General features: G+C 47.4%; 4 protein-coding genes across 13 annotated transcripts in view; all 4 read left to right on the top strand.

The window, feature by feature from the left end:
- Window positions 1-1,359: 1,359 nt before the first annotated feature.
- Window positions 1,360-16,509, top strand: LOC105934388 (filamin-A-interacting protein 1). 3 transcript variants are annotated; one of them, XM_036130571.1, is made up of 6 exons: window positions 1,360-1,667; window positions 7,791-8,052; window positions 8,165-8,338; window positions 9,613-9,791; window positions 11,180-13,851; window positions 13,886-14,019. In XM_036130571.1, the coding sequence occupies exons 2-5, from the start codon at window positions 7,798-7,800 to the stop codon at window positions 13,818-13,820; spliced, it is 3,249 nt and encodes a 1,082-aa protein (XP_035986464.1). In that variant the 5' UTR covers window positions 1,360-1,667; window positions 7,791-7,797; the 3' UTR covers window positions 13,821-13,851; window positions 13,886-14,019. The 3 variants fall into 3 exon arrangements, with proteins under 3 accessions (XP_035986464.1, XP_021178151.2, XP_021178152.2); XM_021322476.2 differs by lacking the exon at window positions 13,886-14,019 and adding an exon at window positions 16,024-16,509 and having other exon boundaries at window positions 1,361-1,667; window positions 11,180-13,778; XM_021322477.2 differs by lacking the exons at window positions 7,791-8,052; window positions 8,165-8,338; window positions 13,886-14,019 and adding an exon at window positions 16,024-16,509 and having other exon boundaries at window positions 1,362-1,667; window positions 11,180-13,778.
- Window positions 16,510-17,479: 970 nt separating this feature from the next.
- LOC105934385 (cell cycle control protein 50A) lies at window positions 17,480-20,014 on the top strand. Its single transcript, XM_012874327.3, has 7 exons — window positions 17,480-17,865; window positions 18,493-18,612; window positions 18,805-18,912; window positions 19,050-19,137; window positions 19,218-19,364; window positions 19,438-19,644; window positions 19,721-20,014. Exons 1-7 carry the CDS (start codon window positions 17,611-17,613, stop codon window positions 19,912-19,914), a joined length of 1,119 nt encoding a protein of 372 aa, XP_012729781.2. The 5' UTR covers window positions 17,480-17,610; the 3' UTR covers window positions 19,915-20,014.
- A 6,438-nt stretch (window positions 20,015-26,452) lies between these two features.
- Window positions 26,453-29,350, top strand: LOC105934387 (cytochrome c oxidase subunit 7A2, mitochondrial). The gene is made up of 4 exons (XM_012874330.3): window positions 26,453-26,597; window positions 26,882-26,971; window positions 28,974-29,058; window positions 29,137-29,350. Exons 1-4 carry the CDS (start codon window positions 26,580-26,582, stop codon window positions 29,193-29,195), a joined length of 252 nt encoding a protein of 83 aa, XP_012729784.2. The 5' UTR covers window positions 26,453-26,579; the 3' UTR covers window positions 29,196-29,350.
- Window positions 29,351-30,852: 1,502 nt separating this feature from the next.
- col12a1b (collagen, type XII, alpha 1b) overlaps window positions 30,853-55,583 on the top strand; it is a 100,280-nt gene continuing 75,549 nt past the window's right edge. For 5 of the 8 annotated variants that reach the window (XM_036130584.1, XM_036130586.1, XM_036130587.1 and 2 more), the window contains exons 1-11: window positions 30,855-31,032; window positions 31,854-31,974; window positions 36,419-36,535; window positions 38,405-38,548; window positions 40,275-40,334; window positions 41,711-41,974; window positions 42,553-42,717; window positions 43,837-44,010; window positions 46,060-46,350; window positions 46,475-47,077; window positions 49,930-50,208. In XM_036130584.1, coding sequence (XP_035986477.1) covers window positions 31,890-31,974; window positions 36,419-36,535; window positions 38,405-38,548; window positions 40,275-40,334; window positions 41,711-41,974; window positions 42,553-42,717; window positions 43,837-44,010; window positions 46,060-46,350; window positions 46,475-47,077; window positions 49,930-50,208 — 2,182 coding nt within the window. In that variant the 5' untranslated portion in view covers window positions 30,855-31,032; window positions 31,854-31,889. Of the gene's footprint in view, window positions 31,033-31,853; window positions 31,975-36,418; window positions 36,536-38,404; window positions 38,549-40,274; window positions 40,335-41,710; window positions 41,975-42,552; window positions 42,718-43,836; window positions 44,011-46,059; window positions 46,351-46,474; window positions 47,078-49,929; window positions 50,209-55,583 lie in introns of all 8 variants that reach the window. The other 3 variants (XM_036130588.1, XM_036130589.1, XM_036130592.1) reach the window with 1 other exon arrangement.

Consider the following 55,583-nt stretch of genomic DNA (forward strand, 5'->3'; position numbering starts at 1 on the left):
CAGACAGAGCAACTCTGCACGTATTTTCTGCAGTTTACAGTGCAATAACCGGTGATAACTGCTGAAAGTTGATTACTTGGTGCAGATCACCATTTTATCAGACATTGGATCTGAAGATGAGTTATTAACATGCTGATAAAATTGCAGAAACCCAACCCATAAACCGCACTTTAATGCTTATTAATTTGTTTTCTCTGTATCTGACAAACTAAGGCTGAATCACGGTGCCAAACGAAGGACCTGGAGTTACTAATCAGTTACTAAACAGTCTCTTTCAGGGTATTAAGCTCCTGCCCAGTTACAAGCAAAGTGTAAGACTGGAATGACCTGGAGATTTAAAACCTTTTTCCAGGCTTAAACTGTATGAATATGGATAGAAACAGCAAGCAAAAATATTCAAAGAAGTTATTGTTGTTGGTGTGAAAGCTCAGAATTAGATGTGTGTGAGAGAGAGTGAAAAAACGGACAATAAAACTTATGACTTTATTGAAATGTAAAATTTTTATTAATGCCTAATACCATGTCTATCTTTGTTTAAGAGGCAAAAAAATATATTGGCATGGTATTTATTTACAGATTTTTTTACACATTGTGTAAACATCAGGGTGTCATGATTAGTCATTTAGCCATTATAGTCCAGAGTTTAACATTTGGCACTAGGATGTTTTCATTCCAATTCTGAAAAGTGCTTGAAAAATAACAAAATAAAAATATTTTTTGTACAAGCATGTATTTTATTAGTGTCATTTATTGCAAAATTGCATATTAAAATGCCCAAACAGGCTATTACACTTTCAGAAATAAAAGGATAAAACATACAATTAATTTGCAAATAATCTCGAGTTACCTATCGACATTATGTGATTTATCGAGGAAATTATCCCCCCCCTCTGGTTTTTTTGCAAATCGCACACTGTATAGATGTTTTTATTTTAAACAGGAAGCTGTGCTAACATGGAGACATGAGTGAGAAGCAGCTGCAGAGGTGCTCAGCCTGATTCAGGTCAGAACCAGAACCAGAACCAGGACCAGGACCAGAACCAGGACCAGAACCAGGACCAGAACCAGAACCAGGACCAGGACCAGAACCAGAACCAGAACCAGGACCAGAACCAGAACCAGAACCAGGACCAGAACCAGAACCAGGACCAGAACCAGAACCAGAACCAGAACCAGGACCAGGACCAGAACCAGGACCAGGACCAGAACCAGAACCAGAACCAGAACCAGAACCAGAACCAGGACCAGAACCAGAACCAGGACCAGAACTGACTTTCACTAAATTATTAAAGTGAACCATGATGAGGCTGAGTTATGGAACCACATTTATTAATGCTGAGACTCCCTGAGGAGGAGCAGGAGGAGGAGGAGGAGGAGGAGCGTGGGGCTGCAGACTGAGAGAAGAGGTTAAATTTAGAGCAGAGTGTCACCGCTGATGACCTCAGGCAGCCGTTCTGGGAGCAGCTGGTTCTCCTGAGCTCCAGGCTGGTTCTGCTTAAAGTCATTTAAGGGACTTTAGTTCTGCTCAGAACGCAGCAGCAGAACTTCCAGCTGCGGCGCTGATCCACATCTCTCACTGGGACCGGGACAGGAGGCAGGATCCACGTTTGGACTAAAGAGGAGCAGCCGGTGCTGAGGCGGGTCAGCGGAGAACCTTCTGACATCAGGTTGGTGGTGGAAGCTGCTGAGCTCCAGCAGAACCCATAGAACCTCATTCCTTCATGGGTTCCTCCGTGTGATCCAGATGTTCTGTTACAGCAGCCGTTCTCCAGGTTCTGGTGGACTTTGGTGTCAGTCCAGTCCAGAACCCATAGAACCTTCTGGCAGAAGGAGCAGAGGAGGTCCGTCCTCATTCCTTCATGGGTTCCTCCTCGTGATCCAGATGTTCTGTTACAATAGTCTTCAGCAGCTGTTCTCCAGGTTCTGTTTGGACTTTGGTGTCAGTCCAGTCCAGAACCCGGCTGTTCTCAGAGGAACCGTTCTTTGTTGTTGTGTCAGGAACTCGTTGAATCAATCAGACGTAAAAATGTTCCTCAGTGAAACATCTGATTCTGAGCAAAGAACCCAGTTAGAGGTTCTGGGTGAACTCCTGGTACCGGCGGCCAGATGAGTTCTTTGACTGGTGGTGTTATTTAGGCCATGTGGCTCTGCACCCGGGGGGGGGGGGGGGGGGGGGGGGTACATGGTGACCATGATGTTAAATAATAAACTCTCTGAGGGCTTCTCTCCTCTGCTGTCACAACTATTATTACTGTGGTGTTTATTTTAATAACGGTCAGCTGGGTTTGTCTGTGTTAGATTGGAATCTTTAGATTTTTCTAATAGCTGACAAGACAGAATCAGATCAGGAACAAGGTTGATGTGCTTAAGACACCAATAAAATGAACCCAGGAAGATAAACTGGAGAGAAAAAAGTCCTGAGAGTAAAACATTAAATGAAAACCAACCAGAAACCAGAGAATGTACAGGTGTTGCTGCAGGTAGATCTGCAGGTAGATCTGCAGGTAGATCCGCAGGTAGATCCGCTCCAGGTGTGCAGGGAAAGGAGGCGACCTGTGAGCCGGTCTGTTTTCACACAGAAATTAAACATGGCCACCATTTTGTTTCCATGAAGTTATTTCCTCCACAGCCTGATTCCTCTTCATCGTCTTCATCATAATTAGTCTCTGGCTCTGCCTGCACACATGAAACTGCATTTATTTTAAACATTATTATGTCATGTTATTACAAGTTTCTGTGAAACAGAAATTCTAAATATTCATATTAACATAATAACAAAACAATAAGTTTCTATTTATTATTGAAAGAGGACATTTCAGAATAGAATTAGTTTGAAAAAGATGTGGAGTAAGAACATGTGAAATATAGATTCCACACATGAAATAATAATATTGATAACAACAACAACAACAACAATAATAATAATAATAATAATAATAATAATAATAGTTTCTGTCATAAAGTTTATCTTTATTTAATCTTAATTATTGCTCTAATGTGTTTAATTAAATGAAAAGAACTAAATCAGCTGTCTGAGCTCAGCGAGGAGTCGGGTCCAGTAATCCGTCCAGAACATCTTCATCCTGACCCAGATGGAGCGTCATCACTTCCTGGATGAAGGTCCAGCCAGGTGTGGCTTCAGGACGTTAGAAGGTGCTAACATAGGAGATCTCTGTGAGGCCGGTTCCTCTCACTGACCCAGAAGAACCCAGAACCCAGAACACAGAACCATGTAAGAACCAGAGAACCATGTAAGAACCAGAACTGCAGGTCCATAAAAACGCTGGTGAGGATCTGAGCTGCTTTGTCTTTGTGGAGAAAAGAGGAATTTTCTACTTTGACTCAAACCTTTTGGACTTTGAGGAGTCAGTCCAGAACGGTTCTGTTGGACCAAGAGCCTGGCTCCTGTGGAGCAGACACCATCCCAGTACCAGTGGTGGTTCCAGTGGACTCAGGGGGACTCAGGGGGACTCAGGAGGACATGAGGAGACGTCCTGGGAGGACAGGTGGACATCCTGCTGGCTGGTACTGCAGGTCTTTCTCACGTTTGTCTCTCTGCCTCCAGCAGGAGCTCCAGCCTCATCCCCCCCCCCCCCCCCCCCGGTGTTGGTTCTTCCAGCAGCGTTCTGCCTGGTCCTGGAACCTCTCGCTGGTTCTGTTGGGTTCCACCTGGTGGGTTCTGGAACCTCTCGCTGGTTCTGTTGGGTTCCACGTAGCTGCGTGCTGAAGCGGCGGGCGGGTCCAGGGTTCTGGGCTGGCTCCTCTGGGCTGCGATGGTGTCGCTGCCGGAGAACATGAGCTCATGGTTCTGATCCGTCCTGTTTGCTCCACAACAGCTGCTGCTCCCATGGCAGCGAGGGATGATAAGCTGCAGACGTCTCGCTCTGGGAATGTCTGCAGCTCAGCGCTACAGAACCAGGAGAACCGCCGGTTCTGATGTGGGCCCGGTTTGACACCAGCTCAGAGAAATCATTGTTGATCCAATGATCAGAAAACTGCTTTTAACCTTTAACCTTTAACTCATTTAACCCCTTCATGCCCCAGAGGAACGTTCTCACACTCCCTCAGGTTCTGTTGACCCAAAGAAGGCTTCGACCCGGTTGGTCTGGGAATGAGGGAGTTGGTGCATCAGGTGGAGTCAGACCTCCTTCTGCAGCCACGGACTCCAGGACAACATGGAGGACCATGTCAGATGCTGATGCTGAGATCTGCTGAATGCTGCAGGATCTCCTCAGCAGGATCTCCTCAGCAGGAGCTCCTCAGCAGGATCTCCTCAGCAGGATCTCCTCAGCAGGATCTCCTCAGCAGGAGCTCCTCAGCAGGATCTCCTGCAGGATCTCCTCAGCAGGATCTCCTCAGCAGGATCTCCTCAGCAGGAGCTGAAGGTGAAAAGGAGACGCGGTCCTCCTGGACTCCTCTTCCTCTCTCACGGTCTGTGAGGAAGTGACTTCATGCCTGGAGCTTCTGCAGGCATGTGAGGCAGCTGTGGCTCATCTGGATGCTGACAGTGACGTCAGCTGGAGTCCCGACCCAGAAAGCCTCGGTCTGGGAAAGTTATTTCAGCTCCCCTGGGAGGAGCCTCCACTCTGAAGGCAACTTCAGGTTGCTTTGTCTCATCCATGAGGACAACTAATCCTCCATGGTGGTGTAGATCAGCAGCACATCTGTTTCTGTGAGAGCATCCATGTTCACCTCCTGCTCAGCAGCAACAGCAGCAACAGCAACAGCAGCAGCACACCAGCAGCAACAGCAGCAGCAGCAGCAACAACAGCAGCAACAGCAGCAGCAACAGCAGCAACAACAGAAGCAACAGCAGCAACAGCAGCAACAACAGCAGCAACAGCAGCAACAACAGAAGCAACAGCAGCAACAGCAGCAACAGCAGCAATAGCACCAGCAGCAAAAGCAGCAGCAACAGCAGCAACAGAAGCAACAACAGCAACAACAGCAACAACAGCAGCAACAATAGCAGCAATAGCAGCAATAGCAACAGCAACAACAACAGCAAAAGCTAGGAGCAGGATGTAGGAGGCAGGAGATAGGAGTTAGGAGCTAGGAGCAGGAGCTAGGAGACACCACTGCCATCAAACCATCAAACTAAAATGCAACTTTAAATTCAAGAACCCGGCTCGGGTTCTGATGAAGATCCAGCCCAGTTTTCATCCACCGCTCAGCTTTACGGCTCGGTTCTCCAGGCGATTCTCTCATCTTTGAGCTGCCAGACCGATGTTTCAGAACTCGGTAGAACCTCTTCTGCCTACAGGCTGCAGGTCTTTAGGGGTTCTCTCCCACTGAAGTTCTTCTTCGTTCTTCTGTGTAAAACATCTCCAGCTCAGTCAGAGTTGATCAAGAACATCGGTCCTCAAGTCTTGTTGCAGGTTCTCAGTTGGATCCAGGTCTGGACTTTGACTAGGCCGTTCTAACTGTTCTCAGAGCACAGGTGCTGCTCTGACCGCTCCTCGTTTTCATCCAGGGTTGTCCTGGTTTGGCTCTGACCCCTCAGCATGACGCTGCCACCACCATGTTACCTGTGGCAGTGGTGTGTCCAGGATCATCTGCAGTGTTAGTTGTCCTCAGATGTATAAAGTGGCTAAAACTGAGCCTCCTGTAGTAAATGTTGATTTTTAACTGTGTAGTAACAGCATGCCGCCACTAGATGTCAGTTTTCCACGACGCATTAAAACAACCCAGAAATGTGCAGAAAGAGAAGAAGTGTAACTCACCCCATTATTAACTTTATTTTGCAGATAAACGGTATAAATGGGCCTAAGGTGCTACTTTTATGTTACTGTGACATTTTCTATGTGAACTGGAATGAAATTATGAAATTATGAAATCAAAAGTTTAATCTGAACAGGAGCAGCCGGCCCTTTAAATACTTCATGATGGCGAGGCGGGCCTGTGGTAGTAGAACCTGGGCCTGCTGTAAACTGGACCAGAACCTCCTGACCCGTCTGCTGGTCTGAACCTCTCTGACTGACGGAGCTTCAGCAGCTGCTGACCTCTGGCCAGTTCTGTGAGCTGGAGCTGCAGATGTTCCTCTCAGCAGGTGATTCTCCATCATCTCCATGAACAGGAGCCTGCTGAGCTCCTGCTGAGCTCCTGTTGCTCACTGCGTGGTGTCCTGCTGAAAGCAAGCCCTCCTGCTGTGAGAGAGAAACATCTGGAGCAACATCTGGGTGACTTCATAGAACAGATGCTTTGGTCTGTGAAGCTCCAGTGAGTTCCCGATGAGTCGACTGATTCACAGGCAGCTCTCAGAGACGTTTCTCCTGCAGATCTCAGGAGCTTTGAGCCTGATGGCGTCTGAGCTGCAGAACCTTCTCTGTGATCCATGACTTCACATCTTCACATCTTCACATGGGTGCATCAGCGCTTCCTAAACATGCCACTTCTAGGCTTCATGAAGGCTTTCTCTCCATGAACCCAGTCAGCAGCAGCTGTCAGTGCTGCAGCGTGGAGAGTCCATCCTGAGGAACCTTCAGAGCCTCCAGGAAGCAGCCTGGAGGTCCTCCTGCTCCACAGAAACGCTGACAGGAAGCACTTCCTGCTTTGGAGGAAGCACTTCCTGCTTTGGAGGAAGCACTTCCTGTTTTAGAGGAAGCACTTCCTGCTTTGGAGGAAGCACTTCCTGTTTTGGAGGAAGGAGGTTCTCATCAGACGTTCTGGCCTCTGGGTTCTCTGGAGAGTCAAGCTTTGGTTCCCCTGAGTAACACCTGCAGGATTAGGTACCGATGGCCATCATCCATCCATCCATCCATCCATCCATCCATCCATCCATCCATCCATCCATCCATCCATCCATCCATCCATCATCCATCCATCCTTCCATCCATCCTTCATCCATTCATCCATCCATCATCCATCCATCATCCATCCATCCATCATCCATCCATCCATCCATCCATCCACCCATCCATCATCCATCCATCCATCATCCATCCATCCATCCATCCATCATCCATCCATCCATCCATCATCCATCCATCATGATGAATTCCTCCAGACTGACTTGAGTTAAACTCCAATCAACACTTTTCTCTTTAACCGTCTAAGAATGAAAACGTTTTTATTAAAAGTCATAACGGCGACATTAACTCATTAAACATTAAACCAGTGAGTCTACAGTATCTTATGGCAACAGGAAGGTGAAATAATCTGTTTCCTGCTGAGCGGAGGCTAAATCATGAGGCCTGTGGTGTGACTGAGGAGGGAAACATGCGGCGCTCATATTTCCAGACATGTTGTTGTGATATTTAGAGTCGTGTTCCAGAGTAAATATAGACGCCATTCCAGCTAAAAACAGTCTTCACTTAGAGCCCCACAGCAAACATAATGACCATCCTCAGCATTAGGCTGAGCCAGAAACTATTCACACCCCCGGCAGACGGAGGCCACAGTCACTGGAAGCAAGATCAACATTCAGGAGTTTCCTCCTCTTTACTCGTCTCTGCCGGGGGGGCAATAGTTTAGGCTTCTGTGCCAAGCTGTGAAGATGAGCAGGAAAAGACGGATGTTAAGCCACGAGGTCATAAAGTATTCCCAGACGCAGCTGTTTGCATGTTTCTGACCCTCAGAGACCCTGAATCCCTCCATTCGGTCCTTTCATTGCTCTCTGCTGTTAAACCGCCTCGCCTCATCAGCCTGAGGCTGGAAATCAACCATGGAGCAGCTGATGTGGAGTTAGTGTCTGCAGTTATAAACCATAACGACGTTTAAAGAGGCTGGCAGCAGAACCCCGATCAGACGGCTCCATAATTACAGCTCAATGTTTCTGTTCTTCCTGACAGGTGAGACATGCGATCCAGGAGCTGCTCCACGCCGGGTCCAGATGATGGACGCCTTCAGCTCCACGCTAAAGGCTTCAGCAAGCAGCAACAGGTGGGGGAGGAGGAGGAGAAAGAAGCCTCGGGGATGATGAAGAGGAGGATGAAAGCTCAGGGGAGGATGAAGAGCTGTCAGAACTCTGCAGAGAGCCTCCAGACGAAGACGCCTGATCTGTCAAAGAAGGACCTGATCCAGCTGCTGGGAGTGATGGAGGGAGAAGTTCAGGTAGAGGACCAGACCGCTGAAGCTTTAGTCGTTCCAGAGAAGCTGATCAGCAGCTCTGGTTCCAGCAGCGGTCCGTTCAGAACTCACTCTGTGTTCCTGCGTCTCTCCTCAGGCCAGGGAGGACATCATCCGCCTGCTGAAGTCAGACAGAACCAGACCAGAGACCCTGGAGGCCCACTACGGCTCCGCCGCTCCCTCCAAACCTCTGCAGGCGCTTCAGAGGGACGCCGGTCTTCTTCAGGGCCACCAGAGGACCGACGACGTCTACGAGAAGCCCATGGCTGAGGTCAGACTGTCCACCGGCCGCGTCACGGTCTCACTAATCAGCTGGTTGATCACAGGGAGCCTGTCTGGTGCAGCCTCACTGCAGCCGATGCTCACCGCTGGTGATATCCTCCTAAAGCGAGGAAGAGGAGCGAGGAAGATGGATTCATCCATGATTGGCTAAATTTAGCAGCAGCACCACCGAGTTATTCACTAATGTCATGCAGTTCTGGTCAGAACCCACTGAGCTATATTATACACTGGAGTGCTAATCACCGTCTGTTAGAACGAGTCGCTGTGAAGCCACCAGCCGCCATATTGGTACTCCCTATTTCCCCCCAGTAACTAGGGAATATGTGCGCTACAGCATCGAATAACGAGGATTTTCTCATGTTCAGGGGGGGCTTAAGACTTTTAAAATGTCAAATGCCATATACTTTTATGTTATGTTCTAAAACTATCAAGTACTGAGAAAGTCATGTGCTGAAATATTTTGCATTTGTTTATTTAAATATATATATATATAACATTTATAAATATATAGATAACAATATACAAAAACATATATTTACATATATATTTAATATGAATAACATGTAAAATATTTCAGCACCTAATTTCCTAGTAGTTGATAGTGTTAGTACATCCACTGACTGTAGAATTACCTGTGAAACGTTTTCACTCAGCCAGAAAACCAAATCCTGTGGGATTCTGTGAAAGTAGGGAGGAGCAAGATGGCCGCCAGTGACTTCAGTGTTTCTGGCCAATCAGCACTCCAGTGTATTATATAGCTCAGTGGTCAGTCAGGCTTGTCTAGCATTATGCTATCTGCTTTTTAAAAGCCTCGCCTTCTGGTGGGTCCTAACAGCTCAACCTTGGTTTACCTGGAGAACCATCACAGGTTCTCCAGGAGACATCCGGGTTTCCATGTGGAACACCGCAGCTTCTAGTTCTGTCCCTGATGACCTTAAACTGGGTTTACTGGACCGAGGCAGTGGGCTTCTAGCAGGCTTGGTGGTTCTGAAGAACCTGATCCGTTGACCTGAGGAGGACAGTTTGGGTCTGACGGTGGAAGCTGCAGATGGTTGAGGTATCTAGATGTCAAACATCTGTATAAAGTTGGTAGAATGAACATTTAGAGGGCTGAAGGTCCAGGTGTTGCTGAGGACAGCTGCAGGTTCAGGTCTGGACTGGATGGACGTGAATGTGAGCGAGAGCGCAGCTGAAGCGTTGCTAATGAGCGTTGCTAATGAGCGTTGGTGGTTCTCCTCCTTCTTGGTGGTTCTCCTCCTCCAGCTGGACCGTCTGGAGGACAAGCAGAAGGAGACGTACAGACGGATGCTGGAGCAGCTGCTGCTGGCGGAGAAATGCCACCGCAGGACCGTCACCGAGCTGGACAGCGAGAAGCGCAAACACGCCGACTTCATGAACAAGAGCGACGACTTCACCAACCTGCTGGAGCAGGAGAGGGAGAGGTGAGAGGTCACGGCGCGGCTCGGGTCTGGTTAGGGTTCCCCAGAAATGTTCTGCTGGACGGTCCCAGAACCACAGCAGGTTCTGTCTCAGGAAGGAGAATATTTCTGTTTTAAAGGTTTCATGTTGTCCTTTAATCTTCTGAAGACGTTCTCCAGGGTTCCTGAAGGTCTTCCACAGTTTGGCATTCAGTCTAAAGAGTCTGAATCTGCGGGTAAATCTGCATAATAATTGGTGCAGGAATAGAAAAGGTGTTCAATCATCTCAGATAACCAGGTGGAACCATCAGATCACGTAATCCTGCTTTTCCTCCTAAAACCAAAGCATTTGGGGACTGTTGCTGTTTTATTTCAGTTTTCTAAGTTCTCCAGTTTAGGTTGGAACAATTCAGCTTCATGACCAAGTGTCAGAGAACAGGAGCTGCTGGAGAGCCGGGCGGGTTTGGGTGAGCATCAGAGCAGCAGATTTATGATGATGAGGATGATGAAGCATCCAGAGCTGCTGCAGCGACCTGGAGGCGATGAAGGCAGGATCAGAGTTTGAGCAGCAGAGACGAGGAGTGATGGGAGGAGAGGAGCAGCAGATGGTGTGAGGTGGTGGAGGAGGTGCTGAGAGGAGACGCTGCTCTCCAAGAGGGAGGTGGTGCAGTCCGTGGTTTGGTAGGAGGTCTGGAACTGAAGATGATGTTCACCACAGTGGAGTAGGAGAACGTTGGAGAACATCCATGATTTCAGGAGGAGAAAGGAGGAGGTCCCTTTGAGGAGGGCGGTCGCTGTGAGCTGAAGCCAAATGATTGGAGGTGACCAGAGTTCTGGTTGATTGTGACGGTCCGGTCCGCTTCCTGAGACTGGAAGGAGTGGATCTAGTCCTGGTAGTTTGAGGATGGAGGCGACAGCAGCCAGTCTGAAGCAGAGATGAAGGTGGAGCTGAAGGTGGAGCTGGTGACGTCAGTCCTTAGGGCGGAGCAGAGAGACGGCCAACAGCTGGACACCTCCTGGTTCTGGGAGTTGGTTCCTACTGATGTTCTGGGGAATCGTCCTTCATTAAAGTCCCTCAGGTTTCTCTGCCATCACAGCAGAATGTGGGTGAAGGTGCCGACTACTGGAAGGTGCCTGATTAGCCAGAGAAGAAGCTGCAGCTTGGTGCACGGCGGGCTGGAAGGTCCTACATGTTGAGTGAAGGAGCTCCAGCAACCTGAGGAGCTGGTTTCATGGTCATGACTCTGCTTCTCTCTCAGAGTCAGAGTCTGGTTTATCCATCAGGATGTCACCATGTGGTCCCGAAGCTTCTCAGTCCATCACATGAAGCCACAGCAGATGGACAATAAAAAGCAGCAGCTGCTGTTTTAAAGCAGACGTCCTGTAACATCTCACCTTCTTGTGTTCCTCAGACTGAAGAGGCTGCTGGAGCAGGAGAAGGCTTTCCAGGCCCGGAAGGACAAGGAGCACAGCAGGAGGCTGGAGAAGGTCCAGGATGAGCTCGTGAAGCTCAAGTCCTTCACGCTGATGCTGGTGGACGAGCGGCAGCTTCACGTCGAGCAGATCGACCAGCAGAACCAGAAGATCCAGGACCTCAGCCACAAGCTGCAGGAAAAAGAGAAGCGGCTGGCGGCTTCAAGTGACGCTGCCGAGGAGGACGGCCAGAAGGTCCTGAAGTTAGAGGCTGAGCTGGAGGTCCAGCAAGCAAAGTTTAGCCAGGAGCACGAAGACACGACGGCCAAGCTGGCCGCCCAAGTATCTGAGAACCAGCAGCTGAAGCTGAAGCTGGACGGGCTGACGCAGAAGACCGAGGAGCTGGAGGAGAGAAACAAGGTGCTGCAGAAGTCTGAGGAGGACCTGCAGGAGCTCAGGGAGAAGATAAGCAAAGGAGAATGTGGAAACTCCTCCCTCACCGCCGAGCTGGAGAACCTGCGCAAGAAGGTCCTGGAGATGGAGGGGAAGGATGAGGAGATCACCAAGGCAGAGACGCAGTGCAGGGAGCTGAGGAAGAGGCTGCAGGATGAAGAGAACCACAGGAAGGAGCTGAGGCTGGAGCTGGACAAACTCCAGAAGAGGATGGTGGAGCTGGAGAAGCTGGAGGGAGCGTTCAGCAGGAGCAGGAGCGAGTGCTCCCAGCTCCACCACAACCTGGAGAAGGAGAGGAAGGTGGTGAAGGAGCTGGGCGGCGAGATGGAGAGACTGAAAGCTCAGCTGAAGGAGCTGGAGGCCTCAGAGTCCGAGCTGGAGAAGACAGAGAAGGTCCTGAGAGAAGAGCTGCTGAAGCTGAAGTCTTTAACCGTCCTGCTGGTGGACGAGAGGAAGACCGTGGCTGTGAGGCTGAAGCAGGAGGAGCAGAAGAACGAAGATCTGAGCGCCATGCTGAAAGCAGAGCAGAGTAAAGTCACACAGGTGACCGAGAAGCTGATCGAGGAGAGCAAGAAACTTCTCAAGTTCAAGGCTGAGATGGAAGTCCAGCTGGAAGGTCTGACGCAGGAGAAGCAGGAGCTGAGATCTTCCCTCAGGAGCAGGGAGGAAACGTGTGAAGAGCTGCAGGATAAGCTGACGGGGATGAAGATGAGAGTGGACGGGCTGGAGGAGATGGAGACCCAGAGAAGGTCGGCCAGCAGGGAGCAGAGCAGAAACCCAGAAGAAGACAACAAAGTGAAGGAGCTGAGCTCAGAAATCGACCGGCTTAAAGGCCGACTGCAGCAGCTGGAGGTGGTGGAAGGAGACCTGATGAGGTCTGAGGATGAGTACGATCTGCTGGAGAAGAAGTTCAGGAGCGAGCAGGACAAAGCCAACGCGCTCTCCAAGCTGGTGGAGGAGATGAAAAGCCAGATCTCCAGAAACAAAGCTGTGGAGAGAGGAGAAGTCAGGAGTCTGGAGGCCCAGCTGAGGATCCGCTGCAAGGTGGAGGAGGCCAAAAGCAGAGAGCTGCGCTCCGAGGTTCTGGCCCTGAAGGAGAAGATCCACGAGCTGATGAACAAGGAGGACCAGCTGTCCCAGCTGCAGGTGGACTTCTCTGTCCTCCAGCAGAGGTTCCTGGAGGAGGAGGAGAGGAAGAGGAGCATGAGTCTGGAGGTGGAGAACCTGACCAAGGAGCTGGAGGCCACCAAGCGCTACGGCCGAGCCCTGCGGCCCGGTCTGAGCGGCAGGAGGATGGTGGACGTCCCCGTAGCCTCCACGGCCGTCCAGACGGAGGTCATGACCAACGGGTCCGCCGAGGACGAGACCGCAGCCGGTTTCATCCGCAAGTCCGTCCTGGAGGAGAACCACCTGATGAACAACCTCAGACATCTGAGAAGGCCGGCGGTTCCTGAGCGATACGCTGCAGCGTCAGCAGAACACGGAGGGAGAACGTCCTCCACGCCCTGGACCAAGACCAGAGGGTCCTCCTCGCTGCGGCCGCCTCCAACGGCCCCAAACCCGGGACAGCCGCTGCACATCCGCGTGACACCAGACCACGGCACCAGCACGGCCACCCTGGAGATCACCAGCCCCCGATCCGAGGACTTCTTCTCCAGCACCACCATCATCCCCACCCTGGGTCTCCAGACGCCTCGCATCACCATCATCCCCAAACCCAGCGGCGGCGTGGCGTCTGCTGGGGCAGGAGGTCCTGATGGAGCCAGGTCCATCAGCAGCATCTCCAGAACCAAGAGTCCAGAGCAGCCCTGCAGCAGCGGGCCTGGGGGGCCGCCGTCTCCGGTGTCCATCATCACCGTCAGCTCCACCCCCGTAGCTGAGGCCTGCGCCGCCGAGCCTCAGGACGGCCGGCGCTCGCTCATCAAGATGACCTCTGAGAAATACAACAGCAACATCATCACAACAGAGGACAACAAGATCCACATCCACCTGGGCCCGCAGCTGCAGAGGACCTCTGAGGGCCCCGCCGGCAGGAACGGTTCTCCAGCAGGAACCGTTCTCCGCTCCCCGCGCCACAACAAGGTGACCAGCAGCATCACCATCACCCCCGCCACCTCTGCGGCGCCCCGGCCGGCGCCGTCCGCGGTGAGTCCTGAGAGACGCGTCTGGGTCAGGTACCGCAGGTGACTTCCTGATGGACCCCTGCAGGTATCAGCAGGTGACTTCCTGATGGGCCCCTGCAGGTACCGCAGGTGAACCTGTAGCTTCTCCTCACCTTCACTGTAAGCTCAGCTGGTCAGCAGGGGCTGGTTCTGCAGAACCCAACCCTGAGCTCGGTTCCCATTAGCACCCCCTCCTCTAGATGGTTCTGGTCAGCAGGACTTTGGTGGATGTTTTGCAGATGTTCTGATGTTCTGCAGATGTTCTGATGTTCTGATGTTCTGCAGATGTTCTGCAGATGTTCAGATGTTCTGCAGATGTTCAGATGTTCTGATGTTCTGCAGATGTTCTGCAGATGTTCAGATGTTCTGATGTTCTGCAGATGTTCTGCAGATGTTCTGATGTTCTGATGTTCTGCAGATGTTCTGATGTTCTGATGTTCTGCAGATGTTCTGATGTTCTGATGTTCTGATGCAGGCGTCGGGCCGTCACACTTTTGGTTCTTTGGTTTCTTGATGTCTTCTTTGAGCGTAAACCCAGACTGGTTCGTTCAGGAGGCTGAAGGTCCCGGTCCGTCTCACAGGGTCCGGTTCCACAGAAACACCAGAACCTTTAATCCATGGTTTGCATTGGGCTCGTATTTACGGTCCTGGATCGACCCGTGAAGCAGAACCACGGAGACGTTCCACAGCAAACCGGTTATTGATCAGAGTAATAATCAAGCAGAGCAGCTGAACATGAGCAGAGGGGGGGGGGGGGGGGGGGCTGTGGATGTTTCTGGGTACCAAACCGAGCCAGAACTGGACCAGAGCTAATCTGAACCAGAACCAGAATCTCATATCGCAGCAAGGCTGCTGGACGGGGAGAGAGAGCAGTCAGGTTCTAGCTGCCTGCTTTTCCTTCCTCCTGTTCACTGAACCATTTTTGTTCCTGCCTCCATCAGAACATCCTGATAGAGTCAGAGCAGTCAGAGAGGAAGGAGGTAGGAAAGGAGCCTGGATGCTTCCTACCGCGGCTCCTTTAGCCTAGGAACCTCACGACATCCCTTACTGGCACTGAGAACCCTTAAGGTATCCCAGAATCCTTTGCATGACATGCTGTATCCACAGACTTATATACGTAGACGCGTCACAGGGCGCAGGTTCACACGTCAACGTCACCGCCATATTGTATGTGGCAGAAAAAAGTTGAGTTCTGTTATTGTGAACGTGAATCAGAGAAGATGCCTCATTCGGTGCTGCAATAAATACACACACACACACCTATATATATATACATATATATATTGTGTGTTTATGTGTTATGAATATAAGGATCAATTTGTTAAATCCAAACATTGTGGTCTTCATTATTTCATTAAACCGTGTCACATGTGAACCTTTAGGAACTTTTTGGGTGAGTATTAAAGAGGTAAAATTTATAATATGAGAAAAAAAGTCCTAGGTCAATAAAGTAAAAATAAACAAACAAACACAAAAGTGATAATGTTATGATAAAAACATCATATTATAAGAATTAAGGGGGAACATTTCCAGAATAGTCACAGTTTGCAGAATTATTTCACTCCTGGAGTAATAGGGCCAGGTTAGATTATTTTAAATATTTTTATTCTTTAGGAGAATAAATTCAGGAGAATGAAGCTAAAGGGATACGAAAATAAACTTGTAATATTACAAAAAAAATACTACGAATACAAAGTATATTCAGAGATTAAAGTCCCTCTGATACTGTTTAAGTGACTGAGTAACTGCAGATTTGCCACATTTAAGATGGCGGACGCTCTGACGCATCGCAGCAGAGGCAGAACCCGCCCAATGACGCGTCTACTCTTATATTATGTCTATGGCTGTATCAGCACAGCAGGAGCTAGGAACAGAAGCTAGGAGGTAGGAGCTGTTATTTAGGGTGTTGTTAATAACAGCTGTCTCTGCTGTGGAGCAGTAAATGGTAAATGGACTCGTTTCCAGTCATACTGACCAACAGCAGCAGCACAGACAACAGTTCTTGGTCCGGCTTGTCTTCTATTAACCGCTGGCTACCAACATCACATGCTAAGAGAATCTGCTGCAGGGAAGCCAATAAAAGAGCAACTGAATGAGGCCTTTATTGTGAAACCTTCTGGCGGATCAGAGACCAGATCCTCCAGGTCCAGCTGCCAGAGGTCTTGATGTTCCTGTGGTTCCTCAGAGGCTAAGCCTGCTCTGCGTCTCATCCTGTCTGTGTGTTGCAGCTCAGTGCAGATGTGCAGCTAGCTCGCGGCGGCGCGGCCCCACGGATCCCTGTGTGCAGAGGCGGGAAGCTGAACGGGAAGACGGTTCTGGGTGTGTCTGCTGTGACCAGGCTGGAGTCTCGGGCTGAAGGCCAGGCCATGAAGATCGAGCTGAGGAAGTCGACGGTGTGCAGCCCAGCCTCTGCTGCAGGAGGAAAGACCTGAACACGTCCTGGTCCCTCTTTGGACTTCTTCTGGTTCAGTTTGCTGCGCTGACCCGCTGCAGATCACAAGGCCTGCCGGGCCTGGTTCTGTTGGTTCTGCTGGTTCTGTTGGTTCTGCTGGTTCTGCTGGCTTTAGCGTCCTGATGAACCAGCATGCTGCTCTGTTTTTGCTTCAGACCTTTAAGTTCATTCTATGTCTGACAGCACGCTCCATGCCACTGCTGCCCTGATGCTCTGTGAGATCATTTATGACTAAAATAAAAACTATTTATCTAAAACCCGACTTCGCTTCTGGCCGTCTTCCTCTTTCTCTGTGTTAACGTCATTCATGCTTGGTGAAGGATTTCAAAATGTTCACTTTTCCAAATTCTGAGTCACTTTTTCAGGCAAATTGTAATAATATATATATAAAAAAATGAAACCATGTTTGAAGAAAACAGGGCAGAACAGTTTTTGTTTTATATGTTTCTAAATGTCCATAAAAAAGAACATGCATGTTGTGTTGATCAGCCCCTCTAGACTGGCCTCAGGTCTCAGGTGAGAGTGTACAGGTGTTTGTTCCTGTGTCCACACCTCTGATCTGGAGATGCACAGCAGCCCAGTGGAAGGATGGAAGCTTAGAAGGATGTGTTTGCTTTCTTCCTCAGGAGAAACAGATTTTTCTGAGCATCTAGTTTTTTAAATCCCATGTTTTTTTATTTTCTACCCATTAAAATAACCAATGGACCAACTATTTTAAAGTCTTCCCAGTGACGCGCTTCATAATGTCCACTCTAAAGTGTTTGACTTTAGACTTGGCTGCTGAACACATTGTTGGCGGTGATGAGACCTTTACATGATTCAAGTAATTTTCTTTATGAAATAAGACAAATTTATAAAAATTTTATTTTCATGATATGTCATTCTATCTTCGATCAAGGCAGATTGTGACAGTTTTTCATTTAGTGTACTACTATTTAAAGTTTTCATTTCATTATTTTAGTTTCCCTTCTTTAAAATAGTTTTACTGTTTTATGGACCCCATCACTGCAGCCGTTATATACGTCATTTTATTTTGTCTTTGTGTTATCTGAAACATTTTATTTGAATTGAATTATTTTTTATCTATCTTTATTTTTACTTTTTTAATAACCCAATTTTTCATTTAGTTTTGATATATTTCATAGTTTATTTTTTATGTTAAATCGATCAAACGTGTTACCAGGAACAGCCAGAAGATGGCGACATTGAGTCAGAAAACAAACAGCGCCGGGCCTGCAGGTGGCAGCACTGAGCCCAGAGGGGGAAGAGGTCGCTGCTGTGACGGTAGAAAAATGCTTTAGTCCGAATTAAACGTTAATTCATGACAATTTAACCGATCAAAGCCGCGCTCGGTCCTCTGACAATGATGGCCTCCAGCTACAAAGACGAGGACGGACACATCAGCGTGTCGGGATCCGGCGCTCCAGCCGGGGCCGTGGGCGACTCTCTGCGGAGCAAGAAGCCTGAAAACACCGCCTTCAAGCAGCAGAGACTCCCGGCCTGGCAGCCCATCCTCACCGCGGGGACCGTCCTGCCCGCCTTCTTCATCATCGGCCTCATCTTCATCCCCATCGGCATCGGCCTCTACGTGACGTCCAACAACATCAAGGAGTTCGAGGTAGCCATGTTTGTTGGGGAAACGTCTGCTGCGGCCTCCGCTCCCTGCCACCAAACTCTGTGCAGAAATCAGCTGTTTTAGGGGTATTTCCCTCAGGCCGGGATAAAACAGCTCTGATAACAGTGACGTCACCGTTTGCTTAAAACAACCATTCATCTGGACGATTCGGCGAAAAATAAAAATAAAAACATAACTTAGTTTAACCAAATTCTATTAAAAAATCAATGGGACATTGCTTTCCGTCTCTGTAAACCCTTGTTACAATGGCAGTAACATTTATAGACGGCTCTGTGCTTATTTTATGGTTCTTAGGCTGAGTTTTCTGGAGGATTTGGCTAAATAGAAATGAAACAAAAAGACAAAGTTCTCTGTGTAAATGCCCAACCTAAGTCCATTTAAAATCGCTTCATTTTAGGGAGGTTTTATTCCTGGTGTTTGATCCAGTTGTTACTGTTGTGACACAAGTAATCCATAAACCCTGTAAAGCCTAAAAGGTGCAGATTATATCAGATTATATCAGATTATATCAGATTACAGGCTGATATAATCAGCCAGGGTGCATTTAGTGACGGCTGTAAAGTTTCCTGTTCCACCGTTCCACCACCTTCATGAGACGTGTGCTTTCAGATCGATTACACGGGCGTGGACGTGTCCAGTCCGTGCTTCGACTGCTCCCAGAAGCTGAGCTGGAACAGCACCAGGCCCTGCACCTGCTCCATCACCTTCCAGCTGGACCAGCCCTACGAGGTGACGCTGCCGCTAACCGGGTCACTGCAGGCCGCTAACCGGGTCACTGCAGGCCGCTAACCGGGTCACTGCAGGCCGCTAACCGGGTCACTGCAGGCCGCTAACCGGGTCACTGCAGGCCGCTAACCGGGTCACTGCAGGCCGCTAACCGGGTCACTGCAGGCCTCACAGTTTGCCCTCTTCCCCCCGCAGAGCAACGTCTTCATGTACTACGGCCTGTCCAACTTCTACCAGAACCACCGGCGCTACGTGAAGTCCAGAGACGACAGCCAGCTGAACGGCAACGAGGAGTCGCTGAGGGTAAGTTTAGCTCTGCTGGGACGCTGCGGTCCGCCGGCGCCGCTCACCCGTCGGCGCCGCTCACCTGCCGGCGCCGCTCACCTGCCGGCGCCGCTCACCTGCCGGCGCCGCTCACCCACTGCTCTCCTCCGTCACAGAAGCCCAGTAAGGAGTGTGAGCCGTACGCCAAGCACAGCAACAAGCCCATCGCGCCGTGCGGAGCCATCGCCAACAGCATGTTCAACGGTGAGAAGCGGTTCCTCCGGGCCAGAACTGCTCCGGTTCTGACGGGGAACCCTCCTGAATTGTGTGCGTCTTGGTTGCAGACACCCTGGAGCTGTTCTACAACGAGCCGAACGGAACCAGGGTCCAGATCCCCCTGACGGCCACGGGCATCGCCTGGTGGACGGATAAACACGTGAAGTTCAGGAACCCCGGGGGGGAGAACGGGAACCTCACCGCTGCTTTTCAAGGTACCGTGTGTTCTGCGTTCAGTCTGGACCTGCAGAACCGTGCTCTGAACGCTGCGGCTCGGTTCTCCCTCAGGAACGGCCAAGCCGGTGAACTGGCGCCGGTCCGTCTACGAGCTGGACGCCGACCCGGACAACAACGGCTTCATCAACGAGGACTTCATCGTGTGGATGAGAACCGCCGCCCTGCCCACGTTCCGTAAGCTGTACCGGATCATCCAGAGGCGGAACAACCTGCTCCCCACGCTGCCCAGGGGGAACTACACCCTGGAGGTGGTGTACAGTATCCTGATTGGTTGTGCTGCGCCGGCCTGCAGGTGAATGCTGGCTGCTGGTTGGTCCTTGACGTGTCGCTGCAGATTACCCGGTGCGCAGCTTCGAGGGCAGGAAGCGGATGATCCTCAGCACCATCTCCTGGATGGGGGGCAAGAACCCCTTCCTGGGCATCGCCTACATCACCGTGGGCTCCGTCTGCTTCCTGCTGGGCGTCGTCCTCCTCATCATCCACCACAAATACGGCAACCGCACCAACGGCGCCGACATCTCTCACTGAGGGACGGACCGCGGCTCGGACCGCGGCTCGGTTCTGCTGCAGCCAGCATCTTCACCTGGGAGGCGGAACATCAGAGCCGCTTGTTGAGCGTCCCCACGGCGGCTCCTCTCCAGGAACCTCTCTGGTCCTCTGGGCGCTTCATCTGCCTGCAGGAACCAGACCGTAACGTAACGCAGCTTCTTAAAGCGACAGCACCATAATATTTTTCTCAAATACAGAAAATGGCGACAAACCTTGGTTATCGTGGTGAATTTGACCGTCGGTAAATCTTTGGTTTATTGGCCGCTCTGTCGTCCTCAGGTCCACATTAGTACCAGAGTCCAGTGAACCCTGGTTCTGGTTCTGGTTCTGGTCAGGAGCTGGGTTTCTGATTTACGTTGCCAGGTTTCAGTGTGAACTCCTTCGCCTTAGTGACGGCTTCTGTTGCTCAAAGCGTTTCACTGCAGGACAACCAGACGTCAGATCTGTCCTTTAAAGGTGCAGCGCGCACGTTTTGAAGTTAAATATTTTAATATTTAATAATATTATTTACTGTCTTTCCCATAAATGCCCCAGAAACCCGTAGTGCTCCTTAAAGGCAGACGTCAGCAAACATCCTGGAAGTTACACAATGCACCTTTAAAGTCAGCCTGTGGTTTTCTCTCCTCCTCCCTCCTGCAGAGGGCGCTAGCAGCAACACAGACCAGCCAAACGGGACTTTAAGTCCTACTACAGGTTTCTGGAGGAAACCGAGGCGCAGGGACCCCCCCCCCCCCCCCCGCCCCCCCTTTTGGGGTCCTCCTGGTGAAATAAAATGAATAATTTCAGTCAGAAAACAACTAATTTCTTTACATTTTAAGCAATTTGCAAACTGAGTGTTCCTGTCGTAGGGCTGGACGATAAAAAGCACATCGATAAAATTATGAATAATTATCAACAAATTCAAAACATGTATTTTAAGTGCTGGTCGTTTTAGGCTGTTGCTTAGCAACCTATTTTTAGATAAAGACACAAACACTGAATTCAAACTCAGCCCTTTATTAAACCAACTTTTTATCAGAACTGCAAGTTTTTAAAAAGGAAAGAATGCGTGCTCTCTGAACTCTGAAGGGGGCGGAGCTTCCCGGGTCTGCGTTGTGATTGGCTGAGAGGTAGAAACACATGATCAGATTGTGTTCCCACGATCCAATCATTTAATCTGAATACAGTTTAATCTGACCATGAACTTTTATGCGTGTAAACGTAGCTACGGAGTTCTAATTGATGCAACCAGAGTTCTGGTTCTGGTTCTGGTTCCTGCAGCGGATCTGAGCCGCAGTGCTTTGTTGCTGCATGTGATCGTGGTTCTGCTCCAGCCGCTCGTCGTCGTGCCTCGTTTGATCCGTAACGTTTGTTTGCTCACAGTTTTTCATGTTGAAGCACTTTGTGAACCAGACTTTACCGGGCCCCAGCGTACCTCAGCGGACCCCAGCGGACCTTAGTGGACCCCAGCGGACCTTAGTGGACCTCGCCGGGCCGCTGATGAAGGTCATGGGAGGTTTAAGCTGTGTCTCAATTCTCAGGCTGCGTCCTTTGAAGGACACATTTTAAGGTCAGTGACGTCACAGCGATGCGTGGAGGCTTTCCCATTTGGCAAAAACTCTGAGGATGCTTAAAATGCAGCCTCAGAATGCGTCCTCCTTTTCCCAGAATTCTGATGATGCACCGCTACCGTCCTTAGTGGCCTCGCCTGCCATAAGATTTCCCATGGTGCTTTGCTCGCTTTTTAGTGAAAGTAGTGATTTAAGTCAGTTATTTACAGGGTTTGTACACATTTAACTATTCAATTCAAATTACAAAAGTTACAAACATAAGCCTGTATTAAGTCTTACAAATAAATATAAAATGTTATATTTAAACATATTCATCAATCTGCTGACAAGTGTTTGTTTAATAACTGGTTATTATGATCATTAGCAGGTCCCTGGGTGAAAATAATAGCAGGTAAATGTTACCTCTCCACTGCGCTCCTCCAGCCTCAGAAAAATAAAATAAAAATGTCCATATATTTGTCGTCTGGCGCTGTTTTCCCGGGCTTGGGTTAAACATGATGACGTTGTGTCGTAACCAGGAAGTGCTCCAAAGGCTAGACCGTCCCGTTTACCAACGTTTAAGGACCCTCCTCAGGCTGTGTAGGGTGGGTCCCTCTAAGGACGCAGCCGGTGAACTGAGACGCAGCTTTATTCTAGCAAAGCCAGTATTTGCACGTCTCACCTCAGCCAGAGGTTCTGATCCACGCTGTGTTGTTCTTGGCGTCTCTATGCCAGCATGACAGAACCGTGCTGCATGTTCTCCAGGAGCCGTTATCGGAACCGTGCTGCATGTTGGTCTACGGACCAGAATCTGCACTGAAGACATTTTTGATGTTATTGTTGCTTTAAATGAATAAATGTTTGTTCTTAAACACGGCTTTTTGTTCCCTGACTGCTTGATAAACGTGCTTTAGTTCTGAGGAGGAGAACAATGCTCCGGAAAGTCGGACCTTTAAGGAACATCATGTTCTGACCTGGAACATCATGTTCTGACGTGGAACATCTCTGAGGAACCGGTCTTTGTGCTGCAGCGGTGAGGACTTGTTCAGGTGAAGGTGGATGTCAGGTTTAAACACCTAAAACATTCATTAAACAACACAAAGCAGAGAAACAGACGTTAAAGGGTTAACAGGAACCGCCTATCGGTTCTCAGGCACGCCGGCCGGTTCCTTACTTTTTATTTTCCAGGGAAGCAAACTGAAATGTGACCGTAGACATAAACCATCAGTTCAGTTCAGCAGAACAACAGAACATTAAGTTCTCAGGGAAAGAACCAATCACAGAGGGAGAAGTGCTGCAAAAATAACTTTATATCATGAAACTTTTTACTCTGACACAGAGAAAGATTATTATCTGAGAGACACTTTAATATCTGAATAAACCTAAAAACATTTTTAATAGTAATGAGTAAATATGTGATAAATATGATCAACATGGTAAATAAAACATGCAGAGAATAATAATAATAATAATTCTAACAGCTACCTTCATCCAGATTAGTTAATCCGGTTTAAACTGCAGCACAGACTGCTGGACTATCGGGTCAGAACCTGCAGTAAACCCGGTTCTAACCCACAACCACTGGCCTCTACTGGGCCGCAGAGAACATTTAGGAACTCCTGGGTCCAGATGAAAATCCTGAACGTCTAAAATAAATCAGACGATCGACCCAATCCTGACGGAACCAGAGCGTTTCTGATGATTCTGGGTTCAGGGGAAGGAGAACTTTAGAACATTAAATCAGAACAACAGAACCCAGCACTCTGGACCTACAGAACAGCGTCTCCAGGTTCTGTTCAGCATCTGGTCTCAGAACTGGGTTTGGGCTCCTTTGGCATGAATGCGCCATGGAGGAGATCCGCCTGTGGTTCTGCTGAGGTTCTTCCACCTGCACCGTTGGTTCTGGTGTCTCTCAGCTTCCTCAGGTGTTACCATGGTGAGTAGAGCAGGTATCGGTACCTTTGGGTCGGTATCAAGTCCTGCTGGAAAAGGAAATCAGCTTCTGAACCCAGAGGACCAGAACCAGGAGAAGATCTCATTCTGGACCTCTCCATTCAGTCCGGTTCTTTTTAGCCCAGTTCTGACGCTGTGTCGGGTTCAGGAGCAGCCTGTGGGGCCCGGCTGGGGTTCTGCTGGGGTTCTGCTGGGGCCCGGCGGGGTCCGGGTTCTCTCATGGGGCCACAGCAGCTGAGGTGAGGAGTTTCAGGTTCAGAAAGTAAACATCAGTGTTCAGAGATCTGTTCCAATCATCTGCTGCTCCACAGCAGAGACTAAACCACCTGGTTAAGATGAAGGAAAACCAGTTTTTATTTTTATTTATCCGCCTCTAAAAACAACTCAATAAAACAAACAATAATTCAGCAAGTGAGCAAATCTAGAACTTCTGGGCCCGTATTAAAAAAAAAAACTAAAATGAAAAGTCGCTCTTAGTGACGCCATTTCAGGAACAATTTTTAGAATTCACAAATTTATGTTGTTTCTTAGAATTTTACCTCAGTGACATAAAAGTTATTCATAAAGCATCTCAGGCCTTCAGAGCCGATAAAGAGAAACGAGTTTAGGGGCTCAGTGTCTGAAGCAGGAAGATGGAGGAAACGGAGACTGCTGATTGGCTGATCCACCACCTGACCCCTGGAGCACAGAAACTTTAACAATCACACAATAAATATTTAGATAATATAAACTTTATCATCCTCATAGAAGGAATTAATCAATTTCAGGGGCCCCACAACTCCAAGACGTGGATAAATAATATTAATATTGGATAATCATGAATAAAAAGTGGAGAAATGTCTAAAGAGTATATAAAAGGTTAGAAAGTATTTATGTATCACATAATAATGTCAGCAACCTAAATGGTGATCCAGGTTTGTTGTGTGAAAACATCCAAGGTCCTGTTTGCTCCGTCATCCTGGCGTTCAGTTACCGTTCAACGCTCTGAGCGCACAGATCCACTTTGGGTTTTTCCACCTTTGTTCTCCATCTCATGTCGGTCATTTTATTTACCAGCAGGTATTCCCAGTTAATGCTGACTGGTGCATTAATAGCAAATGGGTAAAGTAGTAAAATGACTGGTGAGGAAACATTAATAAGTCAATAATAATAATTAAAAGGAATGATTATTTTGCTGTGTGACTATTTAATGTTGCTAAGTTTCATCATCATGGTAAATAGTCTGTGCTTGTATTTGCTTTATCAAGTCCAATGAGTCCACAGTGCTTTAAATTACATTCACAATGCCCAAGGACACAACAGCTTAGACAGAGCAGGGGATTGAACCAGCAACCCACTGGTTACAGGACAAACTGTCTAACCTGTAACTTTCTCTGCTTTGATCACTAGCAGCTTATTTTGTCTTGTACTATCAACCAATCACAGCTCTTAGAAGACAGCATCACACCTAGAAAAGATAAATTTCCGTCGTCTCCCCAGTCGCTCTCAGCAGCGTCTGAATCGCTCTGAAGCCAAGAGTCCTGGGTAGGAATATTTAGATAAAGTTAAATATTTAGATAAAGATAAATATTTAGATAAAGTTAAGTATTTAGATAGGAGCTCTCTGAGAGACTCTGTGAACACAGGCACACGTTTCCGTCCCCTGATCTGACAGAGGAATCCTGCGATCCTAACGCAACATTTTAAATCATTATTAAAGGAAAACAGGACAGGCAAAACATTAAGTTGATAAACAGACCAATCATGGGAAACTGATTTAGTATCATGTCTTCAGCACAGGGGCCACAGCAGGTCTACAGGGCCACTGGCCCCTGGTGGCCCCCGTCTAGAACCGCCCATGCTGAGGACCAGGGTTAAAGACCGCTGGAACAGACGATAATGTAGTTTATCAGATTAAAATTATTTTATTGGTCTGATGTAATATTTCTGAGACGCTGACTGATCTGTGGCCCAAAATGAGCAGAATGAGGGAGAAACATGTTTCTACAGCTATTCTCCTTTTTGGAGACGTTCTCCTGGGAACCTGCAGGTTCTTCAAACTGAAACAGAACATTTGATCCTGCCTGGAGGCTAAAACATTCAGTTAACTTTAAACAGTCACTGGAGTCCCTAATGAGTCTCTAATGAGTCTAATACAGGAGTTCCTCGTAGTTTTGATCCACAGACATATATACGTAGACGCGTCATAGGGCGCAGGTTCGCACGTCAACGTCACCGCCATATTGTATGTGGCAGAAAAAAGTTGAGTTCTGTTATTGTGAACGTGGATCAGAGAAGATGCCTCATTCCTGTGCTGCATGGAAATGTATTCTGGCTGATTTCACTACTTGTATCTGCCTTCTATAAACTAAGGCTGCACCATGTTGCAAAACGGGACACACTAAAGCTGCTGAGTGGTAACACAGGCTATATATATATATATATATATATATATATATATATATATATATATATATATATATATATATATAGATAGATAGATTTGTGTGTGTATGTGTTATGAATATAAGGATCAATTTGTTAAATCTAAACATTGTGGTCTTCATTATTTCATAAAACCGTGTCACATGTGAACCTTTAGGAACAGACTTTTTGGGTGAGTATTAAAGAGGTAAAATTAATAATATGAGAAAAAAAGTCCTAGGTAAATAAAGTAAAAATAAACAAACAAACACAAAAGTGATATTGTTATGATAAAAACGTGATAATATGAGAATTAAGGGGGAACATTTCCAGAATAATCACAGTTTGCAGAATTATTTCACTCCTGGAGTAATAGGGCCAGGTTAGATTATTTTAAATATTTTTATTCTTTAGGAGAATAAATTCAGGAGAATGAAGCTAAAGGGATACGAAAATAAACTTGTAATATTACAAAAAAATACTACGACTACAAAGTATATGCAGAGATTAAAGTCTCTGATACTGTTTAAGTGACTGAGTAACTGCAGATTTGCCTCATTTAAGATGGCGGACGCTCTGACGCATCGCAGCATAGGCAGAACCCGCCCAATGACGCGTCTACGTATGGTTTTGCCGCGGCTCCTGCAGGGGGCAGCAGAGAGCTTACCAGCGGGAGGGCGGCGTTTGTCTGAGCGCAGAAGAAGAAGCAGAGTTCCGGTGTCCTTGTGCCAGGATCGTGCTAACAGAAGCTCCGGGAAGATGTTCAGACACATGGCGGTGAGTAGATTCCCCTCAGGCCGGGTCCTGGGAGCGTTGCGGCGGTCAGCCGGCTTCTCTCCGCGGAGGTGGACCGAAGCAGCCGATCCCAGCGGCGCGTTTCCGCTCCAGACTCTTAGCCGGGGTCAGAGCGCTTCCGGGCGGCCTTTAGCTTCCAGTGAAGCGCCTCTCAGCCCCGGTGGTTCTGCCTCTGGCCGTCCGTCCGGTTCTAAGCTGACGTGAGCCACATTTGTAGCCGGTTTGCGGCTCTGGGAGGGAGTCTGACCGCTGTCTGTGTTCCCCAGGCTCTCCAGCAGGCGGCGCGGCGGAGCATCTGCAGCTCTGCTCGCAGGCAGGTGGACAACAAGGTCCCGCAGAAGCAGAAGCTGTTCCAGGTGAGCGACGCAGCACCCCAGAACCCACCTTTACACACCTGGAGCGCCTCATGCTGTGACGTCACGCTGGGGCGGCCCAGACAAGGTCAAACCGCTGACTGTGACGTCATTCCGCTGGTTATGACGTCATTCGGCACTTTGGTCCAGCAGCTCTGCTTCTTTTCTCCTTTATAAACGAATAAAGTGTTTGTTCGGTTCTACTTAGAACTGATGTTAGATATTTACTTTGTTCTTGTAGGGTTCTATAAGGACATGTTCTGACCCATGCTCACAATAATTATAACCAGAATAATTATAATTACAATAACAAGAATAACTACAATAATTATAACTACAATAACCAGAATAACTAGAATAAATATAACTCGAATAATTATAATTACAATAACCAGAATAACCAGTGCTGCCTCCTCTCCGGCTTCCAGCCCTTCACTGCGTCATGATGATGTAAATCCATGCAGCTTCCTGCAGGCGGTGGGTTATTAATTAGAATAAAGAACTGAGGAGAAATGCCAGAACCTTTTGGTCCTTTACAGAACCGGTTCCGCTTTAGGTCGACTTTATGTAGAAGCTCATTAAAAAGGTCGACTGAAGCTCTTCCCAGTGAGAAAGTGTAGAAATGACCCATAAAGAATATTAAAAAGAACAACTGGACCTGAGGCTGGGTTAGAACCAGCTGGACCTGACCTGAAGGTCCAGGCAGGTCTCCGTGCTTCTGCATGCTCCTCATACTTCCAGGAGCTACAGCTCAGAGGTCTGAAGGTCCTCATCTGCTCTGACGTCAGATGTGAAGCAGTTCTGGACCCGTCTGACCGCCGGGTCCGTCTGGTTCTGGAACAAAGCCGAACCTCTGAGGATCTCCTGATGTGTCCACACACAACCCGGAGAACCGTTCTGCTGCCACTTCCATGTTCTGCTGAGAGATTCTAGCAGCGTTCCTGCAGGGTTCCTTCAATTCAATTTTATTTATATAGCTCCAATTCATGAAACATGTCATCTGGAGGAACTTTACAAAGTCAAAATCAATCAGATTATACAGATTGGTCAAACATTTCCTATATAAGGGAACCAGTTGATTGCTTCAAAGTCTCTCCAAGCAGCATTTTGGATCAGCTGAAGGCTTTGAACTGCATTTTGTGGACTTCCTGATAGTAAAGAATTACAATAGTCCAGCCTTGAAGTAACAAATGCATGGACTAGTTTTTCAGCATCACTCCTGGACAGAATGTTTCTAATTTTGGCGATATTCCTGAGGTGAAAAAAAGGAAACTCTGGAAACCTGTTTAATATGGGATTTAAATGACATGTCTTGGTCAAAAATAACACCAAGATTTTTAACTTTATTACCAGAGGCCAAGTTAATGCCATCCAGATTAAGTGATTGGTTAAGAAGTTTATTTTTTGAGGACTCTGGCCCAAAGATTACAACTTCTGTCTTGTCAGAATTTAAATGCAGGGAATTTAAAGTCATCCAGCTTTTGATGTCATCAAGACATGACTGCAGTCAAAGTAATTCCTTCAGGGTTCCTTTAGGGTTCTTTCAGGGTTCCTTCAGTCAAAAAAATCCCAAATATCCAGCAGTCTGTAGTTGTTCCAGAACTAAAGTCCGGTTCCAGGAGAAACATCAGATGTTCATGGAAAGCGTTTCTAACGTTTGCTAGGAGGACAGAAAATGTGAAGGAACTCGCTTCAGGTCCTCCTCAGACGTTCTGAGGTTCTGGTGAAGCTCCAGCTGATGGAGAGAACTCATCACGTTCCTCCTGAGGTTCTCAGGCGTTAGCTGGAAATGTTCTGCTCGTTAGTCTGCAGCGGTTCTCCACGTTCCCTTCATGGTTCCTGGAGCTAGGTTGGTCCAGATGTTCTGACTCCGCTGTTCTGGTTTCTGTGGAAGCAGATGTTCTCCAGCTGTCAGAACACAGAACCTGATTGTGATCATTAGGAGGTTCCTGTCCAGGGTTCTGCTGCGTGTTGCGGTTCCTCTAACGCTGTTCTCTCGCTGCAGGAGGACAACGGCATGCCGATCCATCTAAAGGGAGGCAGCTCTGACGCGCTGCTGTACCGGGCCACCATGGCGCTCACGGTTCTGGGTGAGAACGTGTTCTGACAGGAAGCTCCTGGGGTTCTGTGTTCCTCCGTGTTCTAACGCCGCCCTTCTCTCCCTGCAGGCGTGGGCTACACTCTGTACGAGCTGCTGAAGGCCGCCTTCCCTCAGAAGAGGGACTGAGCCAGCCGGCGCCACCCTGGGTCAGAACCGGACCAGCAGATCCACTTTGTACAGATGGACCACGTGTTTTCTCCTGTTTCATGTTGATGAGTGGTAACTTATTCTTTACTGTCTGCTCAGCTGAGGATCAATAAACACAGCATACCTCCCATGACCCAACGCTGCTCCTGCTTCTTCTTTACCTGAACACCCCCCCCCCCCACACACACACACACACAGGTTCTGGTCCAGAGAGGACGGTTTGCTGCACTAAAACCCTTTAAATGTAAATGATGTGCATAAAGATGGGAAATGCAAACATCTATCATTATTTTAATGATGCAAGATTTTCTCAAATATGCCATTAAATGTGGAATTCATTGATTAAAGGCTGAAATTATCACACATTAGATCTAATCCACTATTTATATTTTTGTCGCAGCACCGTCAGTGGGCGGGGCTAATACTGTTCTAGCTGAGCTGATTGGTCCGCAGGTTGACCAATCAGGAAGTCACTCCATCAAAGGACAGGAACTTAAATATTTACTAAATTATTCTGTATTAGATTTTAATTAGTATAATTTGTTTATTTTTAATTGTTTTACTTTTTATAATTTTTGGGGCTCTTCTTTGGTGAAGGTGCTACATGAATCAGCTGTAATAAAACTTCTTTTACTGAGTATTTAGAATTAATCAGCTTTATTTCTAAGGCCTAGGATAGTTGCTCTTTCTGCTTGTTTCTCATGTCGTTCCTCACCGGAAGAGCGCGAAACATCGGATCCTCAGAATCAGAGTGAACTTTAGGACCAATCAGAGCAGGACACCTGCATGTCGTCATCCAGGTGAAGAGCCATCCAGAACATCCGGCAGGCCGCCACCAGGGGGAGCCAGAGGCCGCGCTGCTTTTATTCTGGCGTCAGACGGAGGTTTTTAGGGTGTAATTAAAATGTCAAAGTGTGGTTAGGCAGCAATAATTACATCATTCCTTTGAAAATATTCTGCTGAATCTGATCAAACTTACATAACAGCTGATTCAGAACAGCTGATGTCTACGTTTTCAGCCGTTTCCAAGCTGCTCTCACCTCTACGTGCTGGGCTTCAGGACTGAGGAGCGGTTCCGTGGTTCTGTTCCTCTGTGAGATTACATGCTGCACATCATGAGGCCTTCACAGGCCAGGAGCTCCCAGCTGCTTCAGTCTGACGCGCTTCTACGCGTTAATAACACCTGATGATACATTATAACACCTGTAAGCATTCTGACAGCAACATGTTTAGGAACATGGACACAGGCGTCATCAGGGCCGCTTTCTCAGGCATTCCGCCCCAGAATCTCCAGACGTTGCCCCCAAACCCACAATGATGCGTTAAAAGTGGAAAAAAGATTGAGTCAGGCTTTGGTTTGGTGCACTGAGGAATATTTTCCAATGATTCCCGGAACCAAGCGGGAATAAACCCCTCAGACAGTTTTCCTGACCCCCTTCCCGACATGCCGTGTTGCGCCGCTGTCTCCATCTGCAGCCGGGGCGCACAGATCCTCCATCAGCGGAAAGGAATGCAGAAAACTATGGAAAAGTTTCCGTGAGTCTGCCAGCCCTCTCTCAGAGGTTACGCACCACTTTCTGGCCCGGCTGCGTGTCGTAAGAGCTGGGAGAGCTGGGAGCAGCCCCCCTGTTAAGTAGCAGAGTCTGTGGAAACTCTTCCCACTTGGAAGGAGACTCGCAGACGCGTCGGGAACCCAGAGAACCCACGGAGATCCTGGACTCCAGCACCGGACCACCTCACGCTGGCCTGGCTGCTACAGGCGCGTTAACTGTTTAATTCTCGTTTTCCAGAACAAATCCCAGCTTTTCCTGCACAGGTCAGTCTGCTTTTATACTTTAACATTTTTAATCCAAATGAATGAAAGTTTATTTTAACGTCGCGTTTCCGACCTTTGTAGACGATTTTAAATTCTGTTTTATTCATTTTGCTTCTTTATGGATAATTTCTTGGCTCCTGCCGTGCGTAATTGCGCACGGTGCCAAACTATCTCCACCATTTCATTAAGAGGGAATTTATCTCATTCAGCAGAAGTTAAACTAGTTTCATGACTGATGGTTCTGCAAACGAACCGTCAGCGGATCGGAACCACAGAACAGAAGTAAGTTTAATCGAAGAAAGAGAGAAAGGCTCCGTGTTTGTGCGACTATTCGCTCATTGAGTTTAATAGAAATGTTTGGAGATGATAAATAGTTGAGTGAGCTTTTTGTAGTTAAATACGAATTAAACATTTAAAATGTGTGTTTTGTGGAGTTAAATGTTAATTAAACATTTAAAATGTGTGTTTTGTGGAGTTATATATTAATTAAACATTTAAATGTGTGTTTTATGGAGTTAAATGTTAATTAAACATTTAAAATGTGTGTTTTGTGGAGTTAAATGTTAATTAAACACTTAAAATGTGTGTTTTGTGGAGTTAAATGTTAATTAAACATTAAAATGTGTGTTTTGTGGAGTTAAATATTAATTAAACATTTAAAATGTGTATTTTATGGGGAAGCAGGGCTTGTTGGAAGCTTAAATGTTTGAGTCGCTGTTTTCTGGGAGTCTTTGCTGAGCTGTGAGTTTTCCTCTGGGGAAGCCGCCGCTGCAGGACTGATCCTCTAACCTTCCTGCTTCTCCTGCCGCTTCTTCTCGCAGCTCTTCGCCTGCACAGCTGAGGCAGAGGAGTTGAAGATGAAGAGCAGGCTGTCTCTGGCAGCTGCGGCCCGCCTGGCCCTGCTGCTGCTGCTGCTGTCCTCCTCCCAGGCCCAGGACCAAGGTAAAGCTTCTGCTCCTCCTCTCCTCCTCCTCACCTCTGATTTCCAGCTCCTCTCACCTTCTCTCTGCCTCCAACAGTAAAGTCTGAATAAACTTTGAGAAAGAAAATGCGTGTTTGTCACTTGATTTGTTGAACCATCTTCTCCCTGCAGCCTCAGTTTGTTTCTTTTTGCAGGAATTTGAAAAATGTTGTGAAATCTGACTCTGATTTATGGATGGAGGCGCTTTCAGACCAGATGTTGCCTCTAAATCATGTCTTCAACTTCAGCGCAGTGACGTTTGTGACTCATAAACATATAATTTAAACCACAAATTAGGGGGAAAAAAATCAACTACATAGAATTTACTTGTATTTCAAAGCTGCTAAATGACAGAAACGCTGATTATATTTTTCTGTCCTATTATTGGTCAGATGGAGTTAATTCGTTTTACAGCAGGAGGCGCTCTTGCTCAAATCTAGCTCAAGATACTTTTTAGTGCAAATTTCTCCAGTTTCAGAAGTCAGGGGAAAAGGGACCTCTTGGATTTACGTGGCCAAGGTTCCTCCCAGCGTCGGTCCTGCTGACTGAACGGAAAAAGACAAAATATGAGCTTTTCCAGAGCAGAAACACTGAAATAAGGAGACGGAGGCGCAGAAAAGACTTTTCTGCTTCCAGGAGAGGTTCTGACCTCCTGGGACCACCTCCCTGTCATTAGTGCCCCCCCCCCCCCACACACGCAGCCTGGCATGGTGAGTATGGCGTAGAGTCCAGAACACAGGAGCAGAAAAGGCCAATAAAAAGGTTTGGGCCGGATGTGAAGGTGGATTTTCCGGCGGTTTCTGGACGCGTAGAGCCGTTTGGAAGCAGATGCAGCAGCAGCAGCCGTTGGACGGACTCACCAGGTTGGTGGCTCCTCCATCTCTGATGTCCTCTGATCTTCCCGGTCAAGCCTTGACTCGGCCTGCGGGCCCACAGTCTCGGCTTCACGGCAATATTTTACCATGATGCTCTTCACAAACCCTCTGACTGGTTGGCGGTTCCAAGCTTAGCCTCACCTCTGCTCTGTAGCTAGGAGGAGAACATGCTTAGATCTTCTACCATGAGACCTTCATCCAGCTCAGGCCTGCAGACACAACCAGATCAGATCTTCTCATCAGAGACCAGGGAAGCTGCTAGAGCCGAGCTAAAGCTTACTTCACAGCGTTTTGTTGGTTTTATCCAGTTAAAGAACATCTTCAGAACCATTATTCCTGCTTAGGGAAGCATGTTTTGATGCTTAGATAGAACCAGATTAGTAATCCTGGACAGAATCTCGTCTTTAGATGTTTAGATGTTTAGTTCAGATCAAACGGACCTTCATGGTCTTCTTCAGCCAGTTAGGCTTCAGTAGTTCGGTTCTGCACGCCCCAACCTGAAGAACATCACGGTGAAATATTCACATGGTGACCTGTGGTCCTCTGTGTACACGGAGACCTTCTGCTCGTTGCTCCAAGTTGTTCTGAACAACTTTCCGTGTACACCTGCATGATCGTCCGTCCGTCCCAGTCCTGCCGTCCCGCTGGTTCCTCTGCAGGTGAACTCTGGTTCTTAAACTAGTTTTTACTCAGTTCACAACAGAATCAGTGCCAACATCCACCAGCCACTTTATTAGGCTCACCTGCTCACCTGGTCCATCAGCCAATCAGAGCGCAGCAGCCCGTCTATCCTTCCAGGCAGGACGCAGACCACCAGAGGTCCAAACTGAGCTCCAGCGTGGAGAAGGAAGCAGAGAGGTGTCGGTACCAGACGGGCTGGTCTGGGAGTTTCAGAACCTGCTGGTCTACTGGGACCTTCACACAGAACCATCTGGTTCCAGAGAACGTCTGAAAGAGAGAAAACAAGCATTGAGCAGAACCGTGGAGGTCCGGGGAGAAACGGGTTCCTGAAGGTAGAAAGGAAGCTTCAAGAACCGCTGGGTCCAACCGAGCTCAGCAGAACACCATCTCTGAAGCTACAACACCTGGAACCATGAAGCAGATGTTCTCCAGCTGCAGAAGACCACGCCTGGTACCACTCCTGGCAGCTAAGACCAGGAATGTGACCAGAACCGGACCAGAACAGCACGCATGCTCCCTGCTTCATCAGCTGCAGCATTCAGCCGGTCGGGTCAGAACTTAATCAGGATCCATCCTGCTCTGTGTCAGTGGTTCAGGTTGGTGCTGCCGGTACCATGGTACCAACCCATCGGTACCATGGTACCAACCCATCGGTACCATGGTACCAACCCATCGGTACCAGCCGGGCATCATTGGAGCACCAGAACCTACCTGAGTGTGGAGCCGTGTTCTGGTGGCTGCCTCCTGCAGCATGGTCACAAAGCTCAGATCATCTCACTGGGTTCTGGGTCAAGGTCCACAGCCACCAGAACTTTATCCCACAGAGAACCTTTAGGATGAGGTGGAACAGGAGGTTCTCATCCTGGACCTTCAGCTCACCTGCAGCAACTGTAGTGATGCCGTCATGTCAGTATGGACCAAACCCCGAGGACTGGTTCTGTTGGACCTGTGGAAGTTCTGAAGGAAGCAGGTGTGTGACAGGTGGACCTGGCAGAGTGGCTGGTGGCTGTCTGTTGGTGGTAGAACGTTTGTGGAGGAACAGTTTAAGAACCTGCGGATTAGACTGAGCAGAAGCGAGAGCAGAAAAGACGCACCCGGGTCCGGCTGGACGCGGCGTGCTCTTTTAGGAGGTTTGCAATGGAGACGATGGAAGCGCCGGTCCGACCAGCCGTCCATTGTATAATCAAGCCTGAACTGTTTGTGTCGTCAATTCAACACGGCGGGTTGGATTGAGGTCATGGACGGCCTGCTGGGCGTCGGTCCATGGTTCCGTAACAGGGAGGAGAACGTAGACCGGTTCCTGAGGGAACGGTCCCATTCAGATGTTACCTGGACCACATGCAGACCAGGGATGGAGAAGCTCTGACTGCGTCACCAGGCCATCAGGCGCTGACCCAAGCATCTGACAGTGGAACAGTGACACACGGGACGCCTCATGGACTCAGCAGACAGAATAAATGACTCATTACCCAGCATGCAACAGGAAGCACAGACTACTCCTTCTAATGCAGCGTCACAGCAGAGTCTGTACCTGCTGATCTGCCCTCACTGTTTCACTGTTGGATGCTTCGGTTACTGCCTGATCGTGCGGGCAGCTTGTCTGCCCCCTGGTGGCCGTTCCAGGCAGCGCGACTCCCGATGAATCAGATGGTTTACATCCCTGATGTGCATGTGGAGAAAACCTCCTGCCAATGGAAGCTAAAAGATGCCATAAGCAATTAAATGTAAGCATTTATATTCCTGAAGGATCAAGTGTCTTTAGATACTGTAGTGAATAGATTCCTGGCACTTAAGTGTTGACAGAAATGATGAGCTAAAGTTAGCTGCTTTAAGTCCTTTGTGTGTTGCTAAAGGATTAAAATCAATCAGAAGATTAAAGATCATGAAAACGTTCTCAGAGAACCGATGCTTAGGTTCAGGATTTAAGGAACGACGTTCAGGACAATCTCCAGATTGTGATCAATGCAACACGACCGTACCAGGATTTAACATCATCTCCCATAAACGCCCTTGATTTATGCAGATAACCTGCAGTCACAGATCATTTTCCCCTCACAGAGTCTCAGAGCAGAACCAGAACCCCAGCAGAACTATTCAGACTTATTTCCAAAGGTGGAGTTGTTCTCAAGTGAGAGTGATACTGCTTATTAATACTGCGTATTAATGTATACGCAGTATTTATACGTATATATCTCCTGCTTTATTTATAATGAAGGTCGTTACATTTCCTTCATAGACGTGAAAATAAAATCTGACATTTCTTCAGACGCTCTGATCTGATGGACCAGACAGAAACTGTGAGTTAGAGCAGTTTTACTGAAACATGACGGGTTCTACAGGTTAAAGAGTCCAGAGCAGTCGGGTCGGGGGAACTCTCCATTTAGATCATAATTAGATCAGTAACAGGACGGGCTGCATTTAATCATACATATATATATATACATATATATATATATATATACAACTGTTTCAGCTTCAGTGAAACAGAAGAAATTAGTTTTTAAAAGATTTCCTGATAATTTTCCCTCAGAATGAAGCTGTTGACCCTAAAAACCTGAAATCATCGTATAAAGCTGCCGGGCCGCTCTGACGGCGCCGTCCTTTTAGCGTAAGCCAGGCGGGTTTTGGGCCGCAGTGGACCCAGAACCTTCCCAGTGTTCCCACCTGTTACCTGGGATGTTCCTCGGAAGCGGAACATCTCTGGGTTCTGTCGTCCTGTCTGTGGTGTCTGCTCGTTCCTCCGCTCCTCCAACAGTCAGCTGCTCTGACTTCCTGCTGGAAGTGTTGACCGTTGGCTAAAGCTTCAGCAGCAGAATACCTGCGTGTGTGAGCGCACACACCTGACCGCCTCCACCTTCTGTCTCCACAGTGGACGCCCCGTCCGGGTTAAGGTTTAAGATTCTAGATGAAAACACGGTGCAGATGACCTGGAGCCGGTCACAGAGCAGGATCCAGGGCTACAGGATACAAGTGACCGCAGCCTCAGGTGGGAGCTCGTCCTCACCCCCTTCTTTCCATGCAGGTTCTTCGTCTGCTTCTTCACATGAGCTTAGCGATGCTAACACAGCGTGGCCACATAATTCTCTGATGGAAACTGAACGTTTTGACCTGAACATCAACTAGCTAGCAACGTGTGTAAGGCATGGTGGTGGCAGCATTATGCTGTGTGCAGGCTGTTCTCACTGCAAAAACAGAACTAAAAATAAGTAATAAGCGTATTTGTCCTGGACTCGAGCAGGTAAATAAGATTATCTGCCAATGGAAAGAGTAATTTTACCCCTAAAGTAAGATAATTAGATATTCTGCACTTAAAATGAGTTGATGGAGACGAGTTCTTCCCATTTTAAGTGCAAAAATGTTATTCCATTGGCAGATTTTCTTATTTACCTGCTCAAATAAAGTACAAATACACTCATTATTTAGAGTATTTTTAGTTCTGTTTTTGCAGTGCTGCAGTAGGACCTGGACAACTACGGTGAGAAGCTCCTCCTGGAGGGTCTGGACCTCAGACTAAAGCAACCATTCATCTTCCAGCACCTCTGTCTTCACTGCAAAAAGAGAACTAAAAATTAGTAAAATTTTCTTGAAATTAATGTATTTGCCCTTGATTTGAGCAGGTAAATAAGATTATTTGCCAGTGGAATGAGTATTTTTACCCCTAAAATAAGATAATTAGATATATTGCACTTGAAATAAGATGATTGAGATGAATTGTTCCTATTTTAAGTGCAAAAATCTTATTCCATTGGCAAATAATCCTATTTACCTGCTTAAATCAAGGAAAAATACATTAATTTCAATAAAAACATTCTTAATTTTAAGTCTATTTTTGCAGTGTTGAAGCACAGACCTGACGACAACTGGTTCAGGGTCAGACCGCGGATGTTCTGGACTGGGTCAGCCAGAACCTGGACTTGCATTAAAATGAACTTTTCTAGGAAGATCTTAAAATTGTCAGTCTGCTATCGCTGCCAATCAGGCGGTCTGAGCCTGAGAAGATCTGCAGAGAAGAATGGGAGAAAATACCTTAAAACAAAGTGACCACTGCAAAAAAAGAACTAAAATTAAGTAAAACTTTCATCAATGAGTGTATTTGTCCTTGACTTGAGCAGGAAAATCTGCCAATGGAAGATTTTTGCTCTTAAAATAAGAACAACTCATCTTCATCATCTTATTTCAAATGAATATGTCTAATTATCCCATTTAGGGGTAAAAATCCATTGGCAGATCATCTTATTTACCTGCTAAAGGACAAATACATTCATTTGATGAAGATTTTACCTACTTTTAGTCCCTTTTTGCAGTGAGCCAGCCTGCAGAGACTGGAGCTGCTGAAGCTGCTTCCATGAAGAATGTAGCCGTGGGTGTCAATACTTTTCTACAAGGGATTTGTGTTTTTAAAAGATCCACCGTTTTAGTGGCGTGTGGAGAGCTTTCAGGGCAAACATGAACTCCAAGAGGACTGTTGCAGAAGTGAAGAAAAAGTTCTGGACGGACAAGAAAAGAAGAAACCTAAGCCCCAAACAGCGGAAAAACAACATTTCTCATCATTCCTCCACTAACGTGCAGCTGGATACACGCTTTCTAATCCAGGATTCTTCCCTTTTCCTTGTTGTACCTCAGACCAGGAGATGTTTTTCTGCCGCAGTGACCAACCGTTTAATGCCCGTGTTGAGAGTATTAAGGAGTTAAAGCATGTGCTGAGCTTTAATGTGGAAAGTTTTCATAAAGCTGTTGTTTCCTCAGCTCTTCCAGTGCTGCAGGTCAGCGCTTGGAGTCAGATTTGACTCTTGGAGAGATGAAGTCATGTCATAGTTTCCTAATGGCTTCCTTCTGACTTTCTACATTCTTGCAGGGGAACAGGAGAAAATCATTTCTCTGCCTGCGTCTGCGACTAAGACCTCCATCTCCGACCTGAGTCCAGATGTGGATTATGAGGTCACGATAGTGGCGTATGCAGGATCCGAGGAGAGTCTGCCCATCTCTGGCCAGATCACAAGTGAGTCCCCTGAACGGAGAGCTGGACGGCCTCCAGCCGAGCGCCTCTGCAGCTGGAAGCTCCTCAGCTCTAACAGACCAGCAGCACCAGCGGAGATAACAGCTTCATGGTTCTTTAGATTTGGTTTAGATGTTCTGTGACATGCGTTAAAAGCTGAGGCCTCATTCATGATGCTGGTACCAACTGACAACCAGATTTTAGGTTCATTTATAAACCCATAAACAACCCGTTAAAAAAGTGATAGATTTAATTTATTCTTCCACATCTGGAAACTGTGAACTCTTTATTTAATAGCTATCATGCAATATTGTCAATCATTCTTACTAAAAGCCATAAAAGTGTAATGCTTAAATATGGTTTTAGGACTGAAAGAAGCCTGGAGAACATTTTGATCTGAACATAGATATAAACATAAGATCTGATTCAAAACAGCAACAAAAGGTATCTACATTTCTGGAAAACAATGTTAGAAGCTCGATGCAGCTTCTGAAGAGTCAGGAAAGTTGGTTTTCATCCTGGTTTATCAGAATCAAGCTCTTTTCTTCAGACTTATTGCCTTTAGGCTCCATCCTCAGGAGATATGGAGTTCCTTTCCATTTCTACGCTGATGACTATCAGCTCTAAATGCCCCTGAAGCAGGGCGACGGCTTCTCAGTGCAGCCCTGCTCGACTGTCTGGAAGACATTAAAGCTTGGCTGGCCCTGAACTTTTTAAATTTTAACAATAAGGAAACTGAGGTAATATTGTTTGGACCCAGTCGCTCCTGTGACCCTGGTACTGTTCATCTGGGACCCCTGACAGCAGATTTTAAACCAGGAGTCACTGATTTGGGTTTTAGGTTAGGGGGTCAGATCAGATCAGTTGTTAGATTATGTTTTTATCATTTAAGGCAGCTGGCAAAATTAAAATTATTTCTGTCAAGACAACTCCTTGAAACGTTGATCTATGCTTTTATGCTTTATGCTTTTTTCTATTGTTGGTCCTTAATTATGGCATAACGGCCCCTAAACATCAGAGAGGCTCCTTCTCTGCCCACCTTTAAAACCCACTATTATTCTTTGGCTTTTACCACTAGTGAGGCTTAGTTTTCGTTTTAAATTGGTTTTAACATTTCTTTTAAGTGTTTTTATGCATTATCTTTTTATTTTATTTTTTAATGGGTGTGTTTTAGTTTGTAGCAATGCACAGCACTCTGTTTCAGCTGTTGGCTGTTTTTAAACCCTTTATAAATAAAGATATGGTATGTATAATGGTATGGTGAACCAGTTTAGGATGATGAATCCAGGATTTGTGTTGAAGTGAAGCAGAAATCTGGTAAGGTTCCTGTAATCGTATCTGACTAGATGCGTTCATGCTGCATTTTCTCACCAACTGACCATATTTCCTCTCTGTGCTTTAAAAGGTGTTATTATTGTGTTGATTTTACACCGTCTATGTGAAGCATTGCAGCACATAGTTAATGTCTCTGGAGAAGTCCCAGGTTCCTTTCTGTTCTCCAGTGGTTTGCTGCTGAAACACGGTGCCGTAAATTTCCAGCTTGAGACGCTTCCATGGGGAAATAAATGTTTTATAAAAGAGGAAATGTTAAGATTTTAAAGCTCTGTGACGGCCAAAGACCTCCAGGAGGTTGTTTTAAACATGGTTCCAGAAGACGTTCCTGTGGAAGGTTTAAAAACAGCAGATGATCTGAATGTTCTTACCTCCATGTTTAACCTCTCTCTTCCAGTTGAGTCGAGCAGTAGCTCCAGAGGAGGGCCCAAGAAACCCGTTTCCCCAGAATCAGTCAGTAAGTCCTGATCAGCTTCTCATAAACAGGAAAACTTCATTTGTTACAACAGACACACTTTAGCTATAATGTAGCTTAAGCTAGTTAGCCAGCTAGCCATTAGCTTGGATGACTCTCGATTATTTCACCACCAGGTCAGCAGTTTGTGAAGTTATCTAAATTCCTAAGTTTTACTGTTGGACTAGTTTAGCTGGCTAGCTTAACTAACTATTAGAATAAAGTTATTTTGAACATTTAACAATGCTAGCTGAAATGTGGATACTGTTAGCAGCTAACAGCTAACTCAGACTTCTTTGAGTTTAGCTGAAAATAAAACTCTTGTACTGGTTTAGCTGTATCACTTCACTAACCATTAGAGACATTTAAATGAAAGAGAAGCATTAACTTTTAGCAAACTAAAGGGTTAGGGTTGCTCTAACTAGCTTGTTATCAGAGTTTTGTTGCTAAGCTAGCCGTCTGAAAGGTACGCGCAGGCTAAGTGATGCTGTTGTACTGCTTTAGCTTAACAAACTCAGCTTCCACTAATGTAATAATGTTACAGCCTTTATAATGTTTAATGTAAAAGAAATTTGATGTCATTTTACTCTTCAATCCTCAGTTTACGTAGCTGTACGATGAACCAGCAAAAGTAAACGGTTTAAATTTTAACGTTATCTTCAGAATGATGTTAGTAAAAAGTACTCCCCAACAAACTGGACCCAATGTACTGTAATTATCAGCAATGGACCCAATAAAACCCAAATGTTCTCAGTCATAAGGGATCGTTTTCTGCCAGTTTTTGGCAGAAAGTTGCAGAGTTGCAGGCGCCCAGTGCTGGGGCCATAGGTTGTGACTGAGGCTGTTTAAGCCCAGCCGTGGAGCCTGATGGAAACCATTACAGATGCTGGTTTCTAAAAGCTCTGCTGGTGCTGCCTCTGTGGACGATGACAAACCTGGACTGATATTTTCTTCTTCTCACTAGAGGAAAGTCAGAGGGAAACTTAGGCAGGGCAGATGTTTAATTGCCTTTACCTACAACAGTGTGACGTAATGTCCAGTGTGAGCCAAGTCCTGCTGATTAGCCTGAAACACACAACTGGTTCAGGAAAAGCAGTTTATCGCACATTTCCTCTCTGCTGTAGATTCTCCTTCTCACAAAGCTCCTTGTCTGATTTTTAAATTGTCATTAGTGGCTCACAGCTGCTGAATCATTGTGTTTAATGCATTTTCACTCTAAGTGTCCTAATAGTAAACAGTCTGTAATCCAATTAAAGGGAAAAAACGAGAAGCCAATAAACATAACTACAGGTTTTTGTTGTAATACTGCTCTTATATAACAGAGTTTAATAAGAAGAAAACACGTTGATCAGCAGAGAAATCTGATTATTTCCTCCCAGGGTGCCCAGCCACTGCTGTTGCCGACGTGCTTTTTCTGGTTGATGGTTCCTCCAGCGTTGGCAGGCCAAACTTTAAGTACATCCGCAGCTTCATCGCTGCCACAGCCGGAGCCTTCCAGATCGGCCAGGAGAGAACGCGTGTGGGCGTGGTCCAGTACGGCGACAGTCCTCGAACCGAGTTCAACCTGAACAGACACCTGAGCCGACCCGCTCTGATGAAGGCCATCGCAGCGCTGCCCCACAGAGGAGGCAACAGCAGGACAGGTGAGGCTGGGAGACATCCTGAGAAACCCACAGACACCTGGAAGAAACGTTGGACACGCCTTAGACAGTCAACGGCCTTTTCTTATTCTAATTACTACATCTTAGATACTTTGTGAATCCAAACTATGAAACAAAAGCAAATAATTGTTAAATAACTAGTTTTCCATTCTTCTAAATCCTCCTGGTCTCTGCTCTGGTTACTGTCTCTGCATTCTGTCTGCAGGAGGCGGTCGCCTCAGCCCTGAACCATTCCTGCAGTTCTGAAGGAGTTCCTGGGGGCAGGAATAAAAATAAAACCATTGGCATACGGGTTTATGTTCCCCTGTGCTGTTAAATGCATTATTTTCCACTTGAGTCCTGTGATGGACTGGAAACCAAACGTTATAAATGTTGATTTTATTTATGGCATGTTTATGTATGAGCAGAGCAGAGATTATAGAACTGACTGGGTTTGTGCCTTGGATAAACTAACAGCTACCTCTATGATTGCTCTTTGGTTCCTTGGTTTCCTGCATTCGATGTGAAAAATGTAGTTTAGTTGCATTTTCTACCTTGATTAACTCGTCTGGTTGTTTCAGGCGACGCTCTGAAGCACCTCCTGACAAACAGCCTGACCGAGGCGGCCGGGTCCAGGAGAGGCTTCCCCAAAGTGCTGGTGGTCATCACAGACAGCCAATCAGACGACCCCGTGGAGCGATATGCCCAGCAGCTCAGGAGCAGAGGCGTGGAGATCTTCGTCATCGGTGAGCAGCAGCGCCAGCCGTAATGTTCCACATCCACGGCGTTCAGCGGCGTAGACAGCTCTTTGTTTCAGAGCCACCTGTGGAAATGTGACGGAGCGTCCATGAGCATCAGAGGCAGCGTGTGTTTACATTCTGGAGTCCCTCAAAGTTTCCACAAACGCAGACAGAGGAATAAAAGTGGCTGTTGCTAGGGCTTAAACCAGGACATCTGGATTAATTATACCAGCTCATCGTCTGGAAGCTGCTGATGGAAAAATGCTTTATGAGATATTACAGCAAATATTTCTCCAGGTTCTGGAAGAGAAGCTGATAACATCCAATAAATCCAGACTTTGTTTCCAGCTCTCGTGATAAATTAGAGCTGCAGTCAAACTTTCCATGCGCTGTGGTGTAAAATAAGTGAATTTATGAGTTCAGTTTCCACAGGTTGGTGAATTGTTAATAAGGCCGAGAACAAACAGAAAGCTGTTGACCGCCTCTCTGAGAACAGGTTGGCTCATTCAGGGTTCCCTCCATGTGGTTCCTCCTCTGAGTTCTGGATCAGGCCCAGTGGGAACCAGGAAGTCCATCCTGACCAGAGGAACCAGCTGAGTCCTGTCGATGTGGAGGAGCAGCAGCTCTGAGCCGGCGGCTCCGCTCTTTACCCGCTAACGTCTGGCTGAAGCAGAGCGCTGAGGTTTCCTCACCGTCTGAAGAACAGCGGCCGTGCTGGGACAGGCCGGCGGAGAGGCGGCACCTAAATACACGACAAACACAGCCACCGAGCGCTGCAGACGCTGCTCTGGTTTCTGGGTCCGTCGCTGAAGCAACGCCTCAGATTTCCAGTTTATGAGCTGAACTTGAAATAAACCAAGAGGCTGCAGCTTGTTTAACAATGTCAGGGTGTTACAGAGCATTATAGGACCGTTAAACTCCAACCAGCTCCGTTTCCACCGCTCTTATTGTCAGACTTTCCTGCCAGACTGGAACAAACTCTGTTCAGTCAGCAAACGTGGAAAAAGGCGTCACTTTTTACAGACCTGGAGCTAACGCTGAATCCTGCTTCACTAGGAGGGCCCTGAATGATGGTGGCAGCGTTTGGCAGACAGACGCTGATGAGAGCTTCTCCTTTCCCTCCAGGTGTGGGCCTCGCTGATCAGGCGGAGATGGAGGTCATGGCCTCGGCGCCGTCCAATCAGCACGTCTACAGCGTGGCCGGCTTTGACGCCATCAGCGGCGTGCAGAGAGATCTGGTCACGCGGATCTGCTCCAGCGTGGAGGAGCAGCTCAGCTCGCTGGTCAGCGGAGAAGAAGGTGAGCTTGGTTGTTCTAAAGCTTTATGCTGACACCCAGAGGAGGAGAACACTGGTTCTGGATCATTGTCCTCTTTAAACAGCTGCTGTGGTCCAGACAGAAGATGCTCCTTTCTGTGGAGAAACCACACTTTCATTGCTGTGCTGTCATCATGAGATCACTTTAATGGCACCAGATTACCTCCTCCTTCATGTTCACGCTCCCTCAGCATGTTGCGTTTTATTTCAGATCACATTTCTTCTCTGTTCTTCATCACAGGAACAAAAAGCCTCTTTGTTTCTGTCCATGTTTGCATAGTTGCCCTTCTAAAGGACTCCTTTCCCTATAATTTACAGATTTATGGCTCTAATCAGCCATAACAGAGCAGCTGGGAGGGAAAAACACCGATTCTCTGGTTCCCATGATGCCTTCCTGTGGGGGGGGGGGGGGGGGGGGGGGGGGGGGACATAAAGTACGCCTGAGCTTCTCACAGAAAGGCAACTTGGAGTAAAACTACATCAGCATTAACAAAAATATATCTGGCAGAAAATATTTTTAACCCAAATAAACAAATTTAATGTTTATTTGGGTTAAAATGGTCATTAATCTGCTTTGATACATAGATTTCAACAGGAGTGTTGAATAAAGTTCTAACAAATTTACATTAACAAGCCGATGTTTTCTGGTTAATTATTCTGGCTTATAAACTCCAGCAGAGAGCTGTAAAAAGTATTCCCCCCCCCCCCCCCCAGAGAGTTCTTCTGTTTTAGCTTTTTTCCCACTTGAATGTTTCAGAGCATCAAAAACTTTAAATGCAAAGAGAACATGAGCAAATACAAGAAGCTGTTTTTAAATGATGATGTCATTCATTCAGGGAGGAAGGACTTTGACTAGGCCACTCCTAAACCTTCATCGTTGATGAGTTCTTGCAGTAGTTCTGGTGGGTCGGCCTCTCCTGAGAAGGTTCTTCACTGTTCCATGTTCTGGATCATGGTTCTCCCTGAAGTCCAAAGCCTTAGAAATGGATCTGGAACCCTTTTCTTGCAGTCTGTGTAATATTTCCACAAACTATAATAATGAAAGGATTATTCATTTTTATTAAGTAATATTTTTTGTCAAATTGACAACATTTTAATTATGTGCTTTTATGACGCAAAGTAAATGTTGCATTGCAGAAAATGTAATAAATTGAAAAACTAAATGAAAATAGTTGTTGATAAAAGTAAAAATCTAAACAAATGTCCCATAGTAGGTTTCATAGAAGTAAACCATGATATGTTGCTGCTGTGGCTGTAAACGTGGCTGAACTGAAGGCAGATGGTGGTGGAGGTTCCTGACCCGGTTCCTGACCTGGTTCCTGACCCGGTTCATGACCCGGTCTCTGACCCGGTCTGACCCAGTTCCTGACCCGGTTCCTGACCCGGTTCCTGACCCGGTTCCTGACCCGGTCTGACCCAGTTCCTGAGCCGGTTCCTGACCCGGTTCCTGACCCGGTTCCTGACCCGGTCTCTGACCCGGTTCCTGACCCGGTCTGACCCAGTTCCTGACCCGGTTCCTGACCCGGTCTGACCCGGTTCCTGACCCGGTTCCTGACCCGGTTCCTGACCCGGTCTGACCCAGTTCCTGAGCCGGTTCCTGACCCGGTTCCTGACCCGGTTCCTGACCCGGTCTCTGACCCGGTTCCTGACCCGGTCTGACCCAGTTCCTGACCCGGTTCCTGACCCGGTCTGACCCGGTTCCTGACCCGGTTCCTGACCCGGTCTGAACTTCCTGGACTTACAGGATCGGCTGCTGACTGCCTGTAACTGGATGAAAGCTCCAGAAGTTCAGAGGAGACCACGGTCAAACGCATCAGGAGGGTTCTGCAGCAGATGATACCTGCTGCCATGGCGGTTCTGGCTTTGTTCATTAGCTTAGTTTAGTCCAGTGGGTCTCAAATGTTCTTTTGTTGAAGAAGGACAAAGTTTCTCGTGGTGATGTTCTAATAACGAGGTTCTCTGCAGTCTGAAACACAGCAGCAGAACGTTGTCCTGTCGGTGAACTATTTGCTCTGGTTCTTTGTCTTTGCAGCCGTGGATCCAGCCTCCAACCTCAGAGTCCTGGAGGTGGCCTCTAAGTCCATGAGGGTCACCTGGGATGCATCTCCTGGAGACATTTCAGGCTACAGGGTCCAGATGATTCCCATGCTGGCCGGCAGCAAGCAGCAGGACCTTTATGTGGCGGCGACCCAGACGTCGGTGGTGGTCAGAGACCTTTCTCCTGACGTACAGTACCAAGTCAACGTCTTCGCCATGAAGGAGCTGATGTCCAGCGAGGCCGTGACGGTCATGCAGAGGACAGAGCCCCTGAAAGTCTCACTGGGTGAGGACAAGAACATCAAGACTCTTCCAGACCAACAATTAGCAAAAGCTGCAAACATGTGAAGAGAAGAAGGTTTTTTCCACCAGATGTAAAGAAATAAGCTTGTCGTGTGTTTTCCATCCAGAATGCTCTCTCGGCATGGACGTGCAGGCGGATGTGGTGCTCCTGGTCGATGGATCCTACAGCATCGGCGTCAAAAACTTTGAAAAAGTAAAAGCTTTCCTTGAAGTTCTGGTGAAGACCTTTGACGTGGGACCAGACAAGGTCCAGATTGGCTTAGTGCAGTACAGCAGAGACGCGTTCACAGAGTTCTACCTGAACACCCACCAAGACGTGCAGGCCGTGGTGGAGGCCGTCAGGTCTTTCCCGTACCGCGGTGGCTCCACCAACACCGGAAAGGCCATGGCCTACGTCAGGGAGAAGATCTTCAAGACCAACAGAGGAGCGCGAGCCAACGTTCCTCGTGTCACCATCCTCATCACGGACGGCAAGTCGTCCGACGCCTTCAAGGATTCGGCCGCCAGGCTGAGGAACGCCGACGTGGAGATCTTCGCCGTGGGCGTTAAAGAGGCCGTGCGGAGCGAGCTTGAAGCTATCGCCAACGCGCCTGCTGAGACTCACGTCTACACCGTGGAGGACTTTGATGCCTTCCAGAGGATCTCCAAGGAGCTGACGCAGGCCATCTGCCTGAGGATCGAGCAGGAGCTGCGCAGCATCTACCAGAGGCGTGAGTTTCTGCTCTCTGCAGATCAGTCTCTGCTGCATCCATTCAGTCTTTCTGAGTCCTGTCACCATGCCTTCAAAAAGAGAATTAAACCGCAGCAAGAGTTCATTTATTAAAATTATAGGATCATTTACATGTTTTATGGAGCCACAGAGGCCAGTTTAACCCTCAGAAGAACCGGGCTGACTGAGGATGAAGGTTCTTCTGTCTCTGCTCTGTCTTATAGGATCATTTAGTTGTTGTTGGGTTCCTCTGGGTTAATATTAATCACACCTGAGCTGCTGTCACACAGAGTTAGCTCCTCCTCACATCCTGGTCCCATCTTCAGTCTGTTGCTCATATACTCAGAGGTATTTACATGGAGGTGGACGTTAAAAACATCCAAACTGATGGTTATAGATCCACACGTCCACCTGAGGCTGATGTTATTCTGAGGTGGAAACAGATGTGTAACCGTCTCAACATCTGTTTTTCTGGAGTTTTAGAAGTGGAGCGTGCAAAGTAAAAACATCTCCATGTGTTCCTGGGTTATGAGTGGCTGTTTATTAGCCGTGTTGAGGAATGCGGGTCAAAGAGGCCAGAACTTTACGTTTAGGATACTCCAGTCATAGCAGACCTCTTTCCAACACTTTAACCCGATAACGCCCAGAACTATTTAGCCTCCTGCTCCGTTAATCAGGAAGGATTGTGTGAAATGATGTCAGAATAACAGGCGATCTCAGTGTAGTGGAGGTTTTTACAGGTCTGGACCCGCTTACACAAACCAGGTACTAATCAGGCACCCACAGGAAAAACTAATATTTACAGCAGTCCCATAAATTTCATCAAAAAAGTTCAATTGTTTCAGAAAAATCCTACCAAGCACCGAGGAGAGAAAAGATTTTAGTATTCTGCCTATTTTATCTGAACCAGTGTTGAATAAAGAAAACATGAAGGCAGATCATTTTCTCTGCAGATCAGATGTTTTAGCACCCAAAGCTTTTATTCTGCAACATTATTTTGTTTTTTTTGCTCGTTTATTTAGTTAATACTTGCTGTCTAGGCTCCAACCCTTTGAATGTGTTGCACGTTGTGGAAGAAACACATTTTAGAGCTGGATGATCTGCAGCGTAGAGGGCAAGCAGGGCTTCTCCTCCAAAACCAACATTAGGATAAAAATGCTCCTAATGCTGGTCTGCAGGTCTGGTCCACCTGAACATAATTATTGTTTCTATGGGCGGAGCCTAGAGGAACCCCATATCTGATTTTATCTGCTCACGTTTAAAAGCCTAATGAGATACGCGTTACGTTAGGATCAGCTGTAGACGCTGGTTATGCCTGACGCAGCCAATCAGAGGAGACCTATCTCTGCATACTAATCATGCAGGATCATCACTGCAATTTAAGACTTGGTTGGACGTAGTGGTTATAACCATGAAACCGTTGAATTTCCATCTGCAGGAAAGATTTGATCAACGTTTCTTTCTTTGCTTTCAGATAAAATTCTAGTTTTTCTCAGATGAAGAAGCAGAACTTTAACTTTGGTTGATCCGTTTCTGATGAGAAGATCTGTTGGCTTTACATGCAAACACACAAAGATCAGCGATGAAGCACAAGCTGCCATCAATAACAGCGTTTAATCATTTTAATTTAGCTGAGTGATAAAAAGAAATGAACTTCAGGACAATCCGGGCTGTTAATGTTCAGTTTTCTCTGCTGTTTGTCTTTAAGTCCATGTGTGTTTCATCTTTAATGGTTTTCTTCAGTTTTAATCTTTGTGGTGATGTTTTCTACGTACTGATTGGAAATAACTTAATTCAGTCACTTGTGCACATGTGCATTTAATATTGTTTTAGAGCATTTGAAGTGATCCCGACAGCCTAAACAATTAATTCCTGCAATAAACGGCGGTAACTCTACCAAGCTTCAAAGTTCAGATGGCCAGTGGCCCCGCGGCTCTTTCATGTTGGCTCCTCTTGCAGCTAAAGCCTCTGAATGTGTAAAACACATGTCCTCCGTTTGATGTGGAGGCTCCTGCATGTGGAAACAGTAAAAATGGGTCAAATAGTTGTTTTCTGGGTTTGCAGCTGGCTCAGGTCGGCCATCAGACGCTCGGCTGTGTCAGAACGTCAGAGTCACGTTCTGCTGAGCATTAACGTGACTCTGAGACGCCATCTTTGTTCTGGGATCATCAGACGCCATCTTTGTTCTGGGATCATCAGACGCCATCTTTGTTCTGGGATCATCAGACGCCATCTTTGTTCTGGGATCATCAGACGCCGTCAGACACACGGCCGGCCCGTTTAGACGGCTCAGAAACATCTTCCAGGTCGGCCAGAGTTAAATGTGACTCTGATTATATAATCCTTATATAAGAACGGCTGCATGTCAGCTGAGCCTCTCACAGAGGGGCGTTCACCGCCGCCGCCCTCAGGCGCTGCCCCGGCTGACAGCTTCTCCATCTTCATTAACCCAGACGCAGGTCTTTACCTCCTCTACCTCGTCAGCACAGGCCTGGAAGCTTTTTAGTCTCTCAGCTCCTGCTTGCATGATTTGTTCTTGTCTCCCAGCAGTTGTGAGGAAAGCAGCAGCCATTAGTGAGGCAGATGAAAGGTGAAGGTGACGGCTGCCATGTTCACTGTCCTGAGGAGGAGGACAGAGGTGAACTGCAGCCGTCACGGTCAGATCTTAATGGAGGGAAATCTGTCTTTACTCTCTAATCTGGAACAGGAGGGCTTTAGGCCGTGAGGCTGCGGGGGGTTTGGGCCGATCAGCGCTGGAAGCGGCGTAGTTTAAACGTCCAGAGGTTTGATGAGGGAGCCTGAAGTGAGCGAACCTTTAATCCCTGAAAACGTCTCCATGCTTCATCTCTCCAGAACTGACCCAGCCCGGAGCGCTGACCTTCTCCGACGTCGGCTCCAGAAGCTTGCGGGCCTCCTGGGAGATGGACGCCGACGACGTGGAGTTCTTCATGGTCCAGTTCAAGCCGGAGGAGGACGCAGACGGACATTACGTGTCCATGTCTGTTCCCGGGAGCAGCCGCACCGCCCTGCTGCCCCACCTCCGACCTTTGACCCGCTACGAGGTCAAGGTGTCCGCCCAGTACGCCAAGGGAGACAGCCTCCCTGTGACCGGCTACGAGACCACTGTGGAAGGTACGCACCCCCACTCACCTGTTCCCCCCCCGCCCCCCCCCCCCAGGCTTCTGCTGTCCCACAGAAATGTTCCAGATCATCAAAATGATGCTGATATCAAAGAAAACCTGATTAAATACGTGAAGCAGTTCAGCCTGATTTCATGGATTAAAAGCCCCCCCCCCCCCAATAACTCTGTTTGGCATCACGGTGGAGGAGTTTGACCTGCTTGGCTGAACCGCTTCAGTTAAATCACATTGGAGAGAAAAAAAAAAATCACTTAAAAACACGCTGGCACTCGGTGGAATTCCCGAGACTCAGGGTTCAGTTCAAGCCGGAGGAAGACGCAGACTATTGATTATCCACAAAGATGCCAGAGTATGCCATGGTAGACACAGAAAGTGTTTGCAGTTACATAGGCTGCGATAACTTTATTAATGACAAACTTGCCACAAAGAATGATAATTCTTTCTCAAATCCAGCAAAAACCTAAAGATTTTGCACATCAATAATGACAGAGCAAAGCTTGTCGTAGTCATTTTTCTTTTAAGAAACAAAAGTTCAGCTGGAGAGCTGTCATCGTAATTCTGCACGGCCTTAAGGGTTGCCAGGTTGGCCTATCAGCTGGATATTTCAGTAAGTACACTGAATTATCAGCGATAGTAACAACAAACATTTTTCAAAAGGCATTTAGACAATGTAATGGTGTTGTATTTGTCAATTGTCTAGTTAACCTAGCTGCAGTCTATTTGTAGTTATTAATGGACAATAAAATCCTGACATAGCATAATTACAATGTAGCACATAGTTTTTACTATAGCACCCATGCATTTGAAACACATATTTAACACCCACAAAAGAATATTCATACTTGCTATTCACAATTGAACAAAAACAATAAAGTTTGATGTAAGATGTCTTATTTTGTTGGTCTGGAGACGGTGTAATTAGTGTGGGTTAAAACACCCAACAACCAAACATTTTCACTTATCCACTTGTAGCATTGGAATCCTTCAGTCTGGACTACATAATCACAGCAGGAAAATAAAAATAGTGGATTTGCAAAATTGATTAGCCGGAAGTTCTGTAGCAAATATTGTGACGTTATCATTCCAAAAAATATGGCCCAAGCAGGATACAAAGATATCTACGCAGCACCTGGAGAGACTAAATTAAACTTTTCTGCATTCTTAGAGACTACGAGTACAAAACAAAATGTACTTAAGGCCAGGCTAAGAAAGTGGATTTTGCAGGATATTTCTCCTTTAAGGTTCATCCATTTATTTTACTTCATTCTTTATGTTCAGCAAATTGCTCAGTGCCTGTTGTTTCTAAAGTGCTTTATAAATACAAGTGTCTTGGCTCATTTATCCAATGATGGAAAAAATATTTCAGTCAACAAAAGTAACATCCCAGTCAGGTTTTAATCAAATATATGGTAAAAAAAAAAAAAAAAAGAATCACATTGGAGGGTTTTCCATCACTAACATCATGCTGCAGCGCTGCAATCAGGACTTTGACTAGGCCACTGCACAGCCTGAAGCTGCAGTGATGGAGTGATGTTCTGGATGTGCCGCCAGGTCCACATGTTCTCCTCGCTCTGGTCCAACAGAGCAAACAGTCAGCAGACTGCTTTAAGTCAGCAGCGGAGCCTCAGGCGGGTCGGTTCTGCTCTGTGTACAGGACGGCTTCCAGAAATGAGTCACTGAGGCACGTCCAACTGGAAACTTTGGGTTTTCTGGGACTCTTTAAAGGTTCTGCCGGCTACGCAGTAAACTGTTTGACAGGCTCAGACGTTCTGTGCCTCGTTCTGTGCTTTTCCACCACTAGTTTGGTTCCAGGAGTGGAATCATGGTTTACTAAGAGCCCAGTCTCTGGTTCTGATCCGCAGGTGTCTGCAGACATCCTGTGATCCTCTCTGTTAGGAGGCAGTAAAAACCAACCTCTTCTTTTAATCTTTAAAGCTGTAAAAGCTCCCAGGCTGAAGGATGTTAGCCTTTAAGCTCACATCCATTCATCTCCTGCCCTTTTCCTGTCCTCCTGGGAGGGGCAGCGGTTCTGACCCGTCCACGCTGCCACCCACGGCGCTCCGTGCCGCACCGGCCCTCCTTATAGGGGAAGGAACGTCAGGACAGAGGAGACGCTGCAGATGCAGGCGGGTCACCATGTTCTCAGAGGTGATAAACGCTGACGTCCAGACATCACCCCCCCGCTCTCCTTTAGGGAGCCGCCCTGCGAGCTCCAGAGGTTAGAGTCCAGACGTCACCCCCCCCACACTCACGGCTCCCAGAGCTTAGGGTCCAGACAGCTGCAGCGTTCCTCTGCGCCGCTGCTGCAGCTTCTCCTGCTGTCAGACGCCTCTGGCTGGTCCAGCCTGCAGCTCTCTGGCCTGCAGCCGCCTCTCGGGGGGGCTGATGAGTTTGGGCCAGCGCTGTGGACCCGTGGACGGGTTTACCGCCATGCATCACGCTGCCGTGCCTCAGGACTTAAAGTGTTCTCCACAGACTCTGATAATGGGGCATGATGCATGTTAACCTGTTTATTCCAGTTTTCCTCTGGCTCCTGCCTCCTAAATAAAATAAAGTTTGCGTTTGGGGGCCAGGCGTCTGTCGCTGGAACCGACCTGCAGCCCTTCTAAACAATGAGGCTGTAATCACCAGCAGTAAGCGTTAACAGCAGGCCGTAAAACCACATGACTCACTGATTTATTTAACTTTTCTTTTTTAACAAGGAATTATTTTAACATAATTCACTTCCAGTAATCCACAGCCTGGTTGGTGCCCAGTATAAACAGCGGGCCGGTCCACAGGAGCAACTGGGAGTCGGGTTTTATGCGTCAAAGATTCCTGAGACACCCCCCCCCCCCCCCCCTCCCAGTCAAGGACACAGCCGATGATTAACAGGGAAAGGTTCCGCTCTAATTCACTGAAAAGCTTTTTTTCTCAGGGCTCATCTACAGAAGCTTCATTTTCTGCTGCTGATGTAATAAAGTCCTGCAGCCAGCCTCTCATAAATACTCTTCCAGAACCGGAGCGAGGCTCAGCTTCCTGCTCCCTCCAAGGTTCTTTACTCTGCAGACGGTTTGCATCTGGATCTCCTTTCTGTAAAACACATTCCTTCACTTTCAGCAGGTTTACTGTCGATTCGCTTCAATCTCAGAATGACTTTATCAATGGGAGCTTCATGCTCATGTGGAGAAAACACGCTGAATTCATTCAGAACTCACTCAGACATGAAAATGAGACAACACAAAACAAGGTTCTGAAGGATGTTTAAACCCAAAAGGTTCTGAATATTTCACCAGAACCATCCAGAGGTGAAATCTGCTGTGGGTGGGTTCTGCACTCTGGGCTCTGATTGGACAGAAAACAGGAAGTCCTGGAAGGAGACAGAAATACGATGGAGAAACAGTTTAAACCCAAAAGGTTCTGAATATTTCACCGGGTCAGAACCATCTTCACACTCTAGGAGGAACATTCTGATGTAAAAACTCCTCAAACTGTGAGGAAAACTAAAAGGGATCAGAATGATTCCTGTGACCTTCCTGTGACCCGGTTCAGCTGTGGATGGCGGTTCTGATGGAAAGGCGTCTGAGTTCTGGAGGTCCAACTGGAGCTGGGTTCTGCTGCTGGAAGGCGGGTTAGAAAACCCAGAGAAACAAGCTAAATCAGTCAGAACCGCTTGTTGACAGGACAATCTTATCAGCATTTATTTAAATGTGCGCAAACATTTAACGTGGACATGTCAGATAAATATGAGTCATTAAATGAGTCATTAAATGAGTCATTAAATGAGTCATTAAATGAGTCAGTCAGGTTTATAGGTAGCTCAGACTGCTGAGCAGCTTTATGGCCTGAGAAGCTCGGCTAACGCTCCAGGTTTGATCCTAATTGCTCTGAGTGAAACTCTGGCAGACGACCAAGTCCTAAATCAGGACGGAGCCAGAGCTGCTTTCTGCAGAGCAAACAGCCAGGAGGGGCCCCTCTGCAGAGGCCCCCAGGCTTCAGGGGGGGGGCATCATTACATCCAGCTGAGGCTCAGGTTACCGGGGCAGAGGTTCAAGGTGGAACATGGATCATACCTGTCAAGGTGCTGAAACTGAGCGTGCTCAGTAGGTCCCATCAAACAGCATGGAGCGGCGGCGGAGGACCCGCTGATGGCCGTGACGGCGTCTCCTTGGCGTGACACGGGAGAAACAGCGAGACCCGGCAGGAATGCGGCCCGGCGGGGGGGCTGGAGGAGAGACTCATTCCTGGGTCGACCTTTCCTCCTCTTCCTCCCACATTCCTGCTGGGCTCCTCCTCATCTGCAGCTCCGTCTCTCTGGCTCTGTTGGTTTGGTCTGGACCTCCAGGTTCCTCCATCGTCCAGAACCTCGCCGGCTGTCTGGGCTCTACAGCGCCGCCCTGCTGGCTGTGCTGGTGTGGGGGGGCCTGGATGTGGGCCACATCAGAGGCAGCTGGCAGGAGGTTCTGGTTCTGGTTCTGGTGGACCCATAGAAACCCGGTGAGCTCAGTGTTCTGGCCTGGGAGCTGTCACTGAGGAGGAAGCCGTGGGTCTGGAGCTGGAAAAGGCAGCCAGGAGCCGCTCACCGCTTCTCAGCTCAGCGCTCGTATCGGACCGTCTCGGAAACTCTGACGGTCCAGGACCGCCTGATTCTGGGACGGGTCCAGTGTGACGCTCAGAGTCAGACGGTGTCTGAGGTTCTGTGAAATTATGACGTTCTGCTCAATAGTTTCCGAGGAGGGATGAAGAAATAGCTTCAGAGGAACTTTCCAGAACATTTTCCTCCTCCCCTTTAATCCTGGTCTTGGATCCAGAAAACCCAAAGACTCCCTCCTGCTGTGCCGGGTCAGGATGTCTCCTGCTGACATCAGAACCAGACACAAAACCTGCTTCTGGTTCCAGCTGCTACAGAAACCCCTTGGTCCACATGTTATCCCGGTCCAAACCCAGACTTCAGTGTTTTATTGGAGCCCGTTCCGTCCTGTGGGAGCATCAGTGTTCCTGCCTCACATTCTCAGCTGGTCTGGACTTTGACTAGGCCGTTCTAACCCCTGAATCTGCTCTGGTCTGGACCATCCCATAATACCTCTGGCTGCAGGTTCAGGCTGGTTCTCCTGCTGGAAGGAGAACGTTTCTTTGGTCCTGACCAATAGAAACGTGTCTTTGGTCCAGAGGAGAGCCCGCCCCCAGAAGTCAGGAGAACGTCGTCTGTAGAGCTGAAAACATCGCAGCTCCTACATCTTTTTTTAAGAAATAAAATCTGAGAAAACAGCAAAATTACTCTCAAACCCTTTTTTATTAAGAAGTTTTGCAAAGTTTAATTTCTGGATTGCATGTTTTTTTCAAATTTCCTTCTACAAAACGTGTTCTTTGCTGCAACAGTGGAACTAA

This window comes from Fundulus heteroclitus, unplaced genomic scaffold (assembly GCF_011125445.2).
Source record: "Fundulus heteroclitus isolate FHET01 unplaced genomic scaffold, MU-UCD_Fhet_4.1 scaffold_36, whole genome shotgun sequence".
Lineage (NCBI taxonomy): Eukaryota > Metazoa > Chordata > Actinopteri > Cyprinodontiformes > Fundulidae > Fundulus > Fundulus heteroclitus.

Bases quoted from the DNA above. Each gene is read 5' to 3' on its own strand.
- LOC105934388 (XM_021322476.2), top strand. From the start codon at position 7,798: ATGCGATCCAGGAGCTGCTCCACGCCGGGTCCAGATGATGGACGCCTT. The intron at 8,053-8,164 runs GTAGAGGACCAG...GTCTCTCCTCAG, and splicing joins TGATGGAGGGAGAAGTTCAG to GCCAGGGAGGACATCATCCG. The intron at 9,792-11,179 runs GTGAGAGGTCAC...TGTGTTCCTCAG, and splicing joins CTGGAGCAGGAGAGGGAGAG to ACTGAAGAGGCTGCTGGAGC.
- LOC105934385 (XM_012874327.3), top strand. From the start codon at position 17,611: ATGATGGCCTCCAGCTACAAAGACGAGGACGGACACATCAGCGTGTCG. The intron at 18,613-18,804 runs GTGACGCTGCCG...TTCCCCCCGCAG, and splicing joins AGCTGGACCAGCCCTACGAG to AGCAACGTCTTCATGTACTA. The intron at 18,913-19,049 runs GTAAGTTTAGCT...CCTCCGTCACAG, and splicing joins GCAACGAGGAGTCGCTGAGG to AAGCCCAGTAAGGAGTGTGA.
- LOC105934387 (XM_012874330.3), top strand. The intron at 26,972-28,973 runs GTGAGCGACGCA...CTCTCGCTGCAG, and splicing joins AGAAGCAGAAGCTGTTCCAG to GAGGACAACGGCATGCCGAT. The intron at 29,059-29,136 runs GTGAGAACGTGT...CTCTCCCTGCAG, and splicing joins CATGGCGCTCACGGTTCTGG to GCGTGGGCTACACTCTGTAC.